The 72,089-nt window shown below is 47.2% G+C and overlaps 2 protein-coding genes across 2 annotated transcripts; both read right to left on the reverse strand.

Annotated features, from left to right (window-relative positions):
- Positions 1–5,715: 5,715 nt before the first annotated feature.
- Positions 5,716–18,305, reverse strand: LOC120945152 (probable peptidyl-tRNA hydrolase 2). Its single transcript, XM_040359049.1, has 7 exons — positions 18,133–18,305; positions 16,454–16,571; positions 13,070–13,147; positions 12,492–12,566; positions 10,152–10,249; positions 7,639–7,753; positions 5,716–6,535 (listed from the first exon to the last, which is right to left on the reverse strand). The coding sequence occupies exons 2-7, from the start codon at positions 16,565–16,567 to the stop codon at positions 6,446–6,448; spliced, it is 570 nt and encodes a 189-aa protein (XP_040214983.1). The 5' UTR covers positions 16,568–16,571; positions 18,133–18,305; the 3' UTR covers positions 5,716–6,445.
- Positions 18,306–23,086: 4,781 nt separating this feature from the next.
- LOC120945153 (SRSF protein kinase 1-like) lies at positions 23,087–60,246 on the reverse strand. The gene is made up of 12 exons (XM_040359051.1): positions 60,067–60,246; positions 47,269–47,356; positions 42,503–42,611; positions 42,179–42,266; positions 39,654–39,741; positions 37,272–37,378; positions 31,821–31,971; positions 30,220–30,314; positions 28,648–28,755; positions 27,344–27,413; positions 25,300–25,392; positions 23,087–23,339 (listed from the first exon to the last, which is right to left on the reverse strand). Exons 1-12 carry the CDS (start codon positions 60,199–60,201, stop codon positions 23,155–23,157), a joined length of 1,317 nt encoding a protein of 438 aa, XP_040214985.1. The 5' UTR covers positions 60,202–60,246; the 3' UTR covers positions 23,087–23,154.
- Positions 60,247–72,089: the final 11,843 nt, after the last annotated feature.

The following is a 72,089-nucleotide window of genomic DNA, read 5'->3' on the forward strand; positions in this document are numbered from 1 at the left end:
TTGTTTGACTGGCCAGGGCCGTGACGTCACTTCTGCAAATGTGCGCAGGAGCCGTGGTGGCATCTATGAATGCACATGAGTGGGTGACACCATTAGCCAATACAGATGTGCTATCCTCTACCTAAACAGTGCACGGCTATTGTACCTACAGATAAGCCTGATTATAAGCTTACCTGTAGGTACACGTTAACCACTTCAAGACCAGGCCTTTTCTGGCACTTTACATGGAACAATCTTTTTTTTTTGCGAGAAAATTACTTAAAACCCCCAAACATGATATATTATAATAATGAAAAAGAAAAAGCACAATACATAACCCAATTTTTCTCTACATTCTAAAAGATGCTCTTACGGCAAGCAAATAGATCCCAAGCATGTTACGCTTTAAAATTGCGCATGCCCATGCAACGGCGACAAACTACGTACATTTTACTATCCATTGGCGATGCATTAAAAGTCTTTAAAGGTTACCACTTTAGATTTACAGGGGTCTAGTGCCACAATTACTACCTATGATCTGACATTCGCAACGAGAGCTCATGTGTGGGACGGACGCATGCGTTTGCCTTTGGGGGGGTGGGGGCACTTTAATTATTAATTTTTACACTGCAGCGTTAATTTTTTTTATCACTTTTAATGTTAACATCCTTTGTGACAGAAATGGCACTGGACAGGTACTCTTTATGGAGGGATCTGGGGTCACTCCTCTACCCCCGAAAGCATTCAAAACAGTAAGATTAGGGTCTTTTGAATATTTTGTTTTCAAATAATGGCACAGTTGACATCTGGGTAAACCAGAAGAGATGTCATCGCTTCCAGGTTACCATAGCGGAGACCCAATCACAGCCGGTGCCGGCGGGTAGCTCAGGTCTCCCAGTGGGATGGGAAAGACATAGCAAGCTGCGGGGGGAGGAGGAAGGGGTTGGGAAGGCTTCTTGGAAAAGCAGCTAGTTTGCTGCTCCGATTGCCATTATAAAGAAAGAGCCAACTGTAAAAAAAACGACTCTGGGGGGATGCCTGCAGCTGCCTACAACACTTGAAATCAAATGACTTAATAGGAACTTGATTTGGTGGCAAGTGGTTAAGATACTGACTTTACTACCACTTTAATAGCCAATTTCACCTTCAAGACCATGCATCATTACACTCATTTTTAGGGTGCAACACGATACATATTGCCATTCTGTAGACCCCGACCCCCTCAAACAGTTCCCCTCTTACTTGAATCACAGGGTCCTTCTCTCCGCAGCATCCTGTATTTTTTTGCATGTCACAAATCTGTGCAAGGACATATAAAAGTTTCACCTGCCACTGTAGAAAAGAGGCTTCTAGTGCTCATTGGAGCACAGTCATGGTTGTAATTCTTTACAGGCTCCAGCGCAAAAAAAAAAATATAAATTAAATTATAAATGCACATACGTATATGCATTACCGTATGTACTCGAGTATAAGCCGAGTTTTTCAGCACATTTTTTTTTATGTGCTGAAAATGCCCCCCTCGGCTTATACTCGAGTCACCTTTTTGCACCTGATCTTCTGGACTTTGGGGACCTGGTACTGGGTACACATGTAGCCCCACTCTTCCTCTAAGTGTGCAAAGTTTGTTGTCTGGGGACCTACGGCCAGGGAGCACCGATTTTTCAAAGCCGGGCACCCCTTCTATAGACTCCCATGTTAAACGTCAGTCTAGTCATGGGCACAGTGAGGCATGGGCACAGTGAGGCATGCAGATGGACACCCTAGGCCAGTGATGGAGAACCTTGGCACCCCAGATGTTTTGGAACTACATTTCCCATGATGCTCATGCACTCTGCAGAGTAGCTGAGCATCATGGGAAATGTAGTTACAAAACATCTGGGGTGCCAAGGTTCGCCATCACTGCCCTAGGCTTATACTCGAGTCAATACGTTTTCCCAGTTTTTTTGTGGTAAAATTAGGTGCCTCGGCTTATATACGGGTCGGCTAATACTCGAGTATATATACGGTAATTTTGCAATGTGGGTGCTTTTTTTTTTTTTTATCATTTTAAAACAAAAATTGGGGTATGCAAAAAAAATGTTTTTAATTAATTTTATATGTCTTGACTGGTCAAGCACTGATTTAGCCAAACACAAAAGGAAGCAGTGAGAAATTGACATTCCTAATAATCAATCTCAGGACTGGAAGAGAAAAAGACTAAGAAAACTAAGACAACACTTCTCCTCTAGTAGGGACAGAATACAAGCAAACATTTTAGTGCAGTGGGATTCTGCTTGCTCCGAGTTGATTTTACCATAAAGATACAGTACATGGTTAATACAGAACACTAAAAAGCAATGTGTAAATGGATCTTACAAAGTTGAGAATCACATTACAAATGCTCATTAGGTAACAGCAGCTTGTCACATTCAACTGGACAGAGGAAACCACTGGAATGAATCGTCTTCACATCACTGAAGTCCTATGGAATGTGACCAGAAACTACAAGATATACAATGACAGAGGGATGAAAACCTTCACATACAGATGTGCGTTCTTCAAGGGCATTAAATAAAACTACAAAACTTAATTCATACAAATGACCTTTTGATAATATTCATTACATAATGCAACACTACAACTGACACTTTTAAAAAAATGTATCTAAAGCCAGAACAATTTTTTACATAATGGAGAGTAAGGAAGGATAAGGACCCCTGTCAGATTTATATTGCTGTCTGCGCCCCCGTTAGGAAGCTTTTCCTCCATTTGTTCTGGAGACCACTGTCACCAGGACATCCAAAAGTGGGAGCTGCCATCATCTCCAACACTTCTTTCTGAGATTTCCTCTCATTTCCTGTTGTGTCTATAGGGCAGGAAGTGAGGGGGGAAACCTACCCAATGGGACGGATGTCACCACATGCCCTCCGGAAGATTACCGTATTTATCGGCGTATACCGCAAACTTTTTTGCCCTGAAAATCAGAGCAAAATCGCGGGTGCGTGATATACGCCGATAACTGCGCCGAGTTTGAACCACTGTGCCGGCATATAACGAGCGCAGTACACTCGGGTATAGCCGGGCAGGCTCGGCTGCTCTCGCGGTCACGTCCTGTACGTCCTTTACGCGAGAGGCGCCGAGCCTGCCCGACTATACCCGAGTGTACTGCGCTCGGTATATGCCGGCGCAGTGGTTCAAACTCAGCGCGGGAAGCGGGGAGGACACCACGATGGCCGCAGGACCCGACGAGGAGGACACTACCGAAGCCGCAGACGGACCCAATGAGGCCGCCGCGCAAGACACCAAAACTAAGTACTAAAATGTTTTTTTTTTACAGGAATGCGGGTCCACATTAGGGGTGCACGCTATACCCCAATAAATACGGTACCTCCCTTAAATGACCAGGCCACTTTTTGCGATACGGCACTGCGTTACTTTAACTGACAATTGCATGGTCGTATTTATTATTCTGCTATATATTTTTGATTAAAAAAAAATCCCAATAAGCGTATATTGACTGGTTTACACAAATGTTATAGGGTTTACAATCTATGGGATATATACTGGAATTATACTAGTAATCAGCAACTTATAGTGGGACTGCGATATTGCAGCAGCAAATCTGACACTTTGCGAGAACCAGTGACACCAATACAGTGATCAGTGCTGAGGATATGCACTGTCACTGTACTGAAACTAGCTGGGAAGGGGTTAAACAGCAGGGGCGATCAAAAGGTTAAAATGTGTGCCTAACCAGTGTTTTTGAGTAAACGGTGGGAGGGGCTTTTACTATTGGAAGAGATTGCTTTTAGCTCCTGCTTTGAAAGGACACAGAATGCATCCTTTCCCCTCCGGTCAGAACAGATCTCTGCCTTCTTTACATAGGCAGGGCTTCGTTCTGAGGCTCGACAATTGGCGGGTACTGGCGGACATCGAGTGCTTGGCACCTGCAGATCGGCTTATGCTTGGAATCACAGAAGTGGCCAGCTGGCAAAGCACGTGCGCCCCCTGCAGGATCATATATATATATATATATATATATATATATATATATATATATATATATATATATATATATATAATTACACACACGCACGATTCAGCACACAGTCAGCTACTGCTGGGCGGTCTAAAAAACAAAACTTCTTATCTGTAAAAATGTTGCTAGATTAGCCCAGTCCAATGCCATCCTGTTGCTTCTACCACCTCTCAACCCAGGCCTTGGTACATTCCATAATGACCCTTCCCCTCTGCTTACTTTGTACCCTGTGGTTCGACTATAAAAGCAGCCTTTTTTCTTTTAACTGGGGCGCTTTTGGAGTTCAAGGGGTACTGTGGAAAAATGCTTAAAAACTGCTCCAAATTGCCGCAAATTAATAACAAGTTGGCAGGTGGATTAAAGTGGTTGTAAACCCGAATAATCAAAAATAAACTGACCAGGCTACCTCACACTGTAAAGCAGACTAAATCATCTGTCCCTAGTCTGGCCAATCAAGGAGCAGCCAGTCATTTAAAATCATCCCCTTTTTCCTACATTGGAGAAAAAAACATCCCAAAAATGTTGTTTCATCACCCCGTGACTGACAGGCTAATAATCAGTCTCCTGCATGAGCAGGGATTGTGTCCCACAGCCATACACAGCTCCTCCACCCAGATCGCTCCCCATATCTTCTCCAGCTCCCCTATGATCGGCTTTTCCTTGCCTGAGCATAGTTGGTCTAGATCAGCCTATTTCATCAAGGATGCCCAGGCGAACGTATATATTCACTTTTTCCTTTTAGAACTGATTCTGCTAGAGATTGTGCAACTTTTTATCTGTTAAATAATCCTTGTTGGTCCTGAAGAAGCAGGAGAACCGGCGAAACACGTATACAAACTTCAAATGACATAGGAACGCCTGATTGGTTGTAATCTTATATACATACATTTGTTTCATATTATATATATATATATATACATCTATATATATATATATATATATATATATATATATATATATATATATATATATATATATATATATATAGATGTGTACTTTGAGTATTTGCCATTTTAATGTAACTTTGAAATAAAATTTGTATGTGGTATATTTACAGTCTTATGCCTATTACTACTTTTCACTCTGCTGTAACGTTTAGATACACTGATAATCGTCTACTTGCTGGGATAGGTTTGTTTTCTTACTTACTGTAACGCAGTGTTTCTCAATTCCAGTCCTCAGGCCCCCCCAACAGGTCAGGTTTTCAGGATTTCCATTATTTTGCACAGGTATTTTGATCAGTTTCACTGCCTTAGTAATCACCACAGCCTTTTCATCTGAGGGAAATCCTGAAAACCTGACCTGTTGGGGGGGGCCTGAGGACTGGAATTGAGAAACACTGCTGTAACCCATGATTCTTTGCAATGTCTAAACTAACTTGATGAAATCCCTTTAGAACAGGGGTCTACTATGTCCCTCCAGTTGTTCAGGAACTACAATTCCCATCATGCCTAGTCATTTCAGTGAATGTCAGAGTCTTGCAATGCCTCATGGGATGTGTAGTTTAGCAACAGCTGGAGGGCCGTAGTTTGAAGATCCCTGCTTTAGAACCATAAAACATTTGGGGGGGGGGGGGGGGTTAACCATTCCTTACTCTATATGCAATGGAAAATTGTTTTAGCTTTAGATATATTATTCTGTTTTAGCCTATGAATGGCTGGTAACGGAATACTAGGTTCAACATACATAAAAAACATACTAGCAGCACACAATTCATGCAGTTTTGGGAACTTTTACATGATTGTTTGTGAACAGTATTAGCAGTTTTATTTCCCATAAAGCTCCTTGTATTCTAGTTTACTGGCCTGTAAAGATTAGAGTCCACTATAAGACGGCTTTGTTTTAAAAACACAAGCCAGAAGCTTTAGCGACACTCACATATCACGTCTAAAATATATTAACATGCAGAAAATGTTACCCCTGACCAGTTTCAAATGTAAACCAGAAAACAAAGGATGGGTAAACGGATTTGCAATCTTCCATTGTAATGGCAAACCACATTCCAGATTTAGACAGACCGTGGTACTGCATAAATCTGCCAGATCAGCAAACTACAATTCACCAGGGTAACAAAACTGCTGATCTGTGAAAAAAAAGAAAAAAAGGATGAAACTGATATTTTGATTGGATCCTATTCTACGGGGTCAACATAAACAGCTCTATCTTTAGATGCTTTGATGAATGAGGCTTGCCGTTTCCGATAAATACTAACACTGACCGCTGCGCTCTTCCACTAGTTCTTATTGGCAGGTTCATGTATCTACTCCCATCGCCGTTACATTTCCATTGTGCGAGAGGTGGTGTAGGTAAAACATCGCCTGCTGGAACAAGACTGGTCCTGACGCTATCTCCCGCTTCTTTGCGCTAAGAAGGAAGTTTCTGAGAACATCGTGATGGCCTTCCCTCTAATGCCAGCACATGGATTTCTCCTGCTTGCGTTGCTAGCCTTCAGTTCAGTAATTTCAATTTTCCAGATACTTTATTCACATTCTCTTCTTCGCCCATGATGCCGAGGACGGTGTGTGAACCAGCTGCAATCTGAAAGGGAACAGACCAGTAAAAAAAAGTGTCAGTGGGGAGACAAAAGGGAAAGGATAAAAAATTAAAAAACACCACACAACGCTCTACACAGACAGTGCAGCTCATACATTTAGCAAAGACTCGCTCTAGTCCCACCATGTTTTTAACACCCACCACTCCTTCTATAACATTTCCTAGGACTATATACATTTTGATCTTCAGCGGTAAGGATTTAAAAGCGGAGCTCCACCCTAAAGTGGAACTTCCGCTCATCGAATTCCCCCCCCCCCCTTCGGTGCAAAAATTGCCACCTTTCGGGGGGAGAGGGGCGGAGTCGGGCCACGGCATCACCGCGGGGGCTCCCTCATCCTCACCTGGCCGCCAGGCTAACAGGAAAGAGGCGCGGGGCTACAGGCTACACCAGGCTACACTGCCAGGTTCCCTTACCCGCAATGGCAGTGTAGCCTTTCAGCTTCACGCCAGGAGCCCTACTGCCGACATCGCTGGACTCCAGGACAGGTAAGTGTCCATTAAAAGCCAGCAGCTGCAGTATGTGTAGCTGCTGGCTTTTAATCTTCTATCCAGACCTCCACTTTAAGGACGAGTTCCTTTCCTGGATTCCCGCTCTTTATGCCGGTCTGCCTTGCTTTAATACGCTGGCTTACCTCCGACACTTTTCCCGTCCATAAGGGAAACAGGCACAAATTGCACCTCGTTTCTCTTCACACTACCCTAGAAATGCCAATTTAAGCTCATTTTACAAAATCGTAATGCTCACCCTTTCCAGCTTATATCCTCTTTTGACTCTGCACCCTTCCTAGCCTTCTGTACCCGCACTGGAATCGGATCACATTGGTGTTCTCACCCATGCGGTCCGATTCCTGTTTGCACTGCAATCTGTGAACTGATCTGGGGGTGTCATTAACATTGTATTGACACCCGCAGCGGTTCGCAGAGGGCAGTGTGAACTGCCTGTGGGAGAGATGCAATGCGGGAACCGGCGCTGTAATTGCACTGGTTCCTGCATCGCTACAGCATGAACCTAGGCTTAAGGTTTGCAAAGTCACTAACTATAATGAGGTTTATACAGCATTCTACATTAGGTTTATCAATGCGCCTACCTGAGTCCTACCAGCATCCTGCACCAGGTAAGTTGGAAGATCCAAACTTATTGCCAGAGCCTGTAGCTGCATTAGGTGAGCTGCACTTGCACCTTGAAGGACAACCTTCTTAGCCCTGTAGAAAAATCAAAATGCATAATCAACAAAAAGAAACAACCTTGTGTTCTCAATATACATTGAAGCACAAATTAAATTCCTTTTCTATCCTTTACAATCGTATATGCAAACAAAAATCAAGCTCTTTGTTGCTTGACTTCAGCAATCAAAACAAGAGTCACTTAAATTGATATTAAATGCAAGTAAAAAAAAAAAAAGAAAAAAGGAAGAAGTAGTGGTTTTGCAGAGCAGCCCAGATCTTCCTCTTCTCGGGTACCATGCCGGCGCTCCTGGTCCCTCCCTCCTGCCAAGTGCACATAAAGCATACAGCTTGCTATAGGGGCACCCAAGCTGCTCTTCTGCGTGTCCATTCACACACAGAGCCGTGGCCTGGCCCTGCCCCTTCTCTCTTCTCATTGGCTGTGATTGAATAGCTTCTGCTGCGGTCTCAGCCAAAAAGAAGGCATAGTCCCCAGAGAGCCAAGGCTCTGGTGCACATCACTGGATCACTGGAGCACAATGGGGCTCATGTATGAAATGTATGTAATTTAAGCATTAAAAAAGGGGTTGTAAAGGTTTGTGGTTTTTTTTTACCTTGATGCATTAAAGTGAAAAAACACCTGGTGGCCCCCCCGTTTCACATACCCGATCTCCTTCATCTGCTCAGCGCGTCCCTGCTGTCGTCCTCTCCACGGAGTCCCAGCTTTGATTGGATAGATTGATAGCAGCGCAGCCATTGGCTCCCGCTGCTGTCCATCAAATCCAATGACGTGGGTGTCGGAGGAGGGGTCGAGTCATACACTCTGCGTCTATGGATGTCGACTGAATAACTTAGGAGCACAAGGTAACCCCCTCGGGACATCGCTTCTCCTAGGGGGTTATCTAATGCGGGGAGGAGCCGCAAGATCCGCCGAGGGACCCCAGAAGAGGATGTTCGGGCCATTCCGTGCAAAACGAGCTGCACAGTGAAGACAAGAAGGACGGGTTTGTTATTTAAAAAAAAAAAGAACCTTTAGTATCACTTTAAAAAGGGGTTTATTTTTATTGCAAGCAAAACAAGTACTTAAATGTTGTCTTGGTATCATCCTCTTGCTTTCCATGGGGGCACTCGTGCAGGTGGGCTACCGAGTCCTGCTGCTGCATCCATCGACACAGACAGCAGGACTTGTTCCTGCCCCGTGTTACTGGATTTGATTGACAGCAGTGGGAGCCAATGGCTCCTGCTGCTACCAATCTATCCAATGAGGACCTGCGACAGACGCTGAAGCTGCTGTGCTTGTCTCCATCGCTGGACCGATTAGGTTCAGGTAAGAAAAAGGGGGGCAGCAGCTGCAGTACAGAAGGTTTTTCACCTTGATGCATAGAAAACATCAAGGTGAAAAACCGTGAGGGTTTACAAATCCTTTAAGAATGTTAACAACAGAGAAATTATGCAAAAAAGTAAAAAAAGGACACTATTAAGGTGTAAAGCCTGGTACACACTTTTTTTTGTTAATGAAAAATCAAGACAAAAACCAACAGCTCAGGTTGGGGGCAACGTAACTAACAATCCAATGTTAGTACTACAATCTCCACTGCTGTGCTCTTGTGTTCTGACAGGGGGACAGCACCCCCCCCCCCCCCCCAACCAGAAAACTCAAGTTAACGCTCTTAACTATTGGTTGAGATTGCTGACCGGGAGACGGTCGGCAGATCTTTTTCCATCATGACACTTCAACAAAAGCTGGCCGAACGGCCGGTTTCTGTCGGACCGGCTGCCATACACACGGGCCAAATGTTGGCCGGTTTTGATTGAACCAGCCAATGTCATCTGAAAACTTAGCCCGTGTGTACTAGGCTTAAAGAGGGGGTTCTCCCATAAATGTTTTTTTAACCTTTGATAGCCTTAGATGCATGCTCATTTAGTCTAGGGGAATCGGCTAGTTGTTTTAAAATCCGAGCATTACTTACCGTTGTAGAGGGCGATCTTCTCCGCCACTTCCGGGTATGGGTCTTCGGGAGCGGGCGTTCCTTCTTGATTGACAGTCTTCCGACAGGCTTCCTAAAGGCTTCCGACGGTCGCATCCATCGCGTCACGAGTAGCCGAAAGAAGCCGAACGTCGGTGCGGCTCTATACTGAGCACCGACGTTCAGCTACTTTCGGAAAATCGTGACGCGATGGATGCGACCGTCGGAAGCCTGTCAATCAAGAAGGAACGCCCAGTCCCGAAGACCCATACCCGGAAGTGGCGGAGAAGATCGCCCTCTACAACGGCAAGTACTGCTCGGATTTTAAAACAACTAGCCGATTCCCCTAGACTAAATGAGCATGCATCTAAGGGTAAAAAGAGCATATTACCGGTGAACCTCCGCTTTAAGGATTACTGCAGGTAAAAAAAAAAAGAAGAACAATTAACCTCTTAATTATTCAGACTTACCCAAACACATCCCATTTATCAGCCATCTCCTTGGTCTTAGAATCCTTTAAGAGAAGTTGATATAAGCCGATTGCTGCATGCCCAACCTGTGCTGCAACCTGTGAGAGAGAACGCTTGAATTAAACCACAGAAACTCAATTCCACACTGTCAAAAGATCTGTACAGCTCACGTGTAACACAACCTATATCCCTCATCTATCAGTGTCTGCCCAGAGGCAACAATCATCTTCTTTGAAAAAAAGGACAGCTGCATCTATCAGATGTGACGGTGGATGAAATGGAGGTGAACAATTCCTGCACTACGCGTGAAATCCTAGATACACGGTATCAACACATCCATCACCGCACAGCAAACCAGAACCAAATGTGTCAAAGCATCTGCTACACATTGGGGGAGATTTACTAAAACTGGACGCTATGGTGCAGTGCACAATATGGTGCAGCTCGTCATAGAAGCCAATCAGCTCTCAGGTTTTATTGTCACAGCTTTATTGACCAAATTAACATATTCGCCAGCACACCACGGATCATCAATAACGCCCAAAAAGTTTTAATGCACAAAAAACATCACAAGAGGTGCAACGTTTCGAGGCCACATAGGAACTCTTCATCAGGCAAGTGAGGTCATATGTGGCCTCGAAACGTTGCAACTCTTGTGATGTTTTTTGTGCATTAAAACTTTTTGGACGTTATAGACAATCCGTGGTGTTCTGGCGAATATGTTCATTTGGTTGATTGTTCCAGTACCCAGCTTGTAATCGCTTCAGCACCCATTTTTTTGTATTTATGAACCGTTTCCCCAGGAAGGTGTGCGATTGGAATATTTATTAGACTAAGCTTTTTTGACCAAGCTGAAGTTAGAAGCCGATTCAATAGAATGCACAGCTGCACTCTCCAGTTTGAGTACATCCACAATGGTTTTATTGCTTGGAGTCGGTGACTACTGAAGCAAACTACTAAAGTGACCATCACTATATGAAAAAGATATACAGATATAGGTTTGCTGGCCAAGACAAGTATACCTAAAAGTGTTACTAAACCCAGGACTCTGCACTCACTGTATCTGGTCTCCCACAGTACATGGAAATGCAATTATTTTAGTAAATATAAACTGCTAAATACCTTTTCTTATCAGCAGTACGATTTCTATCAGTGTCTGGTTAAAGCTTGCAGGAGAAGTTTTTATTCTACTCTGACTGTCCTATGAGGCTGCAGGACCCCTAACCCTCTGCCTGGACAGTGCAGATTGGCCCTGTGATGATCACGTGCACCCTCCCAAAAAAAAAAAAAAAACACACACACACACACACCACACAAAAAAACCCTCCCCCCCTCCTGTGTCACATTTGACATCTTTCAGGCGGGAGGGGGGTGCAGATACCTGTCTAAAGACAGGTATCGCGATCGCTCGTCCTCTGCTGCGGACGGCGCTGGACTCCAGGACAGGTAAGTGTGCTGATATTAAAAGTCAGCAGCTGCAGTATTTGTAGCTGCTGGCTTTTAATATTTTTTTTTTCAGCGGACATCCTCTTTAAATAATATCATCAATAACAACATTGCTGTACATTATGTGCCAATAGGAACATTTTCCAGCAGACTTGTTAAACTCAGAGGTCCTCTTCAAGTGCAATATATTTTTCCCCCTATGCTTTCAATGCATACAAAAGTTTTTTTTTTTACAATGCTTATATACAAGCTCTCCAGTATGTTCCATCATTTCACTTTATCCACAATTTCTTGTTCTAATGCAGTGGTTCTCAACCTTACTAGTGCCGTGACCCCTTAATAAAATTTCCCAAGTTGTGGGGACCTACTAACAGTAAAATTATTTTCATAGCGTGGGTCGTCAGCATCCAAGGCAAGACAAGTAATTTGCATCCCTAACCCACGAACATTTAGCTTGTACAGTATTAAAACCCCTTATGGTACATTTTAGGATGTACCACTCTTTCTCTTTCTAGCTCTCTCAGGACATAGGGTCTCCTCCAGCCCCTCCCACTTCACATTCCTCACCAGTCAGCTGACCTCTAGTCTCTGCCCCCCAGCCATGCCGTGATCTGAATGGGTGGCTGTGGGCTCCAGAGACAGCCCAGGTGGGCTTCCACAGGCTCCATGGATAGCCCAGGTGGGCAGCCTGCAAAAAGGCTGGGAGAGTGGTACCGTCTTCAGGAACAGCCCAGGATTTGGTGACACCTGGAAAATCGTCATTTGACCCCCGTGGGGGTCCCGACCCCCAGGTTGAGAACCACTGTTCTAATGCAAGAAAAAAAAAAAAAAAAAACACACAAGATGTAACCTGATCGTGTTCTATTATTTAGTAGTTTAAGAAAATAAACCTACCTTCCCAACCCCCATAGGGAGCTCCATGTTCACCACAAAGACCATTTTGTAAAACATTTCATCTTCATCTGCATACTGGAAAAAAAAAAAAAAAAAAAAAGAGGATGCAAGAATGGTCATGATATAAGTAAACAGTTGAATTTTACCTTTTGCTTTCCTGTGGCTACTAGCCAGGACCACTGCACTGACCTCTTCTGTCGGATATATTTACTTGTTCAGTACCAGTTTTGTAAGAGACATATTGCTTCCTCAGTGCACATAACTAAACACATAAAGCACACCGCTGTAAACCCAAGGACATAGCAGGGGCTGCCTTAGATTTTACCTCAAGCATTTTACAGACCTCTGCCAGCAAGGGTGAATAAATGCTTCCTTTTGCACAGTCTCCATTCTTTGAAGAGCAACAACTATTCAAAAGGGTCTGTGTCCCCCAATGCAGTGGTCATTAACCCTGTCCTCAGGCCCCACTAACAGGCCAGGTTTGCAAGATAACTGAAATACATCACAGGTGATATCATTTGCTGCTCAGTGATTGTCTGTGTATTCTAGTCTGTTAGAAATAAAAAAGGATGAATTACCAGATTGTGGTTTTCTAAGCTTTCAAAGTAAAACATGGCCGCCTCCTCAGCAGAGATGTTCCCGGTCAGAATAAGAGCCTAACAAAAAAAGCAAGCCAACAATTACTGTTTATCCAGAGAAGTAACACAACAAGCAGAAGATCAGGACACTCAGAAGATAGTTGTGGATGAATGTTAGTGGGAATTACTGTCTCAGCACTTTCCTGTCAGCAGGATTCTGTGTATAATTCCAATTGCCCCCCATCCACAAGTCGTCTTTACAAAGGGCTCTCAGTTCACTTTACATAAGGCTAGGTTCACACCACGATTTTACCATCCGATAAACGGACCGTTAAATCGGATGGAATCGTATGTGACAAAATCGTATGTAATCGTATGTCAAAATTTTCACTAAAAAATCGGATCCTGATTTTAAATAATGTCTGGGAAAAAGAAGATTTTTGAAGTTATGGATATTCAGGGGAACCCCGCCGTCAATTTAAAACAAAAATGACGTGCGGTTCCCGGTAAATATCCATAACCAGACCCTTCAGGTCTGGTATGGATATTCAGGGGAACCCCGCCGTCAATTTAAAACAAAAATGACGTGCGGTTCCCGGTAAATATCCATAACCAGACCCATTATCCGAGCACGTTGACCTGGCCGGCCGCAGAAAAGAGGGGGGGACAGAGTGCGGCCCCCCCTCTCTCCTGAACCGCACCAGGCCACATGCCCTCAACATGGGGAGGATGTCCCCATGTTGATGGGGACAAGGGTCTCATCCCCACAACCCTTGCCCGGTGGTTGTGGGGGTATGCGGGCGGGAGGTTTATCAGAATCTGGAAGACCCCTTTAACAAAGGGGACCCCCAGATCCTGACCCCCCCCCCCTGTGTGAAATGGTAATGGGGTACACTGTACCTCTACCATTTCACGAAGGAAGTAAAAAGTATTGTAAAAAAACACACTGACGCAAAAGAATAAAGTCCTTTATTAAAAAAAAAAAATCCAGCGCTGAAAAATCCACTCGTTCCCGGCTTCCAGCGTTGTCCTGATCCTGCGACGGGTGCGGGTGATCTCCCGCGATGAGAAGATCCAGCGTCGGGTGATCTCCGCTCCGGCGATGTGAAGATCCATTCATCCGGCGCAGCAGCATCCCGGACCTCCTCTCACCGCTGGGCACAGCCCAGCGAATGAGCGGCTGAAGCGGTGACATTTCTTATATAGAGGAGGCAGAGCCACCCGTCACGTGACCCTGCCCCCTCTGACGTACCTCTGCTACGTCACTGGGGAAGACCATGAAGAGGAAAGGTCTTTCCTCTTCATGGTCTTCCCCAGTGACGTAGCAGAGGTACGTCAGAGGGGGCAGGGTCACGTGACGGGTGGCTCTGCCTCCTCTATATAAGAAATGTCACCGCTTCAGCCGCTCATTCGCTGGGCTGTGCCCAGCGGTGAGAGGAGGTCCGGGATGCTGCTGCGCCGGATGAATGGATCTTCACATCGCCGGAGCGGAGATCACCCGACGCTGGATCTTCTCATCGCGGGAGATCACCCGCACCCGTCGCAGGATCAGGACAACGCTGGAAGCCGGGAACGAGTGGATTTTTCAGCGCTGGATTTTTTTTTTTTTTTTAATAAAGGACTTTATTCTTTTGTGTCAGTGTGTTTTTTTTACAATACTTTTTACTTCCTTCGTGAAATGGTAGAGGTACAGTGTACCCCATTACCATTTCACACAGGGGGGGGGGTCAGGATCTGGGGGTCCCCTTTGTTAAAGGGGTCTTCCAGATTCTGATAAACCTCCCGCCCGCATACCCCCACAACCACCGGGCAAGGGTTGTGGGGATGAGACCCTTGTCCCCATCAACATGGGGACATCCTCCCCATGTTGAGGGCATGTGGCCTGGTGCGGTTCAGGAGAGAGGGGGGGCCGCACTCTGTCCCCCCCTCTTTTCTGCGGCCGGCCAGGTCAACGTGCTCGGATAATGGGTCTGGTTATGGATATTTACCGGGAACCGCACGTCATTTTTGTTTTAAATTGACGGCGGGGTTCCCCTGAATATCCATACCAGACCTGAAGGGTCTGGTTATGGATATTTACCGGGAACCGCACGTCATTTTTGTTTTAAATTGACGGCGGGGTTCCCCTGAATATCCATACCAGACCTAAAGGGTCTGGTTATTGAATTTGCGGGGACCTCCGTTCGGGTTCCCTCAACCCTAGTAATAAAAAATCGGGTACATTTATCGCAGTCATCCGATTCAGTACGATTTACATTGACCACAATATAAAAAAAAAACGGACACGATTGTAATACGATTTCAAATCAGGACCAAAAATCGTGGGCAGACACGTTTTTTGATACGATTTTAAATCGTATTAAATCGTATGCGGATCAAATCGGATGCACTTGGGGACCTAAATTAATGAATGGCAGTGAATGGATCCGTTTTGTCATACAGATTTGTACGATTTTAAAGCTAAAATCGTGAGTAAAAAACGGATGACAAAATCGTGGTGTGAATGCACCCTTACAAAAAATAAATACAAATATTATCTGGGAGTAGTGAGACTCCCTTGCTTGCTTATAATGGCTACCCACGAGGGTAGATACTGGAACTTGTCACTGAATTCCCAAGGGCGGCCATAGACGGCCAGTTCAGCAAAAACCAGCCGAGATTCAAACCATGTATGGGCAGGCTGAATGTACCAAGTTGGGTACAACCAGCCTGCCAGATTTTACCTGCGATTATCGCTAGCAGCTGCTCTAGCTGCTACTAGTGATAATCTTGGTCTTCCCCCGATGGAAGTATACAATGTCTCAGCAGGCGGGAGTCCCCTGTAAACACTGAAGCACATTTAAAAGTTTGCTACACAACATTACGGCTCCATTCACATCTCCACGTATGGAGGGGCGCTGACAATCGTGGTAAAAACACGCAAATTGTGGGAGGCCCGTCGCCCAAAAAAAAGCTTTTGTATTTCTTTTGGGCGACAGGTGTCCCATGATTCTGTTGCGATTTTTACCGCGAGTATCGCCCTTGTTTAGGGGGGGCAATTGAAATCGATGGGCAATGCGGCAGGGAGGGGATAGGGGGGTGTTTTTACTTTTAATGCAGGTGTAGCACCCGAGTGTTAGGCAGGAATACTGACAAATGTCGTTTTCTAGGCGGTAACCAGCCTGATTATTAGGGAGATCCTCTGACCTTTTCCTAAATCTGGGTTTGATGCACCTCTCTCTCCTGTCACTAGGTGGCATTGTTACCTGTAGCATTATATTGACAAGGGCTTTGTAAATCCAGACTAGGAGTGGATGGGGTTGTCTCAGCCAATTGGCAGGGGTTTATTTGCCCTTGGTCTGTTGAGAGAGCCTATCAGAAGAAAGCAGCGATGTGAGATGTTACCTTCTTCGCCTCTTCTTCTGGAATATCCAGATCTCTCAGCTGCTTCAGATATTCTGGATTGACCTCCATTGTGTCCTGGGGAGCCTCAGACACAGCCTCTTCGTGAGCCTCCATTACACTACGAGCAAAGGAAACACGTGTCAGTCCATGTACACCCATCTATAACTGGGCCCCAGAGCTGACATTCTTGTATGGCCTGCCTATTGTCTTCCAGGTTATGGCTCCCCCAGCAGAATACCCCCCCTATGACACCACAGGATACCCCTCTATAGCCCCCACGATGCCAAACCCCTCTACAGCCCCCCCCCCCCGACGCCATGGGATACTTCTCTGCACCCCCACGGGATACGCCTCTACAGCCCCCCCCGCTACGCCCCTGGATACTCAAACGCCCCTCCCCCCCTGTCGCCATGGGATACCCCTCTACAGCCCCCCCCCCGCAACGCCCCTGGAAACTTCTCTGCAGCCTTCCCCCCCGACGCCTTGGGATACTCCTCTGCACCCCCCTGGGATACCCCTCTACAGCCCCCCCCCCGCAACACCCCTGGACTCTCCTCTGCACCCCCCCGACGCCATGGGATACTCCTCTGCAGCCCCACGCGACGGGATACCCCTCTGCAGCCCCCCCGCGACGCCACGGGATACCCCTCTGCAGCCCCCCCGCGACGCCACGGGATACCCCTCTGCAGCCCCCCCGCGACGCCACGGGATACCGCTCTGCAGCCCCCCGCGACGCCACGGGATACCGCTCTGCAGCCCCCCGCGACGCCACGGGATACCGCTCTGCAGCCCCCCGCGACGCCACGGGATACCGCTCTGCAGCCCCCCGCGACGCCACGGGATACCGCTCTGCAGCCGCGACGCCACGGGATACCGCTCTGCAGTCCCGACGCCACGGGATACCGCTCTGCAGTCCCCCCGCGACGCCACGGGATACCGCTCTGCAGCCGCGACGCCACTGGATACCCCTCTGCAGTCCCCCCGCGACGCCGCGGGATACCCCTCTGCAGTCCCCCCGCGACGCCGCGGGATACCCCTCTGCAGTCCCCCCGCGACGCCATGGGCTACCGCTTTGCAGCCCCCCGCTACGCCACGGGATACCGCTCTGCAGCCGCGACGCCACGGGATACCGCTCTGCAGCCGCGACGCCACAGGATACCCCTCTGCAGTCCCCCCGCGACGCCATGGGATACCCCCTCTGCAGCCGCGACGCCACGGGATACCCCTCTGCAGCCGCGACGCCCCTCTGCAGTCCCCCCCCCCTGCGGCGCCACAGAATACGCCTCTGCACCCCTCCACTCGCAACACCACGGGATACTCCTCTGCACCCCGCACCATAGGATACTCCTCTGCAGCCTTCCGCTGCGGAATACCCCTCTGCACCCCCCCGTGACGCCACGAGATACCCCTTTGCAGCCGCGACACCAAAGGATACCCCTCTGCACACCACGGGACACCCCTCTGCACCCCCATTCCCTCTCCGTGACACCTTATAAATCCACACCCACGAACACCATGGTATATGCCCTCAACATGGCACCCCAGTCCAAGGCAGCTCCTGCCAAAGCCCCCTCATGACAGCCCTCTACACCCCCTCCCATCCGTGACACCGCAAGAAATTCCCCGCAGCTACTGAAACCATGGGGGTATGGTGGGGGGCGGGTGATAATCTCCAGTACCCCGCTGTGCGACGTGTCCGCTCTCCTTCCTCCTCCCGGGTGACAGTACAGCCGGCTCTCTTCACACAAAGCCTCCCGGTCCTCTACCGTGCACGCGCTCTCGGATAATATCGGCAAGCGGGAGCGCGCTCACTCGCCGATGAAAACTGAGATCATGTGACCGGATAGTGATAGAGACTTCCGTTCCTGTACAGGGAAAGGGTGAGCTGTGTGATCGGCGCCCTCTGGCGGCGGGAGGAGTGAGAGGCCTCAGCTCCGGAGTTATATCTCCGTTATCATTCTATGAGGGCTGTTCAATGTTGTGACTGAAATCGGTGCGCAGCGCAAAATCAGTGACTGAAATCGGTGCAATGTAAAATCAGTTACTGTAATAAGTGTGCAGTGCAAAATCAGTCACTGAAATCAGTGTGCAGTGTGAAATCAATGAATGAAATGCGTGCAAAATCGTGACCCGAATGCCGACCTCCAACGCATTAAAGACGCAGGTCACAGGGACACAATAAGGCCCGGATTCTCAAAGGACTTACGACGGCGCAGCGCCATGTACGCCGTCGTAAGTCCTAATCTGGCCCGTCGTATCTATGCGACTGATTCTTAGAATTAGTTACGCATAGATATCCATTAGATCCGACAGGCGTAAGTCTCTTACGCCGTCGGATCGTAACTGCAAATTTTTTTTTGCCCGCTAGGTGGCGCTTCCATCGATTTCCACGTCGCGTATGCAAATTAGCTACATACGTGAATTCCCGAACGTACGCGTGGCCGACGCAGTAAAGTTACGCCGTTTACGTTAGGCTTTTCCCGGCGTAAAGTTGCCCCTGCTATATGAGGTGCAGCCAATGTTAAGTATGGCCGTCGTTCCCGCATTGAAATTTTAAAAAGTTACGTCGTTTGCGTAAGTCGTCCGTGAATGGGGCTGGACGTCATTTACGTTCACGTCGAAACCAATGACGTCCTTGCGACGTCATTTGGAGCAATGCACACTGGGATATTTTACAATTGGCGCATGCGCAGTTCGTTCGGCACGGGGACGCGCTTCATTTAAATGATACACGCCCCCTACCCGCCAAATTTGAATTACGCTGTGTGATTTACGTTACGCCGCCGCAACTTTACAGGCAAGTACTTTGTGAATAAAGCACTTGCCTGAAAAACTTGCGGCGGCGTAACGTAAATCGGATATGTTATGCCGCCGCATAGATACGCCATTCTACGAGAATCTGGCCCTAAAAGCTCAGCACAGCCCAATGACAGGTGAAAACCTCCAGCATATCCCCAGACCAAATCCAACAAGCTAAATGAAAAGAACACAATACAAAAACTATTATAGTTGCGCTAAATAATAAATCTGACTGAGTGCATAAACAAGAATATTGAAAATACCGATCAATAAAATTAAAATAAAAGGTACCAAAAGTGGCAAAATACACCGTTCATAAATGTGTAAAACAAATCTGATAAGTGCAAAAAGAGATACTAAAAATCTCAATGGTATCTCTAAAAACATAAATGGTCCATGTATAAAACGAACATCAAGGGCCAGATTCTCAAAAGAGATACGCCGGCGTATCGCCTGATACGCCGTCGTATCTCTGAGTCCGCCCGTCGTATCTATGCGCCTGATTCATAGAATCAGTTACGCATAGATAAGCATTAGATCCGACAGGCGTAAGGCTCTTACGCTGTCGGATCTTAAATGCAATTTTTTTTTTTCGCCGCTGGGTGTCGCCGACGTTGTTTTCCCGATCGAGTATGCAAATTAGCAAAATACGCGAATTCCCGAACGTACGCCCGACGGACGCAGTGAAGTTACGACGTTTACGTAAGATTTGCGACACGTAAAGTTGCCCCTGAGTATATGAGGCGCAGTCAATGTTAAGTATGGCCGTCGTTCCTGCGTCAAAATTTGAACGTGACCCCGGGCGTTCGCTTTACTTTATTTTTGCCAGCTGTTTTTAAATATGTTATTGGTTTGTCTGCTGCATCGTTTTTAAAAGCAATAAACGATTCAAGTTTTTTTAAAAAGGTAACGCACATTATTGCCTTTATTTATATTTTTTCCTACATTGCCCACGGTTTCGCTCGAATTTTGGAGCCATTAACTTCACCAGACCCCCATCGGAGAGTCCAGGAATGGAGACGAGGAGACTCTGAGGAATTCTAGACTCTGGCAGAGGTATATCTGCGAAGCTTTCACGACCTTGTCACTCGAGGTCCAACGTATCTGGTAAGGGTCCCCCCTTTTTTCACCTGTGTGTGGCACTTGAGGAGGTATCCATTGCGGTGATGGTGGACAGCGGTTTATTCTCCATATTCTGCACTCTATCCTTGATCACTCCATGAGATTGGACTATCTCCCTTTTGGACACAGTGGAATTTGTTTCCTATCTATGGTCATTCATTTTTATTTGGACACTTGATGTTCGTTTTATACATGGACCATTTATGTTTTTAGAGATACCATTGAGATTTTTAGTATCTCTTTTTGCACTTATCAGATTTGTTTTACACATTTATAAACAGTGTATTTTGCCACTTTTGGTACCTATTATTTTAATTTTATTGATCGGTATTCTTGTTTAAGATTTATTATTTAGCGCAACTATAATATTTTTTCTACTTTATCACATGATTATCACATGCTTTTGTGTTGCAGCTTTTCTACTCAATTCACTATATCAATTTTTCACTATTAGCGCAGAATTTACCCCTTTCCATTCCACAATACAAAAACTTCCCAGCACAACTTCCCTGTCCCTGCTAAAGAAAAGCATGCCCACAACAAGATGCTGCCACCACCATGTTTCACGGTGGGGATGGTGTGTTCAGGGTGATGTACAGTGTTAGATTTCCACCACACATAGGGCCAGATTCTCATAGAATGCGCGTTGGCGTAGTGTAAGCCATTTACACTACGCCGCCACAACTTCCTGGAGCAAGTGCCGTATTCTCCAAGCACTTGCTCCATAATTTGCGTCGGCGTAGTGTAAATGGCCCGGCGTATGGGCGCGTAATTCAAAGGGGGCGGCTTGTATTCAAATTAAGCGCGCCCCCGCGCCGATCGGACTGCGCATGCGCCGGGCGGAAAAATAGCCCAGTGCGCATTCTCCAGCTCACGACGGAAAACGTCAATGACGCCGACGTGAGCGTCATTGACGTAAAGTCGTATTCGCGAACGAGTTAGTAAAGTGACGTAACCGACGGAAAAAGATGACACTGACCCGACGCCATACTTAACATGGCATACGGCGGACTAGCGTAAGGTTACCCCTCATATAGCAGGGGTAACCTTACGCTTACGGAAATGACGTAAACGACGACGACGACGCGCAAATTCGTTCGGGAATCGGCGTATCAGGCTCATTTGCATAGTCAAATGAGAACTGAACGTAAACGCCATCTAGCGGCCAGCGTGGAATTACATCTAAGATCCGACGGTGTAAGTGACTTACACCTGTCGGATCTATGCCGTATCTATGCGAAAATGATTCTAGGAATCACTCGCATAGATACCCGGGGCCAAAAACAGAGATACAACGGTGTTTCCTGAGATACACCGTCGGATCTCTTCTGAGAATCTGGCCCTTAACGTTTTACTTTTAGGCCAAAAAGTTACATTTTGGTCTCATCTGATCAGAGCACCTACTTCCACATGTTTGTTGCGTCCCCACATGGCTTCTCACAAACTGCAAACGGGACTTATGGCTTTCTTTCACCAATGGCTTTCTTCTTGCTACTCTTCCATAAAGGGCAGATTTGTGGAGAGCACCACTAAAAGTTGTCCTGTGGACAGATTCTCCCACCTGAGCTGTGGATCTCTGCAGCTCCTCCAGAGTTACCATGGGCCTCTTGGCTGCTTCTCTGATGAATGCTTTCCTTGCCCGGCCGGGTCAGTTTAGGTGGACGGTCATGTATTGGTAGGTTTGCAGTTGTGTCATACTCTTTCCATTTTCGGGTGATGGATTGAACAGTGCTCTGTGAGACATTCAAAGCTTGGGGTATTTTTTTATAACCTAACCCTGCTTTAAACTTCTCCACAACTTTATCCCTGACCTGTCTGGTGTGTTCCTTGGCCTTCATGATACTGTTTGTCAGGGCTGGACTGGGACAAAAATTTGGCCCTGGACTTCATCCAGACTGGCCCACTTTGACAGGTCTCTCCTATGGCGGCCGGACAACTCCAGCCACCCATGCCCCCTCTCCCCCTTCACTAGCCGTTCTACTTTATTAGAGTAAAACGGCTGGTACTGGTACTCTGGTACCAGTGGGGAAGCTAGACATTATTTCACCCAGGCAAAGAATCCATTTGGTGCCCCCCCCCCATGGGACAAGATTAGGCAGAAGTGAGAAACTCCCAGGCCATAGCTGTTGAGTCAGCTGTCTGTCCCCTCCCCCATCATCCCCCCTGCTCCTCTGGTCCTCCCCTGCTTCTCTGTTGACCCCCAGGTGAGCGCTGCGGGAAGGGACAGACAGAGGAACGGAGGGGGCGGCAGTCTGTTGTCACTGAAGCCGGCCCACTAAGCCATCGGCCCACCGGGAAACTCCCTGTAGTCCCAATGGCCAGTCCATCCCTGCTGTTTGTTCACTAATGTTCTCTAACAAACCTCTGAGGGCTTCACAGAACAGCTGTAGTTATACTGAGATTAAATGACACACAGCTGGACTCTATTTACTAATTAGGTGACTTCCGTAGGCAATTGGTTCCTCTATCAAAGTAAAGGGGGCTATATACAAATGCACACCACACTTTTCACATATTTATTTGTATAAAAAAAAATGAAAACCATTTATCATTTTCCTTCCACTTCACAATTATGTGTCACTTTGTGTTGGTTTATAACATAAAATCCCAATAAAGTACATTCACTGTACCTGGAGCTCAGTTGTAAAGGAAAATCTAAATGATTTTGGAGGTCCAAGCATTAAGCAGTCATTACCAAGAAACACACCAGGAGCTTGTTGAATATTTAATGAAATTATACAAAGTACAAAAATAAAAACATAAAAGAACACGGCCAGGTATCAGCATTGTAACCAGGGGTGCTGAAGACATTTCTCCGCCGTGGCTCGCTTTTCTGGAGAATAATCCAACATGGGTAGGAGGAAGCTGGCAAATATGAGGGCCTCGTTCTTCTGCCACTTGTGCCGGCTCACCAGAGTGTCATAAAGACCGCAGGGGTACAGGTACTGGATACGGAGGAGGTAACCTGCCCAGGAAGAGATGTTCATATTTAAAGGTAAATGAACAAGAAAATAATACAACAAAATGTGTATGTGTGTGTATATATATACACACACACACACACATAGGGCCAGATTCACAAAGAGATACGACGGTGTATCTACAGATACACCATCGTATCTCTGACTTACACTGGTCCTATCTATGCGCCTGATTCATAGAATCAGCTACGCATAGATAGGGCTTAGATCCGACAGTGTTACACTGTGTTACACTGTCGGATCTTATTTTCGATTTAAAAATGGCGCCGGGGGCGGTCCCGCTGATTTACCTTGAATAATATGTAAATCAGCGAGATACGCAAATTCACGAACGTACGCGGACCCGACGCAGTCTTCTTATGACGTTTCCGTAGCGGCTTTCCCGTCGTATACTTACCCCTGCTTTTATCAGGCGCAGCCAATGTTAAGTATAGCCGGCGTTCCCGCGTCGAATTTGAATTTTCTAACGTCGTTTGCGTACGCCGATTCACAAACACGTGCGCCGCAAGTCACGCTCACGTCGAAACCACTGACGTCCTAGTGACGTCAGTGGGAGCAATGCACGCCGGGAAATTCCCCGGACGGCGCATGCGCATTTAAATCGGCGTGGGAACGCGCCAGATTTAAATAATACACTCCCCCTAGCCGTGGAATTTGAATTCCGCCGGGGGATTTAGGATCCGCCGCCGCAAGTTTGGAGGTAAGTGGTTTGTGAATTAGCCACTTGCCTCTCAAACTTGTGGAAGCGGATCTTAAATCACGTAGATCGAGCAGATCTATAGATCCGCTGATCTACGGGAATCTGGCCCATATAGTATAAGTATATATATATAACCCACACTTTTTCCCCTGATAATAGGGGGAAAATCACGGGTGCGCGCTATATGCCGATAGTGTACCTTGGGCTCGGAGGGGACGGAGGGGGACTAGCGCTGCCACCGGAATTTACGAGCCGTCTCTCCTGTTTCTCGGCTCTAACGTCACACACACAGTCCCGCTTCCGCCATCGGCATTGGACCAGTGTTCTATCAATCACAGGAGCTGGTCCAATGCCGATGGCGGAGGCCGCCGAATGGACAGGAGACGATGGCTCGGTGATTCCCGACGGCTCGGTGATTCCCTTTGCTGTACATTCTTATTGACAAGGTACACACTGAGCAGTCACATAACCCATAGGCTCCTATGGCCTGTTGTCTGTTGTCGCCTCTCCCTCCTTCCCCCTGCAGTCGCCACTGGATGACACAGGGGAGCTAAATCATGTGACAGGAATGGAGATGGGGCGCATAGGCTGCATTTAGGCTGGAGATGGGGCACATAGGCTGCATTTAGGCTTGAGATGGGGCACATAGGCTGCATTTAGGCTGGAGATGGGGCACATAGGCTGCATTTAGGCTGGAGATGGGGCACATAGGCTGCATTTAGGCTGGAGATGGGGCACATAGGCTGCATTTAGGCTGGAGATGGGGCACATAGGCTGCATTTAGGCTGGAGATGGGGCACATAGGCTGCATTTAGGCTGGAGATGGGGCACATAGGCTGCATTTAGGCTGGAGCTGGGGCACATAGGCTGCATTTAGGCTGGAGATGGGGCACATAGGCTGCATTTAGGCTGGAGATGGGGCACATAGGCTGCATTTAGGCTGGAGATGGGGCACATAGGGGGCATTTAGGCTGGAGATGGGGCACATAGGCTGCATTTAGGCACAGATTAGGCTGCATTGAGGCTGCAGATGGACACTGACCACAAAATGTAAAAAAAATAATTTTCCCTGAAACTTCCCTCTGAAATTGGGGTGCGCGTCATACGCCGGCGCGCGTTATACGCCGATAAATACGGTACTTTAATTTGTGTGTGCAGTATCTGAAGGCTCTACTGAGATCATATCTAAGTGAAAATTCTTGAATTATCATTTGACTAGATGTACATTTCCATCATGCATTTACCTTGCTTATTAAAACAGGTTGATGAGTTTTTCCCAGAAAAAGCGATTTTTGGTGGTATGCGCCCAAGCAGCTCAATCATACAGGCAATGTGATCTAAACAAAAATATAAAAGTGGATATTAGTCAATCTTTCTATACTGTGCATGGAATGTCTGTAGGAGAATTTACAGAGGTAAATATTGTTTAAGATTTTCTATATGAATGTGAAGCTTTATAGAGAGTGACACCTTTATGCAGTTCTTCGCCTTGTGTCACCTTATACTTTGGACTGTTAAAGCAGAACTAAACCTTCCTATCCTTTACAACAGGGGTCTCAAACTGGCAGCCCTCCAGCTGTTGCAAAACTACAAGTCTCATCATGCCTCTGCCTGTGGGAGTCATGCCTTGTCTTGACCCCTGCCGGGCCCTGACTACTCCCTTGATTTCCACCTGTCTTGACCCCTGCCTAGAACTTACTACTCTCTTGCTTGCCACCTGTCTTCACCCTTGCCTGGACGTGACTACTCTCTTCCTTGCCACCTGTCTTCACCCCTGCCTGGACCTGACTACTCTTGCTTGCCACCTTTCTTGGTCCCTGCCTGTACCTGACTACTCTTGCTTGCCACCTTTCTTGGTCCCTGCCTGTACCTGACTACTCTCTTGCTTGCCATCTGTTTTGACCCCTGCCTGGACCTGACTACTCTCTTCCTTGCCACCTGTCTTCACCCCTGCCTGGACCTGACTACTCTCTTCCTTGCCACCTGTCTTCACCCCTGCCTGGACGTGACTACTCTCTTCCTTGCCACCTGCCTTCACCCCTGCCTGGACCTGACTACTCTTGCTTGCCACCTTTCTTGGTCCCTGCCTGTACCTGACTACTCTCTTGCTTGCCACCTTTCTTGGTCCCTGCCTGTACCTGACTACTCTCTTGCTTGCCACCTTTCTTGGTCCCTGCCTGTACCTGACTACTCTCTTGCTTGCCATCTGTTTTGACCCCTGCCTGGACCTGACTACTCTATTCCTTGCCACCTGTCTTCACCCCTGCCTGGACTTGACTACTCTTGCTTGCCACCTTTCTTGGTCCCTGCCTGTACCTGACTACTCTCTTGCTTGCCACCTGTCTTCACCCCTGCCTGGACCTAACTACTAAAAAGAAAAAGAAAGAAAGGAGGGCGCACCGACCTAGTGCATTACCGTATTAATACGGTAATGCACTAGGTCAGTGCGCCCTCCTTTCTTTCTTTTTCTTTTTAGCCATATGAACACCCATTGTTTTGAGGAGGGCTGCAAGACCATAGACCTTGCCTTTAAGACTGGACTGCACTATCCGTGTCTAGCGAAACACGCAGGAGAGATTTTGTTTTGGACCCAACTACTCTCTTTCTTGCCACCTGTCTTCACCCCTGCCTAGACCTAACTACTCTCTGTCTTGCCACCTGTCTTCACCCCTGCCTAGACCTAACTACTCTCTTTCTTGCCACCTGTCTTCACCCCTGCCTGGACCTAATTACTCTCTTTCTTGCCACCTGTCTTCACCCCTGCCTAGACCTAACTACTCTCTTTCTTGCCACCTGTCTTGACCCCTGCCGAGACCTAACTACTCTCTTTCTTGCCACCTGTCTTCACCCTTGCCTAGACCTAACTACTCTCTTTCTTGCCACCTGTCTTGACCCGTGCCTGGACCCGACTACTCTTGCTTGCCACCTTTCTTGGTCCCTGCCTGTACCTGACTACTCTCTTGCTTGCCATCTATTTTGACCCCGGCCTGGACCGGACTCTTATTTGCCACCCAAAGTTCCTTAATTGTGAGAGTCTAACTTTATTGCCAAGAAACTGCACGGCACCAAAGGAATGAACAAGGGGCTTATGCTAAGCCCATGAGAGCAACTGGATCATGTGTACAAACTCTAGTTTTCCGGATAAAACAAGATACTGGTTCATCAGAAAGGTTAGTTCGTTAATTTTGGGGAAAGCCGCTACTTCCTTTATATGACCTGTTCTGTACAAACTGCTCATTGCATTCATTCCATAATATGACCTTTACAGACTACTCATTACATCCATACCATCGTTCCTTGTGAAGTTCTCTCCAGCTTGAGGCTCAAAAAGGTAATAGGATGTGGCCATTTCATATGCCTATGGAAAGAAGAGATCCTTGTCATTCATATATATATATATATATATATAGCAATATACATAATACCAGTTCCCTTTCCATTAACATATTACACTGTTAAACATTATAGTAGCAAACAAAATGAATAACATAATAATTTATATTTATAGTAGTTGGAAACCCTCACTGGAGGACTTCTGTTGAATGGGGTAGTGCTAGTCAGTGTATTTTGTTAGCAGAGAGTCCCACTGTCAGATTACAGTGTCTCAGCAGGGAGGATTCCTCTATCAAGCTCACTTGTGTGGATGGAGGAATCCTTTCATTGGCTGGCTGAATGAACAAAAAAAAACAACAATCCATTTATGGCCAGCTTTAGAGAGGACAGCTGTACAGTACATAGTCCTGTGAATAGGGACTATGGGCCAGATCCACAAAGAACCGGCGTAACGTAAATTTTTCCATTTAAGTTACACTGCCTTAAAATTTCTACCTAAGTGCCCGATCCACAAAGCACTTACCTTGAAATTTTCGGCTGTGTAACTTAAATTCCGCCGGCGCAAGGCGTTCCTCTTCAAATGGGGGCGATTCCCATTTAAATTAGGCGCGCTCCCGCGCCGGCCATACTGCGCATGCTCGTGACGTCATTTTCCCGACGTGCATAGCGCGAAATTACGTTACGCCGAGCTTTGTGGATCGCGTCGGGTCAATAAAGTTGCGTCGGGAATTCAAAACATAAAAAAAATCGCGTCGCTGGACAGAAGGGTCTGCTTTTACATGGTGTAAACAGTTTACACTTTGTAAAAGCAGCCCTAATTTTGCATTTGCAAACTAAAACTTTCGGAGAAAAAACGAAGCGTAAAAGCTTCGTGGATCTCCGTAAGTGCTAATTTGCATACCCGAGGCGGCATTTCGACACGAAATGCCCCCAGCGGCGGATGCGGTACTGCATCCTAAGATCCGGCAGTGTAAGTCCCTTACACATGTCGGATCTTCTGCCTAACTATGAGAAACTGATTCTGTGGATCAGTTCCATAGATAGAAACAGGGATACGACGGCGTAACAGCAGTTACGCTGGCGTATCCCTTTTGAGGATCTGGCCCTATCATCCCACCCAGAGACACTGTGAAAATATACCTTATTCTGGCTATCTATCTATCTATCTATCTATCTATCTATCTATCTATCTATCTATCTATCTATCTATCTCACTCTGCAGCTGGCAAATATTGTCCCAGAATGATTGAAGTACATACCATGCATGCAGTGCTCCATATGTCAGCTGGGGTACTGTATCCAGAGCCCAGGAGGACCTCCAGTGCTCGGTACTGCTGCGTCTGGATCTCTTCAGAAAAAGGTTTATACTGGAAAATAATAAAGAAAAAAAAGAAAAAATTCCCTGACGTTATGTCTGTGAACTATATTTCTGTAAGGTTTATACAGATTCTGCACTTCTATATGTATATTGTTCTCATTTATGATATTTGAACCGTGGCACTTCTTTTAAAATCTTATGATACTTTATAAATGTTGGGAGACACCGGGCGTTTAAAAGAAAAACGTCCGACATTCGGCCCGTGTGTGTATCGGATGTGCATGCTGAAAAACCAGCAGCCAATTGACTCCCAATCAGCACTCTCAGTCAATGAAAAGAAACTGTAGTTTGTACCAGGCGTTAGGGAAGGTTCTGTAGGTTGGGAAAGAAGGGTTCAGTTGGTACACTCTCATTGTCTTGAGATAAGATTGTTCACTTATTTTTCCAATAGGCACACCTTTACAATGGATGTTTTAAAGAGCAAAGCATTCTCTGAATGGCGGCAAGCTTCTGTGTTCAGAATGCAGCAGGGAAGCTCCTCAGCACGGAACCTTGGAAGCAAGTGGAGATCACTGGAGTAGCGGTGTCTACTGCAATTTCCAGCTTTCAGGTGCATTGGCCAGGTAAGGTATATACATAGTGACAACAGGGGTGTATTTAGGTTTTGTGCTGCCCTAGGCCTGACGAAACTCGCACACCCCCTACTTTATATATGACGCACCCCTTCCTATCAAGACTACACCCCTTCCTTTTTAAGACCCGCCCTGTCATTTTCATGGGAGGAGGACAGAGGGACGCGGTGGGATGAGGAAAGAGGGACGCGGTGGGATGAGGAAAGAGGGACGCGGTGGGATGAGGAAAGAGGGACGCGGTGGGATGAGGACAGAGGGAGAGGGTGGGATGAGGACAGGGGGACAGAGTGGGATGAGGACAGAGGGACAGGGTGGGATGAGGACAGGATGGGATGAGGACAGGGTGGGATGAGGACAGGATGAGATGAGGATGGGGGACAAGATGGGATGAGGACAGGGGGGACAGGGTGGGATGAGGAAAGAGGGACAGGGTGGGATGAGGACAGAGGGACAGGATGGGATGAGGACGGGGGGACAGGATGGGATGAGGACAGATGGACAGGATGGGATGAGGACAGGGGCCAGGATGGGATGAGGACAGAGGGACAGGGTGGGATGAGGACAGAGGGACAGGGTGGGATGAGGACAGAGGGACAGGATGGGATGAGGACAGAGGGACAGGATGGAATGAGGACAGAGAGACAGGATGGAATGAGGACAGAGGGACAGGATGGGATGAGGACAGGGGGACAGGATGGGATGAGGACAGGGGGACAGGATGGGATGAGGACAAGGGGACAGGTTTTTTTGCCACCCCCTGCAAAGTGCCGCCCTAGGCCTGGGCCTTGTTGGCCTAGGCCATAATACAGCACTGAGTGACAATGATCCAAGCTGGACCGTTGTAACTATGTACAATACTCCCTATGATGGGGAATACTTACTGTCCAGCATGCACTTCCCAAGTCAGCTATTTTAATCCCCAGCATGTCCACATTTCCAGTGTCAAACAGGTGGGTTAGGAAGTTTGCATCAATCCCTGAAATGATACAAAGAAATTAAGGGGTTTATGCAGTAAAGGACAATAGGCAACATTCTTCATTTGGAAATGATGAAAATGTGACGCAAGTCCAAATTTTTAAAGGTAACTCTAAATATAGGTTCATCTATGTCATATATGTCAAACACACGGCCCGCGGGACGAATCTGGCCCTCCAGACCTTGTCATGTGGCCCTTGCACTAAGTTTTGCAGCCGTAATATGGCGGAACCCCATTGGGAGTGCCCACCCCTAAACCCTGCACTCTGTACATAGAGCACCCCTGAACACTGCACCCTCTACATAGCGCATTCCTGAACTCTGCACTCAATGCAGTTATTGTCATAAAAAGTGTTTGGGGACCCGGGTCCTGCCCCAGGGGACGTGTATCAATGCACAAAAAAGGTTTTAAAAACGGCTGTTTTTTCGGGAGCAGTGATTTTAATAATGCTTAAAGTGAAACAATAAAAGTGAAATATTCCTTTAAATTTCAAACCTGTGGGGTGTCTATAGTATGCGTGTAAAGTAGCGCATGTTTCCTGTGTTTATAACAGTCTCTGCACAAAATTAAATTTCTAAAGGAAAAAAGTCATTTAAAACTACTCATTACCAGATGACATTAGAACTGCAATGACTGGCTCATAGGGGGTCTTTCACAACCACAGTGGACTTCAGTACCCTCTGAAAAGCATTCCGTGCCTAGGGCAATTGCCTCCTCTTCGCCTGATTTAACCCTGTAATGCAGCACTACCATGCTGTAATCGGCGCCGCTTGTCACACTCTGCACCCCTTGTTGAAAATGCTGTGGGCCGCAAAGCATCGTGGTCGCAGCATATGTACAGCCCTGTCTGAGCTGTATTTGACAGTTTGGGGCGGGCATCTCTGGGACCAGTAAAACCCTGGCTCAGCTGCCTGCTTTTACGGCCGCCCTTCTAAAAGAGCCCTAAGGTTAGGTGACCAGATTTTTAAAATGAAATCCGGGGACATATTTTTTCTTTACTAGTAATGGCGGCAATCAGCGACTCTCTGCCCGTTGCCGCCGCCGCCCACCTCACAGCCTCTCAAGTCTTACTCTTCGGGCCCCGCCTACTACTGGATGGGGAGCGGAGGAAGATCCCTCCGCCAGGGAAGGCAAGGAGATAGGCAGGTGGCTGGCCAGGACTTGAGCCAAGGCAGAAGAACATGTGAGTGGAGATAAATGGGCATGCGCCCGAAACTGAAGAAATATTCCCCCCCCCCCCCGACCAGCACATGATCTTTAGAAAGGGGCACAGATAATGGGAAAAATACAACCCCCTAAGCTAGTAGGCAAGGCGGAGCGGGGTGTGATATTCAATTTTTTTTATTTTAATTCTGCACTGACTGTCTTTGAAATTGCCCCTGCCCCCTATTAAATCCAATCTGGGGACAAAACCAGGGACAGACTTGGTTCGGGGACAGTGTCCTCAATCAGGGGACTGTCCCCTGAAACTGGGAATGTCTGGTCACCCTATCCTAAGGGATATACCTTCGCTGATTCGGTTTTGATTCCAGATGGTGGCCTCTTCCATGTACCGCTGTAGATTGTCCTCATTCACACACACCAGTATGTTTTCTGGTTTGATGTCCGTGTGGATGATGCGACATTTCGTGTGTAAAAAGCCCAGACCTTGGAGCACCTTAGAAAACAAAAAAATATATTTTTTTAAATATCTAGAATATGTTATAAATTTTAGAAAAACAAATACAGTTTATTCCTGTTATTTTTATTGAAAGATAAAAAAGATAGGCCAACCCAGGACTTCTATAGGTCTTGGGTGTATAGCTATAAGCCCCATGAAGATGTTCACACCAGCATTGTATGGTGTATGGAGCACATAGGATTATGTTCTATGGGCCAGATTCACGTAGAACTGCGGTGGCGTAACGTATCCTAGATACGTTACACCGCCGCAAGTTTTCATCGCAAGTGCCTGATTCACCAAGCACTTGCAATGAAAACCTCCGCCGGCGGCCTCCGGCGCAAGGCGGGCCAATTCAAATGGGCGTGTGCCATTTAAACTAGGCGCGCTCCCGCACCGGACCTACTGCGCATGCTCCGTTCCGTAATTCCCGTCGTGCTTTGCGCGCCGTGACGTAATTTTTTCGAACGGCGACGCGCGTAGCGTAATTCCGTATTCCTGGACGGCTTACGTAAACGACGTTAAATTTTAAATTTCGACGCGGGAACGACGGCCATACTTTATACAGCAATACGATTGCTGCATAAAGTTAAGGCACCAAAAAAACCGACTAACTTTGCGACGGGAAACTAGACTAGCGGCGACGTAGCGAATGCGAAAATCCGTCGGGAATCGCCGTAAATCCTAATTTGCATACCCGACGCTGGTTTACGACGCAAACTCCCCCCAGCGGCGGCCGCGGTATTGCATCCTAAGATCCGACAGTGTAAAACAATTACACCTGTCGGATCTTCTGGCTATCTATGCGTAACTTATTCTATGAATCAGTTGCATAGATAGAAACAGAGATACGACGGCGTATTAGCAGATACACCGTCGTATCTCTTTGGTGAATCTGGCCCTATGTGCCCTTTGCAGTAACTAACATTGATCGGGTGCAGGAACATGCCAGTCACTGCAAATGGTGTGAATTGCCCCTTATACAGTGCCTTGAAAAAGTATTCATACCCCTTAAAATTTTCAAAATGTTGTCACGTTACAACCAAAAATGTAAATGAATTTTATTGGGATTTTATGTGATAGACCAACACAAATTGGCACATAATTGTAAAGTGGAAGTAAAATGATAAATGGTTTTCAATTTTTTTTACAAATAAATATCTGAAAAATGTGTTGTTTATTTGTATTCAGCCCCCTTTACTCTGATACCCCTAATTAAAATCTAGTGAAACCAATTGTCTTCACAAGTCACCTAATTAGTAAATAATTTAATATCAGTATAAATACAGCTGTTCTGTGAAGCCCTCAGAGGTTTGTTAGAGAACCTTAGTGAACAAACAGCATTATGAAGGCCAAGGAACACACCAGACAGGTCAGGGATAAAGTTGTGGAGAAGTGTAAAGCAGAGTTAGGTTATAAAACAATACCCCAAGCTTTGAACATCTCACAGAGCTCTGTACAATCCATTGTCTGAAAATGGAAAGAGTATGTTACAACTGCAAACCTACCAAGACATGGCCGTCCACCTAAACTGACCGGCCGGGCAAGGAGAGCATTAATCAGAAAAGCAGCCAAGAGGTCCATGGTAACTCTGGAGGAGCTGAAGAGATCCATAGCTCAGGTGGGAGAATCTGTCCACAGGACAACTATCAGGCCACGTACACACGGCCGAGGAACTCGACGTGCCAAACACATCGAGTTCCTCGGCGAGTTCAGCCCTGAAGCCGCCGAGTTCTCCCATAGAACAACGAGAAAATAGAGAACATGTTCTCTATTTTCTCGACGAGTTCCTCGGCGGCTCCATCGGGCCGAAAGTGTACACACGACAGAGTTTCTCGGCAGAATCCGGCTCTGACCGAGTTTCTCGCTGAATTCTGCCGAGAAACTCTGTCGTGTGTACGAGGCCTCAGTCGTGCACTCCACAGATCTGACCTTTATGGAAGAGTGGCAAGAAGAAAGCCATTGGTGAAAGAAAGCCATAAGAAGTCCCATTTGCAGTTTGCAAGAAGCCATGTGGGGGACACAGCAAACATGTGGAAGAAGTAGCTCTGGTCAGATGAGACCAAAATTGAACTTTTTGGCCCGAAAGCAAAATGCTGTGTGTGGCCAGATTCTCGTAGATCCGCGTATCTTTGCGCGGGCGTAACCTATCCTATTTACGTTACGCCTCCGCAACTTAGACGGACAAGTGCAGTATTCTCAAAGCACTTGCTCCGTAAGTTGCGGCAGCGTAGCGTAAATAGGCCGGCGTAAGCCCGCCTAATTCAAATGTGGAACAGGGGGGCATGTTTTATGTAAATGTTATGTGACCTGACGTGATTGACGTTTTTAACGAACGGCGTATGCTCCGTCCGTGGACATATCCCAGTGTGCATTGCTTCAAAGTACGCCGCAAGGACGTATTGGTTTCGACGTGAACGTAAATTACGTCCAGCCCCATTCACGGACGAGTTACGCAAACGACCGTGAAACATGGTGGTGGGAGCATCAAGTGTGGGGGTGCTTTTCTTCAGCAGGGACAGGGAAGCTGGTCAGAGTTGGTGGGAAGATGTATGGGGCCAAATACGGGGCAATCTTAGAAGAAAACCTGCAAATGACTTGAGACTGGGGGGAGGTTCACCTTTCAGCAGGACAACAACCCTAAACATACAGCCAGAGCTACAATGGAATGGTTTAGATCAAAGCATATTAATGTGTTAGAATGGCCCAGTCAAAGTCCAGACCTAAATCTAATTGAGAATCTGTGGCAAGTCTTGAAAATTGCTTTTCACAGACGCTCTCCATCCAATCTGACAGAGCTTGAGATATTTTGCAAAGAAGAATGGGCAAAAATGGCACTCTCTAGATGTGCAAAGCTGGTAGAGACATCCCCAAAAAGACTTGCAGCTGTAATTGCAGCGAAAGGAGGTTCTACAAATTAGTGAATACGAATGCACATCACACTTTTCAGATATTTATTTTGTAAAAAGCGTTGAAAACCATTTATATATGTGCCACTTTGTGTTGGTCTATCACATAAAATCCCAATAAAATACATTTACATTTTTGATTGTAACATGACAAAATGTAGGTATGAATACTTTCTCAAGGCACTGTTTGTATTTCATATGTGTATTTAGGTATTTTCCTGGAGAGTAGTCCCAATGAGAGCCCGTCACCAGAATATTGATTTCAACTAAAATCCTCCCATAACATTTTATGTGCATTACGTGTATTGTGCATGTTATTTCTCTATAAAAGCTTCCCTTGTGTAGACCTCCAAAAGGCCTAAGTCTGCTGCTGTGTGCCACCATCTTGAATAATATGTCAGCAGCCCCAGCAAACTCAAGTCCCCTGGCAGCTACTGTATTTATTGGCGTATAACACTCACTTTTTTACCCTGAAAATAGAGGGCCAGATTCTCGTACATCCGCGTATCTTTGCGCGGGTGTAACGTATCCGATTTACGTTACACCTCCGCAACTTAGACGGGCAAGTGCTGTATTCTCAAAGCACTTGCTCCGTAAGTTGCGGCGGCGTAGTGTAAATCGGCCGCCTAATTCAAATTTGGAACAGGGGGCGTGTTTTATGTAAAATATCCATGACCCGACATGATTGACGTTTTTCACGAACGGAGCATGCGCCGTCCGTGTACATATCCCAGTGTGCATTGCTTCAAAGTACGCCGCAAGGACGTATTGGTTTTGACGTGAACGTAAATTACGTCCAGCCCCATTCACGGACGACTTACGCAAACGACGTAAAATATTCAAAATTTGACACGGGAACGACGTCCATACTTAACATAGGATACGCCTCATATAGCAGGGGTAACTATACGCCGAAAAAAGCCTAACGTAAACGACGTAAAAAAATGCGTATGACGTACGTTTCTGAATCGGCGTATCTAGCTCAATTGCATATTCCTCGCTTAACTATACGGACGCGCCACCTAGCGGCCAGCGTAAATATGCAGCCTAAGATACGACGGTGTAAAACACTTACGCCGGTCGTATATTAGGGAAATCTATGCGTAACTGATTCTCTGAATCAGGCGCATAAATACGACCGGCCGGACTCAGAGATACGACGGCTTATCTGGAGATACGCCGTCGTATCTCCTTTGAGAATCTGGGCTCCAGTGTATTGTGCATGTTATTTCTCTATAAAAGCTTCCCTTGTGTAGACCTCCAAAAGGCCTAAGTCTGCTGCTGTGTGCCACCATCTTGGATAAAATTGTCAGCAGCCCCAGCAAACTCAAGTCCCCTGGCAGCTACATAAAAGATTATATAGCTAGGTAAAGGAAGGGGCAGAGAAGCTGGGCCAGCACAGACAGCAGTAAGACACTCCCAAAAGAGGAGCAGACTATAATGTTGAAGGAGGGAGGGGGCTGTGCTAGGGAATTGACTCTTCCTGGATTAATGACATTTGCTTGAAACTTCGAAAGCACATAGCAAGTGAATAAAGAATAATTTATGAAAAAGGAAAAAAAAAGCACTGCCAGTAAGCATTTCAAATACTGATTTTGTTTTGTGTTTTTACGTGCAAGTTGGTGACAGGGTCTCTTTATGCAGGGGTGCATTTAGGTTTTGTGTCGCCCTAGGCCTGGTAAAACTCACGCACCCCCTACTTTATATATGATGCACCCCTTCCTTTTTAAGACCCGCCCTGTCATTTTCATGGGAGGACAGAGGGACAGGATGGAATGAGGACAGGGTGGGATGAGGACAGGGGGACAGGATGGGATGAGAACAGGGGGACAGGATAGGATGAGGACAAGGGGGACAGGATGGGATGAGGACAGGGGGGACAGGATGGGATGAGGACAGGGGGGACAGGATGGGATGAGGACAGGGGGGACAGGATGGGATGAGGACAGGGGGGACAGGATGGGATGAGGACAGGGGGGACAGGATGGGATGAGCACAGGAGGACAGGATGGGAGGAGGACAGAGGGATGGGATGGGGACAGGGGGACAGGATGGGATGAGGACAGGATGGGATGAGGACAGGCGGACAGGATAGGATGGGATTTTGCCGCCCCCCGCAAAGTGCCGCCCTAGGCCTGGGCCTTGTCGGCCTAGGCCATAATACATCACTGTCTTTATGTATGGATTCCTTGTGGCCTGTGTATCTAATGTGGCAAGAGGTATGTCCTTTGCCTGCATACTTTTTACTAATCTATTTCTTATGTTAGAAAGTTGGGGGTATGGCAGATCTGTGTGCAGATAAAGGAAGGGAGTGCCAATGAGACATCCCTTTCAATATACAATGTAATAAGCCCTGGGAATAAATATGGAAAGGATACAAAGGAATACCTGTTGTATAATTCTTTTTACACAGCTCAGTGGTAGCCCCTTAGGTCCATAGTTCCTCATCAAGTGTAGGAGAGATGGTCCTAGCAACTCAAACACAAGGCACACATGTGGACACCTTAGTTAAGGACTCATTATTAATGATATTGATGTTTATTGTCAATATATCCTGCATACGTTCTGGGAAATTCAGGTAAATATTGGGAAAGCAATTCCATGCAGAGAACATCCACAGTGGAAAACAAGCTCTGGACACCAATGCTGCATGGTAAAATAGCAGCTTAACTTCTATGTTGGTCTATAGAGCTTCTATGGGGAAGACAAAAGGTAGCTGCATTGTCAGGGAAAAACAATTAAATGTATTTTTTTTTTATTTCCTAATCTGCATTTACAGATTTAATCTGATTGGTTAACAGTACCCTAAAGCAGTGGTCATCAACCCTGTCCTCAGGGCCCAGGTAACAGGCCAGGTTTGCAAGATAACTGAAATACATCACAGCTGATATCATTTGCTCCTCAGTGATTGCAGTATTCTAGTCTGCATCTCCCCAAGGTAATACATAAAACCTGGCCTGTTAGTGGGCCCTGAAGGCACTGCCCTAAAACAGCTGTCTGATCTGACATGTCATGTCAGCAGCTCTTCTGCAGAGGCCAGCAAAGAGCACATTATAAATACCATTGTGGATACCAGCACAGCAGTCAATAATGGATCTAAAGATCAAGCTACATCTATGCTTATTAAATGGTACTGCAACAAGAGCAATGGTGATTTTAAAAACTGCAGTAACCCCTTTTTTGCTAGTGCAACCAATCATTAGGGCTCAATCACACCAGGTGCATCGGGCAGCATTGATTGGCATCAGCACAGGCTCAACCCAGGGGCACATACTAAACAACTGTTCTCTATGTGCCCTGTTCACACCATGCATGTGCTGTGGTGTGTAATGTATTTAAAAAAAGCAGGCATGTCACCACATGTCAATGCAACATGCTGCAGTGTATAGAGTTAAAGTGCTACTAAACCCACAACAGTAAAATCAGTCTGTATATGCAGCATAGCATGCTTGTTATACTCACGGTGGAAAACGGGTTAATCTTCTGTATTGTGTAAAAATGCTGTTTTATCCTGTATGCGCAGATCCTCCCCCTCCTGCACTGTCTATCTGGGGAAAGCCAACTAACACCGGCAGGGTAGCCGACCTGCACATGCTCATTTGTGTCTTTTATGCTGGAGAGAATAATTACTTAGGGCCAGATTCACAAAAAGGATACGACGGCGTATCTCTGTTTCTATCTATGCGACTGATTCATAGAATCAGTTACGCATAGATATCCCTAAGATCCGACAGGTGTAATAGTTTTACACTGTCGGATCTTAGGATGCAGTACCGCGGCCGCCGCTGGGGGGAGTTTGCGTCGTAAACCAGCATCGGGTATGCAAATTAGGAGTTACGGCGACCCACGACGGATTTTCGCGTTCGCTACGTCGCCGCTAGTCTAGTTTCCCGTCGCAAAGTTAGTCGTCGTTTTGGGTGCCCTAACTTTAGTCAGCAATCGTATTGCTGTCTAAAGTATGGCCGTCGCTCCCGCGTCGAAATTTAAAATTTAACGTAGTTTGCGCAACACGTCCGGGAATACGGAAGTACTCTACGCGCATCACCGTTCGAAAAAATTACGTCACTGAGCGCAAAGCACGACGGGAATTGCGAAACGGAGCATGCGCAGTAGGTCCGGCGCGGGAGCGCCTAATTTAAATGGCACACGCCCATTTGAAATGGCCCGCCTTGCGCCGGAGGCGGAGCAAGTGCTTTGTGAATCAGGCACTTGCGATGAAAACTTGCGGCGGTGTAACGTATCTGCGATACGTTACGCCGCCGCTCACCTACGTGAATCTGGCCCAATGGTCTCACAGCTAGCCAGGTCACATGATATTGACATCACACATGTGGGCGTGTATACAGGCTGTAGTTGAAATCTCCCCCTACCTGAACTCTAAACACTGGAGAAACTGCAGTTTATTACTGACCGTGGTATACAGATCAGCCAAAAAGGTATATAGTGGCAGTATTTTAATGTAAAATTACGATTTATAAGCTGTGGGCACTGGGGGGGGGGGGGGGGGGGGGCTAATGAACTATTTTCATATTACTGGGTTTAGTAACACTTTAAATGTCATTTTGTGACATTTCAATAAAGTTGAAAAAAAGTAAACATCGGAATGCACCACACCAACCCTACCAATGTCACCAGCATAAGAGCATTATACTGGAGCTGGTGTGAACGGGCCTTACCCTTGGTACCACTTCATTGAATAAACCTGTCAGGTCATCTTTAGAATTAGATACCACTAAACAGAATCAGTTGTCTTTTTTAGTATTAGGATATGGAGGCCGTTTTCTCCAATCAGTTTGAAGTCCTGCAGAAATCGTATGACGTTTTCTCCTTGCGAATCCTTTTTGCGCGCCCCATTTACCTGCAATCGAAAGATACCAGCTTGGTTATAGCAAAAAGCTACACTCCATAATTCAAGCAAACAACTGTACAAACATGCATACAGAGGTGTGCCACGTAGAGGGGGATCCATCCGGGTGTAAAGGAGCAAAGGCCATTATTATGCCAATTCACTAAGATGCATAAAGTCGGCCATAGACGGGTTGTTTGTTTTCATTCAGCCAGCATGCTAAACCTAACCTGCCGCTGTCAGAAAATATTCATCAGCCGCTGCAGCCTCTTTATGAAATTGCACCCAAAACATGTATGCGCAGATGTGCTTAAGGACTTTGACGTCCCTCAGTATCGGGCACATCTGTGCATGCCTGTGTGCGCCCGTGTGTGTGTGCATTAGTAAGGTACAGGACTTTCTGTTCATTTTTTACAAACGCTGAAGAATCAACACTTGCGTGCAGCAAACATACCTCAACCTTCTTAATCGTGCCACATTTGTGCAGCCATGCTTGCGTTTATCTGCCGCAGGTTCTGCCAGGTCCTGAAGGACGGGTACAGCACTTCAGTAGATCTATGAATGCGCCGGACCAGAGGCGTTGCTAGGGGGGTGCGGTCCGCACCGGGTGACACCCGCTAGAGGGGTGACACCATCCCGTTTTTTATTTAGCTGACATGCCCAGCCTGCCCTGTGCAATCCCAGCCTGCCCTGTACCACCCCAGCCTGCTCTGTGCCACCCCAGCCTGCCCTGTATCACCGAGCCTGCCCTGTACCACCCCAGCCTGCCCTGTACCACCCCAAACAGCCCTATACCACCCCAGCCTGCCCTGTACCCCCCAAACAGCCCTGTACCACCCCAGCCTGCCCTGTACCACCCCAGCCTGCCCTGTACCACCCAGCCTGCCCTGTGCCACCACAGCCTGCTCTGTACCACCCCAGCCTGCCCTGTACCACCCCAAACTTTCCAATGCCACCCCAACTTGCCCTGTGCCACCCTAACTTGCCCTGTACCACCCCAATCTGCCCTATGCCACCATAACTTGCCCTATACCACCCCAACCTGCCAAATGCCACCCTAACTTGCCCTGTACCACCCCAACCTTTACCATGCCATCCCAACTTGCCCTATGCCACCCTAACTTGCACTATACCACCCCAACCTGCCCTGTACCACCCTAACTTGCCCTATACCACCCCAACCTGCCCTATGCAACCCTAACTTGCCCTATACCACCCCAAACTACCCTATATCACCCCAACATGCCCTATACCACCTTAACCTGTCCTATACCACCCCACTACACCAACCTGCCACTATACCACTCTATACTACCCTAACCTGCCACTATACTGCCCTATACTATCATTTACAGGGGCTGGTTTGGTGTGCGCCCTGTGCCCGTGCGCTGCCTGCTTGGTGCTGGGCAGCCTAGACAGAGGAAGGGTGACACCATGTTTTACCGCACCGGGTGACACCAACCCTAGTGACGCCACTGCACCGGACCATCAATGATGGCAGTACCAGTAAGGTTGGGGTGGATTCTACAGTAGGGGCATGGAAGTTCTTATTTAAGATCTGGTTCACACTAGAATCCTGTGCGTTCCCTTGCAGCATGATTAGGCAGCCCATTCATTTGAATAGACTGCAAATCACACTGAAATGCACAAAGACTAGTGCAAGCGCTACTTTTAAGATACGCACCACACCAAATCGCACAGTACTTCAGTACCATGCAATCTGGTGTCTGCAAACGCACTCTGTTTGCGATCTGCGTTTGGGGGTGCTATTAACAAAGTATTGGCACCCACAACAGATCGCAAAGGCAGTGCGTTTGATTTATTTTGTCTTTATTTAAATGGTATGTAAATTAGTTGGCACATTACAATCAGAGAACTTTTTAATGAATTAAAGCGAAGTTCAACCCATAAATGGAACTTCCACTGATCGGATTCCTCCCCCCATCCGGTGACACATTTGGCACTTTTCAGGGGGAGGGGGGAGCAGATACCTGTCAAATCCAGGTATCTGCTCCCACTTCCGAGGAAAGATGTCTGGCCCCCTCCTCCCCCCTCAGCTCCAGAAGACAGCAGGAACCATTCAGAAAGCGCAGTGCGACTCGCGCATGTGCAGTAGGAAACAGGCTGCGAGTCTGTAAGACTTCCTTTTTCCCGTAGTAATGCTGCTGGCGCTTGCATCGGGAGCCGAAGGACAGGTCGGCTACGGCTGCCGACATTGCGGGCTCCCAGGACAGGTAAGTGTCCTTATATTAAAAGTCAGCAGCTACAGTATTTGTAGCTGCTGACTCTTAATTCGTTTTTTACCCAGGCGGAAGTCCACTTTAAAGATGTTGATTGAGTACTTTTGATTAAAAAAAAGCCCCCAAAAAAAGCTAAACAGAAAAAGATCTGGATTGCAGCAGTCATTTTAGCCTTGGAACCCCACAAACTGCCCATGTTACATTATTACACAGTTAAGCAGCGCAATTTCATCCATGGCGGCTTCATTAAACTTTTTCCCGCTTTTTGAAATCTTCACCGCAACACACTTCTTCATCCTGGAAAGGAAACATTTTCGGAGAAGTAATCAGTTGTGCCATTTTTTTTTTAATTGTTTTTTTTTTACACAGCACCGAAAATGTGTTTCGGATTGTTTGTATTTATTTTGGCTGGACCGGTCAGCATTAGAGTGTCTTGCCTATCTGTCTGCTGCCTACAAAGGTAGTATGACCACATTTACAGTATGTAATGATGGCTATCAAACTGAATAGAAAATGTAAGAAGTACAACTTACTGCAAGTCTCGACATAGCCACACTGTGGAGAAATAGCCCCATCCGACCTTGTTCATGACTTGGTACCTCCTGTTCAGCAGTTCACCCATTTTTGCCGGGTGGTATCCTTCTGTAAGGATTCACATATATGGAATATACAATGAAATTAAGTATACTCTTAAGAGACCCTGTTTTCAGACCATTCATTTCTACAAAAATGTTCTCATAAGGTTACTTGTGCACGGGCCGCCATCAGGGGTTTTGGGGCCCCTTACACAACTTCAGGCATGGGCTCCCTGTAACAGAAAACCAGGGGGGGGGGGGTGACGCAAGTTGAGAATGGGGGGGGCCGCCGCAAATTGAGAAGCTGGGGGGGAGGGGGGTGCTGCCGCTGTGAATTAAGGTTGGGGGGGTGTCATGGACCTTGGCATGCAAAAGTGTTCCTCCTTGAAATCTGTTACACAGTGGGGGATCTTCTGCCCTGTCTTAAGGCTCCAGACAGCTCCATTGTTCTGTGTCTGGCTATTGTGTACATTGATTGCCCCCTGGGGCTTCTGTCTCATTACACATAACAGTCCCTCTATTTAAGCTATCGGACCAATCCCTGCTGAACCCATTTTCAAGTCCTCATTTGCATGGCTAGGAGGACCTGAAGGAGAACTACATGTACTTTACAATTGACCAATAGGAAAGCAGTTGTTGGGGGCGGGATGTTCCAAATTCTGTATACAAGTGTGTGGTGTGCTTCCAATAAAAGTCTTCCTGTTTGAACTTACATACAGCCTGCCTGATGTTTGTTCTAATGGATTCCGAACGGCACATAGCTGTAGTTCGGATCCCGGAGCCTTGGATGACCGAACCATCAGACGTTGCGATCTGCAAGCTGACTCAATAGTAGCAGAGGAGTGTCGGGGGAGTGGAAGCGAGCGAACAAGGGTCTCGTTACAGGGGGCTTTGGGTGCTAACGAACAGAAAAAAAGGGGGATGTCATCCGGGGTCCTGGGACCCCTTAGAGGTCCGGGAGGGGGGGCATTGCCTCATGGGACTTGTAGTCTCACAACAACTGGAGGGCCACAGGTTGGGCACCCTTGTTGTAGAGCATCACTGGCTCTAAAAAAAGATACCGAAGTCATGATTCCAGCGGCAGCCCTGACCCTCAGATGACCACTCAAACCAGTATGTCGTTTGGTGGCAAGTGGCTAATCATGTTAATCCCCAATCATGGAGATCATACGGTATTTGTCTACAAGCAGACCTACCAGCTTTGGCTTTCAGAGGCCCGGATTCAGAAAGCCAGGCGTTACTTTGTGCGGGCGTAGCGTATCTTAGATACGATACGCCGCCGTAACCTAGTGAGGCAGGTTCTGTATTCAGAAAGAACCTGCGCCCTAAGTTACAGTGGCGTAGCATATGAGGGCCGGCGTAAGCCCGCCTAATTCAAAATAGGAAGATGTGGGCGTGTTTTATGTTAATTCCGTGTGACCCCACGTAAATGCCGTTTTTAACGAACGGAGCATGCGCCGTCCGTGGATGTATCCCAGTGCGCATGCTCCAAATTACGCCGCAAAGCCTCATTGGTTTCGACGTGAACGTAACTTACTCAAAGCCCTATTCGCGAACGACTTACGCAAACGACGCAAAATTCGACGCTGGCTCGACGTCCATACTTAACATTGGCTACGCCTCATTTAGCAGGGGTAACTTTACGCCGGAAAAAGCCTTACGTAAACGACGTAAAAAAATGCGCCGGGCGGACGTACGTTTCTGAATCGGCGTATCTACCTAATTTGCATATTCTATGCGTAAATCTCCGGAAGCGCCACCTAGCGGCCAGCGGAAATATGCAACTAAGATACGACGGCGTAAGAGACTTATGTCAGTTGTATCTTAGCCAAATTTCGGCGTATCTTGCTTTCTGAATACAGAAAGAAGATACGCCGGCGCATGCTAGACATTACGCGGCCTATCAATAGATACGCCGACGTAATCTGTTTCTGAATCCGGGCCATTGTGTCTCATCGAAAAAATACTGTCCGTGATACTTTTTTTATTTGCACTAACATACAATTTTTCAAGACAATCACGTCAAGTATCGTGGGCCAGATTCACAAACGAGATACGACGGCGTATCTACTGATACGCCGTCGTATCTCTGTTTCTAACTATGCGACTGATTCATAGAATCAGTTACGCATAGCTAGCCCTAAGATCCGACAGGTGTAATTGAATTACACTGTCGGATCTTAAGGATGCAATTCTAGGCCGGCCGCTAGGTGGCGAGGCCATTGCGGCCGGCGTAGAATATGCAAATGAATACTTACGGCGATCCCCGAACGTCCCGAACGGCCCGTCGATCTAACTCTACGTCGTTTCCGTCGAGTTACGCCGCGTAAGACTAGGGGTGAGCCCTAGTTGTCTTAAGCCATGTTAAGCATGGCCGTCGTTCCCGCGTCGAAATTTAAACATCAACGTCGTTTGCGTAAGACGTCCGTGAATGGCGCTGGACGCCATTTACGTTAACGTCTAAGCAAATGACGTCGGTGCGACGTCAGTTAGCGCAATGCACGTCGGGTAATTTACCCGACGGAGCATGCGCAGTACGTCCGGCGCGGGAGCGCGCCTAATTTAAATGGGACTCGCCCCATTCGATTGGGCCCGCCTTGCGAAGGACGGATTTAGGATACACCGCCGCAATTTTTCCAAGTTAGTGCCCGATCCACAAAGCACTTACCTGGAAATTTGCGGCGGTGTAACTTAAATCGGAAAAGTTAAGTTGCGCCCGGGCTACGTGAATCTGGCCCTGTGTCTCATAGAGAGATAGAACAGGCTATAGCTGCCACAGTGCAATTCATTTTTTTTTTAATAATTTACTCAAGGGTTAAAAATAAATAAAAAAACGGCCATGTGTATAATAACCAGAATGCAGTTTTCAATTTTTTTGGTCAATTTGCCGGCTGATGATAAAAAAACAACAAGGCATTTATTAAAAAGCGTACCAAACAAAAAGTCCTATATTTCCTTAAAAACTGTTAAAAAAAATATTAAGGTTGGCAAACTAATCATAAAGGGCCAGATTCACATAGAACTGCGGCGGCGTAACGTATCGTAGATACGTTACACCGCTGCAAGTTTTCATCGCAAGTGCCTGATTCACCAAGCACTTGCATGAAAACTTACGCCGGCGGGCTCCGGCGTAAGCCCGCGTAATTCAAAGGGGCGTGTGCCATTTAAATTAGGCGCGCTCCCGCACCGGACCTACTGCGCATGTTCCGTTTTGAAATTCCCGCGCGAAGTGACGTCAATTTTTTAAACGGCGACGTGCGTAGCGTACTTTTGTATTCCCGGACGTCTTACGCAAGAATTTTTTTTTTTTAAATTTCGACGCGGGAACGACGGCCATACTTTATACAGCACATACGTGGGCTGTGTAAAGTTAGGGCAGGTTAAACAACGACTAAAATTGCGACAGGAAACTAGACTAGTGACGACGTACCGAACGCGAAAAACCGTTGTGGATCGCCGTAAAACCTCATTTGCATACCCAACGCTGGAATACGACGCAAACTCCACCCAGCGGCGGCCGCGGTATTGCATCCTAAGATCCGACAGTGTAAAACAATTACACATGTCGGATCTAAGGGCTATCTATGCGTAACTGATTCTATGAATCAGTCGCATAGATACTCTGAGAGATACGACGGAGTATCTGAGATATTCCGTCGTATCTCTGCTGTGAATCTGGGCCAAAGGGCTAGATTCACAAATGAGATACGACGGCGTTTCTCCTGATACGCCGTCGTATCTCTGTTTCTATCTATGCGACTGATTCATAGAATCAGTTACGCATAGATATCCCTTAAGATCCGACAGGTGTAATTGTTTTACACTGTCGGATCTTAGGATGCAGTACCGCGGCTGCCGCTGGGGGGAGTTTGCGTCGTAAACCAGCGTCGGGTATGCAAATTAGGAGTTACGGCCGATCCACAACGTTTTTTCGCGTTCGCTACGTTGTCCGTAGTCAAGTTTCCCGTCGCAAAGTTAGTCGTTTTTTTGATGCCCTAACTTTAGTCAGCAAGTGTATTGCTGTCTAAAGTATGGCCGTCGTTCCCGCGTCGAAATTCAAAATTTAACGTCGTTTGCTTAAGCCGTCCGCGAATACGGAAGTACGCTACGCGTGTCGCCGTTCAAAAAAATGACGTCACGGCGCGCAAAGCACGGCGGGAGTTAATAAACGGAACATGCGCAGTAGGTCCGGCGCGGGAGCGCGCCTAATTTAAATGGCACACGCCCATTTAAATTGGCCCGCCTTGCGCCGGAGGCCGCCGGCGTAGTTTTCATCGCAAGTGCTTGGTGAATCAGGCACTTGCGATGAAAAATTGCAGCGGTGTAACGTATCTAGGATACGTTACGCCGCCGCGATTCTACGTGAATCTGGCCCAAAGTTACTTTTGAGTTACCCGACACATAATGACGCTGCTAAATTTAATCTGGGCATCTATGCATGGTCATGACATGGTTACCTCTACCAACTTTTCCTTCCCTCCTTATATTCAGCACATAATCCCCTCTGTGACACCACTTTAAGGGCGCCCATAAAGAGGCAGATATTTAACTTGGGCCTCTTTTACAGGGAACAAAATGGGACTGCGATCCCTATGAGGCATCTCAGGCACTAAAGGTTGCAAAGACGCCCCCATGAAAACCTGAGCTGGGTCAAATGCAAACAAAATAAATTCCCCCCCCCCCCCATAGCCAATGTATTGCCTCCATGGGCTCTGATGACCTACCTTGGCAATATTCTGCAGGGTTCTCCTGGTCCAGATCTTTAGTAGACATAGTGAAAGATGTATTTTCCTCTAAGCAGGCTGCTTGCCCCTGAAACACACGCATTTAGTACACATTAGTCACTGTACATCCACTTACATTGCCTCATATGATATTCTGTGAGTTGATCATTACCATGTCTGTCTGTAGGCGCCCTCCCCTCTTGTCCTCGGGGACCCTTTCAACCTGTCCTCAGGTCTCTGACAAGTCAGAGATGTGCCAGGCCTGTGGAGAAGTTTGGCATTTCCTTCTGGCATGGGGAAGCTCAGATGTTTGAGCGAGGATAGTGCTAATGGAGAAGGCAGTGATCTCAAGCTGACCTGCCTAGCCCCTGTGCCCTGGCGGGCATCCAGTTATGCAGCGGGAGGCTTTGTGATTCTGCAGGATAAGGAGCGGAGAGGGTTTTTCCAGATGTACTCAGCTTCTAAAATCTTTTCCTTCATTAGTGAGGAATTACAGAAATGGATGCTTGGCAAATGAAATAGTTAAAGGAGATGTAAAGCCTAACTGTATGACATTCAGTGTGTGTGTGGGGGCACACCAATACAGTGATCAATGCTAAAAATATGCACTGTCACTGTACTAATTAATGATACTGGCTGGAAAGGGGTAACACATCTAGGGCAAACTATGGCCCTCCAGCTGTTGCAGAACTACAAATCCCATGAGGCATTGCAAAACTCTGACATTCACAGACATGACTAGGCATGATGGGAATTGTAGTTCCTGAAGACCTGGAGGGTCGTAGTTTGAAGACCCCTGATCTAGGGCAATCAAGAGGTTAAATGTGTACCAGTGTTTGTGCTATGTATGGTGCATTTACTAAGGGAAAATCCATCACTTCCCCCCTGTCAGGACGGAGCTCTGCCTTGTTTACATAGGCAGAGCCCCACTTTGTGTGCTTTCCCGACGATCTGCGGGTGCACGCAGACATCCATTGGCCGTCACCCCCTGATCGGCTTCAGAGCACTTTTTGCGTTCGCTTTAACTGACAATTTCGTGGTCGTGCGACGCTGTACCCAAATAAAATTGACGTCCTTTTTTACCCACAAATAGAGCTTTCCTTTGGTGGTATTTGATCATCTCTGTGGTTTTTATTTTTTGCGCTATAAACAAAAAAAGAGCGACGATTTTGAAAAAAAAGCAATATTTTTTACCTTTTTCTATAATAAATAGCCCCCACAAAAATATAAAAAAAAACATCAGTTTAGGCCGATAAGTATTCTTCTACATTTGGTAAAAAAAAAAAAAAAAACGCAATAAGCGTATATCGATTGGTTTGTGCAAAAGTTATAGCGTTTACAATATAGGGGATAGTTTTATGGCATTTTTCTATTATTCTTTTTTTTATTAGTAATGGTGGCGATCGGTGATTTTTATCATGACTGCGACATCGGACACTTTTGACACTATTTTGGGACCGTTGTCATATAAAAATGCACTGATTACTGTGTAAATGACACTGGCAGGGAATGGGTTAACCACTAGCGGGCGAGGAAGGTGTTAAGTGTGTCCTAAGGAGTGATTCTAACTGTGTGGGGGCTGAGCTACAAGTGACACGACATTGATCACTGCTCCCGATGACAGGGAGCAGTAGATCACTGTCCTGTCACTAGGCAGAACAGAAAAATGCCTTGTTTACACAGGCATCTCCCCGTTCTGCCTCTCCGTGACACGATCGCTGGACACCGGCGGACATCGAGTCTGCGGGTCCCGCGGGCACGATCACGGAGCATGCGGCAGGGGCGCGCGCACGCCCTTACGACGGCAAATTGAAAGCAACAGACAACGCGCAGCCGTGCCATTCTGCCGATATATATCTACAGGAGGCAGTCGGCAAGCGGTTATTATTGCAGGGCTGTAGGAACAGAAGTGCCTAGGCACACTCACATCCTACATATTTCTTTTAAATCTATACCATGCCAAATCTTCACTTTTTGAGTTTGATTCCATTTTTAAAAATGTTATGCCGCGTACACACGATCATTTTTCGGGTTGTAAAAAATGACGTTTTTTTTTAAATATCATTAAAAACGATCGTGTGTGGGCTTCGGAGCATTTTTCAGGTTCTGAAAAACGGACAATTTTTTTTCCGAACATGCTCTATTTTTTAGCGACGTTTTTAACGGTGTCGTTTTTCGGGTTGTAAAAAATGGTCGTGTGTGGGCTTTAACGACGCATGCATGCTCAGAAGCAAGTTATGAGACGGGAGCGCTCGTTCTGGTAAAACAACCGTTCATAATAGAGTAAGCACATTCATCACGCTGTAACAGACAGAAAAGCGTGAATCGTCTTTTACTAACACAAAATCAGCTAAAGCAGCCCAAGGGTGGCGCCATCCGAATGGAACTTCCCCTTTATAGTGCCGTCGTACGTGTTGTACGTCACCGCGCTTTGCTAGAGCATCGTGTCGCAGGGCCGCCATCAGGGGGGTACAGGCAGTACACCTGTAAGGGGCCCGGATGGCAACCCCCTTTAAAATAAAAAAAAATTTAAAAAAACATTTTTTTTTTTAGGGGTCCGGAGGTCCCCAGGGGCCCGGAGGCCTACAGGGCCCCAGGTGGCAACTCCCCTTTTTTTATTTATTTTTTATAAAAAAATAAAACATAAATTAATATTTTTTTTTTTATTAAAGGGCCATTTTTTTTTTAGAGGTCCGGAGGTCCTTTTTATAAAAAAAAGAAAAAATTCTAATATATTTTTATTTTATTATTTATTAAAGGGCCAATTTTTTTTGGGGGGGGGGGGTACGGGGGGCCCGGAGATCCCCAGGGCCCCGGATGACAACCCCACTTTTTTTTATATATTTTTTTTAAATATATATATATATATATATATATATTTATTTATTTATTTATTATTAAAGGGCCCAGAGGTCCCCAGGGCCCCGGATGGCAACCCCCCTTTTTTTTTTATAAAAAAAGAATAATTTTTATTTATATTATTTTATTTCTTTTTTTTCCCTTTATATATATATATATATATATATATATATATATATATATATTAAAGGGCTCAGAGGTCCCCAGGGCCCCATGTGGCAAACCCCCTTTTTTTTTATTTTTTATAAATGTTTATTTTTTTATTTTTGTTTTTATATATATATATATATTATTAAAGGGCCCAGAGGTCCCCAGGGCCCTGGATGGCAACCCCCCCCCTTTTTTTTAAATAAATAATTATTTATTTCTTTTATATATATTTTTTATTTATTTTTATTAAAGGGCCCAGAGGTTTCTTTTTTTTTATTATTATTAAAGGGCCCAAAGGTCCCCCTTTTTTGTAAGGCAGCACAACCCCCCCCCCCCCGGTTCTCTGCTTCAGGGGGCCCATGCCTGAAGCTGTGTAAGGGGCCCAATAATTCCTGATGGCTGCCCTGATCGTGTGTAGGCAACGTCGTTTTAATGATCAAGTTGAAAAAAAAAAATTTTTTCTAAAGCCTGAAAAACATAGTTTTTTACAACCCGAAAAATGATCGTGTGGTTACGCGGCATTACAGAACAAAAAGTTGCTTTAGGAGATTCTGCCGCCACCCTAGCAGCCAATCAAAGTCTTTCTTGCATTTGAAGGGTGAGCTGTGGCTGTTCCATAGACAGTTACTTCCACATTATGGCTCACCATCACACTTTATCCTTGTCCTTATGGACTTCATCCATATGTTACGAGATAGGACCGTGCAGATTGTACTATTATCTTTAAATTACTTAAAGCTGGCTGCATTTTGCTGGGTTAATCGGAAATATTGCATGTAATCCAAGAGCTCAGCGGTCCCGCAAATCCATGAATGATGTAGATGAGTCTTGTTTAATACAAGTTCATGTCGAGGATTAAAGTCGGGGGCCATAGGTTTACCCCCCCGGAGGACTTTATTGTGACCAAATAGAGACCTTTAATTCTGTAATTACTGTCACTCTGAGGAAGAGGCACATTGCACATCAATGTGTAAGGAATAATATTATTACAACACAACTGTATTTAAAAACAAATTTTAAACCATAAACACAATTCACATTACATTACATTTACATTAAACATAGACCAAAGTTCATGTTTAACCACTTCAGATCCGCGCTATTGACAAAAGACGTCAACAGCGCAGCTCTCAAGTGCCAAGTGGACGTCTTTGGACATCTTTTTAAAAGCATTACCCGCGTGCGCCTCTGGGGGGCGCGCAGCGGGTAAACACTGTCCTGGCGCATCGCTGGGAAGCCGATGTGTGTACCTGGCGGCCGCGATGTCCGCCGGGTACATGCGATCGTCAGGAACACAGCAGGGACGTGGAGCTCTGTGTGTAAACACAGAGCTCCACCTGCTGTCAGAGGAGAGAGGAGACCGATCTGTGTCCCTTTACATAGGGACACAGCATCGGTCACCCCCCTCCCCCCGTCACCCTCCCCCACACAGTTAGAACGCACCCAGGATACACATTTAACCCCTTCCTCACCCCCTAGTGCTAACCCCTTCCCTGCCAGTCACATTTATACAGTAATTAGTGCATTTTTATAGCACTGATCGCTGTATAAATGTGAATGGTCCCAAATTTGTGTCAAAAGTGTCCGATACGTCCGCCGCAATATCGCAGTCCCAATAAAAATCGCAGATCGCCGCCATTACTAGTAAAAAAATAATAATAAAAAAAAATCATAATTATGTCCCCTATATTGTAGGCGCTTTAACTTTTGCGCAAACCAGACGCTTATTGCAATTTATTTTTTATTTTTTACAAAAATACGTAGAAAAATACGTATCGGCCTTAACTGAGAAAAAAAATATAAAAAAAAAAAATGGGATATTTATTATAGCAACAAGTAAAAAATATATATATTTTTTTTTAATTTTCGCTCTTTTTTTGTTTATAGCGCAAAAAATAAAAAACGCAGAGGTGGTCGAATACCACCAAAAGAAAGTTCTATTTGTGGGAAAAAAGGACACCAATTTTGTTTGAAAGTCACGTCGCACGACCACGCAATTGCCAGTTAAAGCGACTCAGTGCAGAATCGCAAAAAGTGCTCTGGTCAGGAAGGGGGTAAATTCTTCTGGGGCTGAAGTGGTTAAGAACTTGGGGCCAGATTCAGAGAAAAGATACGATGGTGTATCTCCTGATACGCCGTCGTATCTCTGAGATACGATTGTCGTATCTATGCGACTGATTCATAGAATCAGGTTACACATAGATAGCCCTAAGATCCGACAGGTGTAACTGTGTTACATCGTCGGATCTTAGGCTGCAATTCTAGGCCGGCCGCTAGGTGGCGAGGCCATTGCGGTCGGCGTAGAATATGCAAATGACTAGTTACGGCGATTCACGAATGTCCGCAAAGCCCGTCGATCTAAATTTACGTTGTTTCCATAGCGATAGGCGTCGTAGAGTTAAGGCTGCCTCCTAGGTGGTCTAAGCAATGTTAAGTAGGGCCGTCGTTCCCTCGTCGAAATTTAAAATTTATTTTGCGTAAGTCGTCCGTGAATGGCGCTGGACGCCATTTACGTTAACGTCAAACCAATGACGTCCTTGCGACGTCATTTAGCGCAATGCACGTCGTGTAATTTGACGGACGGAGCATGCGCAGTACGCTCGGCGCGGGAACGCGCCTAATTTAAATGGTGCCCGCCCCATTTGAATTAGGCGGGCTTGCGCCGAGCGGATTTACGTTACACCGCCGCAAGTTTAAAGGTAAGTGCTTTGTGAATCAGGCACGTACGCTGTAAACCTGCGGCGGTGTAACGTAAATGGGATACGTTACGCCGCCGCTGCGCAACGTAATTCTTTCTGAATCTGGCCCTTGATGTCTATTGCAACATCCAATTAAAATACCACCCTAAATATATATTTGTCAAAAAAAGATTAGCCGGACTATTTTCCACGGTCTGTGTGACTAGAACTCACCCTCGTAAAAGTGTCTTGTTCCCATTAGTCAAAATATATTTGAGATGGTTTTCATTTTCTAGGGAGAAGAGATGTAATCCTATCTCAGGTTTTATAGATCTTTCCAAAGTCTTTTTAAATCAGTGTGAATGGGCAATTTTCCCACACCCTGATAAGTGGGTGAGTGCTGAAAATAGCCATCGCCCTGTAACCTCATCAGCCTTCACGTCTGCGGACATGTGATACGTCAAATTCAAGTGATTTCAATAGGCCAAACTTGGTGATGACTACGAGACTGCGAAGTGACAGCAGCCCCTGCAATCAGCCAATACAGTGCTGTGCAAAAGTTTTAGGCAGGTGTAAAGAAATGCTGTAAAATAAGAATTTAGGCCCGGATTCAGAAAGAATCGCGTATCTTCAGGCCGGCGTAGCGCATCTCATATGCGCTACGCCGTCGTAACTTAGTCAGCCGAGTACCGTATTCAGAAAGAACTTGCGCCCGAAGTTACGGCGGCGTAGCGTATATGGGCCGGCGTAAGCCCACGTAATTCAAATGATCCAGGCAGTGGGCGTGTTTTATTACAATGAGCCGTGACCCCATGTAAATGAGTTGCCGATCGAACGGCGCATGCGCGCACATGCTCAGAGTCACGTCGCAAATACTCCCCAAGATACGTCGGCTCAATGCTTTGTCGACGTGAACGTAACTTACGCCCAGCCCCATTCACGTACGACTTACGCAAACGACGTAAAATACGACGCTGTTCCGACGCTTCCGACGTCCATACCTTAACATAACTTACCCCTGCTTTATGAGGGGTAAGGTTACGTCGGACCGACGCCTTACGTAAACGGCGTAGCTAAATTCAACGGGCGCAAGTACGTTTCTGAATCGGCGTATCTACCTCATTTGCATATTTGACGCGGAAATATACGGAAGTGCCCCTAGCGGCCAGCGGAAATATGCACCCAAGATACGACGGCGCAAGAGACTTACGTCAGTCGTATCTTGGAGATAGTCAAACGTAAATGCCTTTCTGAAAAGGCGTAAAGATGCGACGGCGCAGATTTGGACTTACGACGGCGTATCTGGAGATACGCCGTCGTAAGTCCTTTCTGAATCTGGCCCATATTGTTTATTTTTATCAATTTACAAAATGCAAAGTGAGCGAACAGAAGAAAAAATGTAAGGCTGGGTTCACACCATCGCTGCATGCGGCTCCCAGCAGGGGTCCGGCGGCGGCGGTGCGTCCTGGTTCACCGCTGAATTTGGACCTGGAACGAACCAAAAAGACACACAGGGCTCCTGTGCAAATTCGCACCGGAGCCGCAGTGGGGATATATGAACCGGCTCCATAGAGACACACCTCCCAATTTTTTGAGATGGGAATGAGGGACACCTATCAGCAAAAGTATGCAGGCATAGGACACACCCCTTGCCACGCCCCCTTAAAGGAGAATTGTAAAATAAAAACAAGATTAGTTAAACCCACAAGTGCTTTTTTTTTACCACTACTATTCCTTTATATTGGCTTTTGGAATTTACAAATGCAACAATTTAGAAATCAGATGAAAGATTTAGCGCTGGGAAACACTTTTTGATAGATAAAAAGTGCCTTTTATATACATCTATATAGATCAGACCGAAATGAGGGACAAATGAGGAGGAATGAGGGACAGAGGGACATTGCTCCATATCAGGGACAGTCCCTCGAAATCAGGGATAGTTGGGAGCTATGCTTTATGACACCCATCAGATCAGGGCTGGTGCAAGGATTTTTGACACCTTAGGCAAAACCTAATTTTGCCTCTAACCCTGACTCCACCCCCTTTGCTTGGCCCATATATACCCCACCTTTTTAATGAAGCGCCCATCAAATGCAGCCTCACTAGCGCCCATCAATGCAGTCTACCAGTGCCCATCAATGCAGCCTACCAGCGCCCATCAATGCAGCCTACCAGTGCCCATCAATGCAGCCTACCAGTGCCCATCAATGCAGCCTACCAGCGCCCATTAATGCAGCCTACCAGCGCCCATTAATGCAGCCTCACCAGCGCCCATCAATGCTGTCTACCAGTGCCCATCAATGCAGCCTACCAGTGCCCATCAATGAAGCCTCACAAGCGCCCATCAATGCAGTCTACCAGTGCCCATCAATGCAGCCTACCAGTGCCCATCAATGCAGCCTACTAATGCCCATCAATAAATGTTTGTTTGCTTCCATTCATTCGGGAGTCTTCTGCCGGCGCTGCACCTCTGACACTATGTGCGAAACAAAGCGGCGGCTGCCTGCTGATACTGAGACTTAGTTGCTTGCTGCAGAGATAAGAGAGTGGGAACACCAGTGGCCAGGTGCCCTAGGCAGCAGTGCGCTCTAGGCGGCTGCCTAGTTTGCCTAGTGGTAGCGCCGGTGACTTGTCCTTAAGGTTCCCCTAACGAGAAAGATCCTTCAAGGACTGCGCAGGCGCAAACTTGCCGACGGAAATCTCCGAACCTCGCCCGGCATCCAGGCTCATTCTTTAACATCCCCGTGGATTGGAGGATGTTAAAAAAAAGAGCCAGGAGGCCGAGCGAGCGAGGACGTGAGGCCGACTGGCCACTTTCCTCTAAGTCCACGTCGCCCTGAATGCCGGCCGAGGTTCGGAGATTTCCGTCGGCAAGTTTGCGCCTGCGCAGTCCTTAAAGGAACTTTCTTGTTAGCCGGAACCATATCGGCAGATCAGATTGCGCCTGCATCCAATAGACAGGAAGTGAGGAGTCATTGCCTAAATGAGGACACGGTTCTAACCCTTCATCACTCTTTCCAAAATGGCGAAACAAGTTTTGGCTAGAGAGTTGAGAATTTCTTCTCAATGTCAGTTTGATGCGTCTTATGTGATTAAAAGTAGAGAGGCAACGCCGGTTATCCTTCTCGCAATTCATAATGCTGGGAAACCTTTCCTGGTGACAGGTCAGTATTTGACACTTGATGATATTTATTTCCTGGTCTCTGCACAAGTAACTCGAAGCACATCACTAAAAAAATGCTGATTGATTTAATGAAATTCTGAGTAACTCATCCAATCCCCGGCTTTCTAGTCATCGCTGTGACCCGAAACGCGCTGGTATAAAGCCGAAACCTCATCACAGGACAAAGTGATATCAACTGAACAAAAACTATGAATGCAAAGTTGGGATATAGACTATGAATAGTTGTAAAATCATGGAAGAAACGTAGAATATTATTGGTGGCCAGGGGCGGACTGACAACTCATGGGGTCCCCGGGCAATAGAAGATTATGGTGGCCCCCAGGCAATAGAAGATTATGGGGCCCCGGGCAATAGAAGATTATGGGGCCCCCGGGCAATAGAAGATTATGGGGCCCCCGGGCAATAGAAGATTATGGGGCCCCGGGCAATAGAAGATTATGGGGCCCCCGGGCAATAGAAGATTATGGGGCCCCCAGGCAATAGAAGATTATGGGGCCCCCGGGCAATAGAAGATTATGGGGCCCCGGGCAATAGAAGATTATGGGGCTCCTGGGCTTACAGATGGCCACCACGCCAGGAGGCAGTGCAGAGGCGGGGCAGCTAAAATCTCGGGATTTTCACATCAAAAGCATGTCAGTTTAGGACATATCGGGAAAAGATGCAAAAAAAACACAGATTTTGACATACTGTCCCTGGTTTTACTGAGCCTGGCAACCCTGATGGGGCCCCCTAGTGGCATGGGACCCTCGGGCAGTGCCCGCGTGCCTCAATGGTGAGTCCGCCCCTGTTGGTGGCTATAAACTCAAGGGACTATTTAAAGTGACTAAGTGACATGGGAAAAGTTTGGTAGGTTCTGGTAGGCTGCAATCTTTTTGCCCCCCCCCCCCCCCATCATGCAATTTTGCTCTCCACCTGATCTGAGACATACAATAAATATCAGCTAGGCTTAAAATTAGTTTAATGTATCAGATCAGTCAGTGATTGTGATTGGTTGCCAGAGGTTACAGCATATCATTACCACTTACTGACTGGTTGCTAGAGGTTACAGCACATGATTTCTTCTTGTTGATTGGTTGCTAGGGGTTACTGTACAGTAATACAGCTCACTGATTGGTTGCTAGAGGTTACAGCACATCATCTCTTCACTGCAGAGAGACATGATATACATATGAATGCCGCCTTTATTTACATAAGAAACGCTGCCGGCTTCAGCTATTTACATATGAATGCTGCCGCTATTTGCATATGAATGCTCCAGTTATTTGCATATGAATAACAGTTATTTACATGTAAACACAGGGTCTGCAGGTGAGTCATCTATACACAACAATAGGGCAGAGCTGGACAGCATTAGTAGCAACACTTCACACTGAGATATCAGGACGCAGCACAGGACTAAAACTTCAAGGGACAAGGGAATTTAAACTGGGGTAGTTGGTAAGTATGAGACAGCCAACAATGACAGAGCCCAGGGCAGCTGTCCCTTTTGCCCTGCCTTAAAGATGTCCTTAACAATTGTTGAGTCATCAGCTGTCAATGAGCTTCCCTGCTGACAGCTGAATAATAAAATAAAAAAATTGCCGGTAAAAAGAATGTAAAAAAATAAAATAAAAAATGCATGAGGTATCGTCTGAGTGAAACTAGCATGCTTTACTGCATACACAGACTTATTTTAACACTTTAACCACTTGCCGTCTGCCTCACGTACATATACGTCGGCAAAATGGCATGGGCAGGCAAAGCAAAGAACAGGTACGTTGCTTTGAATGTGCCGCCTAGCGGGCACGTGCGCCCGCCACAAGCTTCGTGATTGTGCCCGCGGGACCCGCGGACTCGATATCTGCCGGTGTCCCGTGATCGTGTCACGGAATAGCAGAATGGGGATGCCTGTGTAAACAAGGCATTTCCCTGTTCTTCCTTGTGACAGGACACTGATCTACTGCTCCCTGTCATCAGGAGCAGTGATCAATGTCATGTCACTGGTACATACCTCCCAACTTTCTGAGATGGGAATGAGGGACACCTATCAGCAAAAGTATGCAGGCATAGGGCACACCCCTTGCCACGCCCCCTTAAAAGGAGAATTGTACAAAAAAATAAGATTGGTTAAACCCACAAGTGCTTTTTTTACCACTACTATTTCTTTATATTGGCTTTTGGAATTTACAAATGCAACAATTTAGAATTCGGATGAAAGGTTTAGCGCTGGGAAACACTTGTAGATAGATAAAAAGTGAATTTTATATAAAACTATATAGATCAGACCAAAATGAGGGACAAATGAGGAGAAAGAGGGACAGAGGGACATTGCTCCAAATCAGGGACAGTCCCTCGAAATCAGGGACAGTTCCTCGAAATCAGGGACAGTTCCTCGAAATCAGGGACAGTTGGGAGGTATGCTGGTAGCCCACCCCCCACACAGTTAGAATCACTCCCTAGGACACACTTAACCGCTTCCTCGCCCCCCCCTAGTGTTTTACCCCTTCACTTGACAATAGTCCCAAAATAGAGTCCAATGTATCCGCCGCAATATCGCAGTCACAAGAAAAATCGCTGATCGCCGCCATTACTAGTAAAAAATTATACGAAAAAATGCCATTAAACTATCCCCTATTTTGTAGATGCTATAACATTTGCGCAAACCAATAAATATACGCTTATTGCGTTTCTTTTTACCAAAAATATGCAGAAGAATACGTATCGGCCTAAACTGAGATATTTTTTTTATATATATATATATATATATATATTTTGGGGGATATTTATTATAGCAAAAAGTAAAAAATACTGGGCCAGATTCATGAAAAATTGCGGCGGCGTAACGTATCCCCTTTACGTTACTCCGCCGCAAGTTTTCGTCGTAAGTGCTTGATTCACAAAGCACTTACGTGTTAACTTGCGGCGGCGTAACGTAAATCTGTCCGGCGCAAGCCCGCCTAATTCAAATGGGGTGTGTGTCATTTAAATTAGGCGCGCTCCCGCGCCGAACGTTCTGCGCATGCTCCGTGTGAAAATTTCCCGCCGTGCTTTGCGCGAAATTACGTCGCCCCGACGTTTTTTTTGAACGGCGACGTGCGTTACGTCGTTTCGTATTCCCGGTCGTCGTAAGCCATGAAAAAGCAGGCTTATGTTGGGGGAAAAACCGACTAGCGACGACGTAAGAGAATGCGACGAACGCGCGTACCTTCGTGGATCGCCGTAAACAGCTAATTTGCATACCCGACGAAGTATTGCATCCTAAGATCGGAAGGCGTACGAAGGCGTACGCCTGTCGGATCTTAGCCAAATGCCGTTGTATCTTGTTTGTGAATTACAAATTAAGATACGACGCGGCAAATTTGAAAGTACGCCGGAGTATCAGCAGATACTTTTGTATCTTTTGTATCAGAAATTTTGTTTATAGCGCAAAAAAAAACGCAGAGGTGATCAAATACCTCCAAAAGAAAGCTCTATTTGTGGGGAAAAAAAGGACGTCAATTTTGTTTGGGGTGCCACTTCGCACCACCGCGCAATTGTCAGTTAAAGCGACGCAGTGCCGAATCGAAAAAATGGCCCGGTCATTGGGCAGCCAATTCTTCCGGGGATGAAGTGGTTAAAAATGAATGGTTTTGTAAAGGGCATCGTGTTTCTGTGCCTTGCGGAAAGGGTGCGATTTTTGCGTGCGTTCCCCCAACGCTCAAAGGTGAACATACACTACAAACCACTAACCATCATCTGCTCTTTGCGTCATGCATAGATATTTTTTGTGCTCACCTAGCTGTGTTCAATTCATAAAGCGGCACAAAAACCACATCAATTAATATTAACCAATCAGATTTGAGTTTAGTGTTGTCAGATAATTGGGAGAGCTCTTCTAATTGGTTGTTATGGATTTGCAGGAATATATGCATTGCTTTATTTAAATGTTTTCTTCTAGAAAAGACTCACAGTTGAGACGGTCGGTGTGTCCAGAGCGTCGTCTGCCGCCGGTAGACGGGATTTGTCTCGCTGCGCCCGGTCGCTGCTCCCTATAGTGCGTTCTGTAAAGTCCCAGAGCTGGAATGAGGCGGCCATACGGTTCATAGAAGGGCAGCGAGTACAGACTTCCTCTGAAGGGGAATGTGGTGAGGATGGAGAGGTGGGATCAATTTCAAATCATGCTTGGAACTCCAGTCCATTGGTGGGAAAGTATTTTTTTTTGGGGGGGGGGGGGGGAGGGGGGGATCATAAAGTTTGACAGCTGCGGGCTGATCCTGTTACTGTCATCTTATGATCGCACCTGTTTTAACCCTGAAGTACACACGGTCATTTTTCAGCATGAAAAAAAAACGTTGGCCCAGATTCAAGAAGCAATTGCGCCTGTGTAACCATAGGTTACGCAGCGCAATTGCTTACTTGCTCCGGCGTTACGAATGCTCCTGATTCAGGAACATCGTAACACAGACTGCAGCCTAAAATCTGCGTGGCATAAGGCTCTTATGCCACGCAGATTTTAGGCTGCATTCTTGCGTTGACCGCTAGGGGGCGCTCCCATTGTGATCAGCTTATAGTATGCAAATTGCATACTAACACCGATTCACAATTGTTGCGCGGGCCCTGCGTACGCAAGTTACGTCGTTTTCGTACGGCGTGCTTAGCGTAAGGCTGCTCCTGCTAATAGCAGGCGCAGCCAATGCTAAGGATACCCGTCGTTCCCGCGTCGCGAAATTTGAAATCTACGTCGTTTGCGTAAGTGATTCGTGAATGGCGCTGGACGCCATTCACGTTCACTTTGAAGCAAATGACGTCCTTGCGACGTCATTTGCCGCAATGCACGTGGGGAAAGTTTCCCGACGGAGCAAGCGCTCTACGCTCGGCGCGGGAGCGCGCCTAATTTAAATGATTCCCGCCCCCGCTACTGCTCCGTGAATCGAGGGCAGCGCAAAATATTTGCGGGGCGCAGGGCAAAATCGTTGCCCTGCGCCTCCGCAAATAGAGCGCAAATGTACCTGAATCTGGGCCGTTGTTTTTCAGCATGTCCAAAAAACGAAGTTTTCCCAACTTCATCATTAAAAAGACGTTGCCCACACACCATCGTTTTTAAAAAATGCTCTAGCAAAGCGCGGTGACGTACAACACGTAGGACGGCACTATAAAGGGGAAGTTCAATGCGAAATGACGCCACCCTTGGGGCTGCTTTAGCTGATTCCGTGTTAGTAAAAGACGATTAGCGCTTTTCTGTCTGTTACAGCGCGATGAATGCGCTTACTCCATTATGAACGGTAGTTTTACCAGAACGAGCGCTCCCGTCTCATAACTTGCTTCTGAGCATGCGCGGGTTTAAAACGTTGTTTTAGCCCACACACGATCATTATTATAAATACAGATTATTATTTTTTTTAATTATATTTTTTCAAATTTTGTTATAAAATTTAGCAAACGGGTCATTTTTCTCCTTCATTGATGTACGCTGATGAGGCTGCACTGATGGACTGCACTGATGGACACCAATAGGCTGATGGGCACCAATAAGGCGGCACTGGTGGGCACCGATAAGACGACACTGGTGGGCACCGATAAGGCGGCACTGGTGGGTGGCTCTGAAGGGCATTGATAGGTGGCACTGGTGGGCAATGAGAAGTGGCACTAAAAGGTGGCATTGATAGGTGGCACTGATAGCTGGCAGTGATGGGCACTGATGGGTGGCAGTGATGGGCACTGATGGGTGGCAGTAATGGGCACAGATAGGCAGCACTGCTAGGTGGCACTGAGGAGGCATTGCTAGGTGGCACTGGTGGGGATTGATAGGTGGCACTGATAGCTGGCAGTGATGGGCACTGATGGGTGGCAGTAATGGGCACTGATGGGTGGCAGTAATGGGCACAGATAGGCAGCACTGCTAGGTGGCACTGAGGAGGCATTGCTAGGTGGCACTGGTGGGCATTGATAGGTGGCACTCTTGGGCATTGATAGGTGGCACTCTTGGGCATTGATAGGTGGCACTGGTGGGCACTGTGGGCAATTCCTTCCTCTTGGGACTGATGTCCCTTTCACATAAGCCAGTGATTGGCTGTCAGCGTGAGGAGAAAAAAAAACGATTACCGGCTTTTGTTTACCTCACATGATCAGCTGTCATTGGTTGACAGCTGATCATGTGGTAAGGGGCCAGGACCCGTGATCGGACTTGGGTGACCACAGCGTGCGCCGCTAACACCCTAATGTAATAGGCTATGCAACACCTATGACAAGAATCTTCAGATTATTGGACAGCTTCTATAAAAGTTCAGGTGGATGAACCCCAAATGATTTTTTCCATACAGGGAAAATGTACACAGAAATTCTGAACACACATTTATGCATTGCAGCAACAGGAGCGAGACCACCTTTGCTTGGTTTTCAGGACTGCCATGGAGCAGCACAGACAGTTCAATGGGAATTCATGACACTGGAGTTTCAGAGATATAAAAAAAATTGCACCCCTGAGCTAGATGATGTTGGATGTCCTCCAGCTAGGAAATGAGAGAAGCTCTATATGATTTGCTGCATCTACTAATGCACACTGTGATAAGCTCACAGTGTGCAGTGAAATCAGAGTAAGCAACTTCAGTCCAGGACAGATGCCGGTACAACTGTGCAAAAATACTTACGTGACAAATCAAACTCTTTGGGCCAGATTCACGTAGCGCAGCGGATCTATAGATCCGCTCGATCTACGTGAATTAAGATCCGCTCCCGCAAGTTTAGGAGGCAAGTGGCTAATTCACAAACCACTTACCTCCAAACTTGCGACGGCGGATCCTAAATCCCCCAGCGGAATTCAAATTCCGCGGCTAGGGGAGTGTCATATTTAAATCAGGCGCGTTCCCGCGCCGATTTAAATGCGCATGCGTCGTCCGGGTAATTTCCCCGGCGTGCATTGCTCCCACTGACGTCGCTAGGACGTCAGTGGTTGCGACGTGAGCGGGACTTGCGACGCGTGTGTTTGTGAATCGGCGTACGCAAACGACGTAGGAAAATTCAAATTCGACGCGGGTACACCGGCTATACTTAACATTGGCTGCGCCTGATAAAAGAAGGGGTAAGTATACGACGGAAAACCGCTACGGAAACGTCGTAAGAACACTGCGACGGGTCCGCGTACGTTCGTGAATTTGCGTATCTCGCTGATTTACATATTATTTATCGTAAATCAGCGGGAACGCCCCCGGCGCCATTTTTTAATTGAAAAAAATATCCGACAGTGTAACACATTGTAACACTGTCGGATCTAGCCCTATCTATGCGTATCTGATTCTATGAATCAGGCGCATAGATAGGACCAGTGTAAGTCAGAGATACGATGGTGTATCTGTAGATACACCGTCGTATCTCTTTGTGAATCTGGCCCTATCTCTTCGTTCTCCGTGATCAGGGGAACTTTTTGCCCTTTGAATGACCGTGAGAGAGGCCACGGATTCTGAACACCTTATAATACTCGGTGTCACCTCCTGAGAGTGACAGCGATAGACTCTGGAGGGAAGCCAGGAACTATATGGGAGATTCAGAGTGTCAGGGAGGTGAGGACAGAATCCCCTTTATATATACATCCATGTGACGGCCAAAATTAGATGACAATGACCCCCTTCCAGTAAGTGGCGCTTATGTTCAGGCTCTCCATTCTTGTCACCAAAGGTCATTGTGACATCAACATCTTTATTCTCTCTTCTGGTATTTACAAGAATTGAAGTCGATGAAAACCCAAATCACTAAAACCCCGTACAAGCTTTAACCCTTTCACTGCCAGAGACGTTTGTGTTTTTGCACTTTTTTACGCACGCGTTTAAAAAAATATTTTTAGGCTTGAAGTTTAGTTAAAACCCCCAAAACATTTTATATTTTCTGAAAGCAGACACCCTAGAGAATAACAGCGGTATTTCCAATGTTTTATGACACGATATTAGAAAAACAGTTATGGAAACACAACATTTTTTATTTATTTTTTGGCCACACAAACACAATATTCTACCCAATAGTTTAGTAAAATATAAAAGTGGTTGCGTGCGCACAGGGTGTGCCAGATGTGCCCAGGCACACCCTAATCACTCCCTGCAGTGCAGATTCCCCCTGCTGCCCGGTGTCCCCTCCCACAGCATAGCTGGCTTCCCTCCTCTCCCATTGGCTACTCCAGTGGGCACACATAGATGATATTTCATGATGAGTGGGGGAAAGGGTAATGTCATTTACCAGCCCCTTCCCTTTCTGAATGAACACAGTGAGAGATCCGTACCGTGTTTTTGAGCTTTCAGGAGCACACTCTAATGCAGTGTTTCTCAATTCCAGTCCTCAGGCCCCCCCAACAGGCAGGGGCGGACTGACAACTCATGGGGCCCCCGGGCAACAGGAGATCATGGGGCCCCCTGTATCCCTGCCCACACTCAAGCTATACTCACACACATCATGGGGGCACACAGCAGGGCCTAGGGGCATGAAGCGGGGCATGGGAGCAGATAGCTGGGCATGGGGCACAGAGCAGGGTGTGGGGCAGACATCAGGACATGGGGGGCCCAGAGAAGGGCATGGGGCAGACATCAGGGCATGGGGGCACAGAGAAGGGCATGGGGTAGACATCAGGGCATGGGGTAGACAGCAGGGCATGGGGGCACAGAGCAGACATCAGGGAATGGGGGCTCAGGACACATCACAGGGCCAAAGGGAGGGAATTGGGCACAGAGTGGGACATATAGTAGGGCATTGGGCACACAGTAGGACACATCAGAGAGAGAGAGAGAGCAAGGTATGGGGCAGAGAGAGAGAGAGAGAGCAGGGTATGGGGCAGAGAGAGAGCAGGGTATGGGGCAGAGAGAGAGAGAGCAGTGTATGGGGCAGAGAGAGAGAGAGAGAGAGCAGGGTATGGGGCAGAGAGAGAGAGAGCAGGGTATGGGGCAGAGAGAGAGAGCAGGGTATGGGGCAGAGAGAGAGAACAGGGTATGGGGCAGAGAGAGAGAGAGAGAGAGAGCAGGGTATGGGGCAGAGAGAGAGAGAGAGAGAGCAGGGTATGGGGCAGAGAGAGAGAGAGAGAGAGAGAGAGAGAGAGAGCAGGGTATGGGGCAGAGAGAGAGAGAGAGAGAGAGCAGGGTATGGGGCAGAGAGAGAGAGAGAGAGAGCAGGGTATGGGGCAGAGAGGGAGAGCAGGGTATGGGGCAGTGTGAGAGCAGGGTATGGGGCAGTGTGAGAGCAGGGTATGGGGCAGTGTGAGAGCAGGGTATGGGGCAGAGTGAGAGTAGGGTATGGGGCAGAGTGAGAGCAGGCTATGGGGCAGAGTGAGAGCAGGCTATGGGACAGTGTGAGAGCAGGCTATGGGACAGTGTGAGAGCAGGGTATGGGGCAGTGTGAGAGCAGGGTATGGGGCAGAGTGAGAGCAGGCTATGGGGCAGTGTGAGAGCAGGCTATGGGGCAGTGTAAGAGCAGGCTATGGGACAGTGTGAGAGCAGGCTATGGGGCAGTGTGAGAGCAGGCTATGGGGCAGTGTGAGAGCAGGCTATGGGGCAGTGTAAGAGCAGGCTATGGGGCAGTGTGAGAGCAGGGTATGGGGCAGTGTGAGAGCAGGGTATGGGGCAGAGTGAGAGCAGGGTATGGGGCAGTGTGAGAGCAGGATATGGGGCAGTGTGAGAGCAGGGTATGGGGCAGTGTGAGAGCAGGTTATGGGGCCGAGTGAGAGCAGGGTATGGGGCAGAGTGAGAGCAGGCTATGGGGCAGTGTGAGAGCAGGCTATGGGGCAGTGTGAGAGCAGGCTATGGGGCAGTGTGAGAGCAGGCTATGGGGCCGTGTGAGAGCAGGGTATGGGGCAGAGTGAGAGCAGGGTATGGGGCAGAGTGAGAGCAGGGTATGGGGCAGTGTGAGAGCAGGGTATGGGGCAGTGTGAGAGCAGGGTATGGGGCAGAGTGAGAGCAGGCTATGGGGCAGTGTGAGAGCAGGGTATGGGGCAGAGTGAGAGCAGTGTATGGGGCAGAGTGAGAGCAGGGTATGGGGCAGTGTGAGAGCAGGGTATGGGGCAGTGTGAGAGCAGGGTATGGGGCAGTGTGAGAGCAGGCTATGGGGCAGTGTGAGAGCAGGGTATGGGGCAGTGTGAGAGCAGGTTATGGGGCCGAGTGAGAGCAGGGTATGGGGCAGAGTGAGAGCAGGGTATGGGGCAGAGTGAGAGCAGGGTATGGGGCAGAGTGAGAGCAGGCTATGGGGCAGTGTGAGAGCAGGCTATGGGGCAGTGTGAGGGCAGGCTATGGGGCAGTGTGAGAGCAGGGTATGGGGCAGAGTGAGAGCAGGGTATGGGGCAGTGTGAGAGCAGGGTATGGGGCAGTGTGAGAGCAGGGTATGGGGCAGTGTGAGAGCAGGGTATGGGGCAGAGTGAGAGCAGGCTATGGGGCAGTGTGAGAGCAGGGTATGGGGCAGTGTGAGAGCAGGGTATGGGGCAGTGTGAGAGCAGGTTATGGGGCCGAGTGAGAGCAGGGTATGGGGCAGTGTAAGAGCAGGCTATGGGGCAGTGTGAGAGCAGGGTATGGGGCAGAGTGAGAGCAGGCTATGGGGCAGAGTGAGAGCAGGGTATGGGGCAGTGTTAGAGCAGGGTATGGGGCAGAGTGAGAGCAGGCTATGGGGCAGAGTGAGAGCAGGGTATGGGGCAGTGTGAGTGCAGGGTATGGGGCAGAGAGAGAGCAGGGTATGGGGCAGAGTGAGAGCAGGGTATGGGGCAGTGTGAGTGCAGGGTATGGGGCAGTGTGAGAGCAGGGTATGGGGCAGTGTTCAGGATGCTGGACACATGTACAGGGACACAGCAAGCTTTCCTTCAGATGCAGAGTAGCGCGGGAAGCGGCTGTAAACATACCTCTCGTGATGTGCTCCTCCCCGCCGGCCCCTCCTCTCTTCTCGTCCGTCCGAGGTGATGGCAAATAGAAGCACCTGGGGGTGGACGGAAGGGGGGGAGGAGCCGGCCGGAGGAGCGAATCACAAGAGGTCTGTTTACACTGCAGTCTTAGCAGGACGCAGTGATTCGGGACCCGATCTACCAGTCAGCTAGTTGTGATTGACGGGTAGATCGAAGGGGAAGCTCAGCTGTCATGGGGCCCCCTACTGGTCACGGGCCCTCGGTCCGTGCCCGAACTGCCCTATGGTCAGTCCGCCCCTGCCAACAGGTCAGGTTTTCAGGATTTCCCTCAGATGAAAAGGCTGTGGTGATTACTAAGGCAGTGAAACTGATCAAATCACCTGTGCAAAATAATGGAAATCCTGAAAACCTGACCTGTTGGGGGGGCCTGAGGACTGGAATTGAGAAACACTGCTCTAATGCAACAGTCTGCGCACACCTATGATGAGAACCTTGGCTCTCCAGGGACTTCAGGCACTTCTGATTGGCTTTTGTCAATCACAGCCAGTGAGCCAATCAGGAGACCGAGGGGGCGGGGCCAAACCACAGCTTTGTGTGTGAATGGACTGCTTGGGTGACCCCACAGTAAGCTGCTTGCTGTGGAGGCCCCTTGCAGGAGGGAGGAGCCTGGAGCACCTGCATGGGACCTGAGAAAAGGAGGATCCGGGCTGCTCTGTGCAAAAGCACTACACAGAGCAGGTAAGTATAACATGGGTGGCCGGATGAGGGAGAGATTGGGAGTGAGAGTAGTGATGTGAGTATGAGTGTGTGAGGCTTCCACACCTCCCCGCTCCCGGGCAAAATATATGCTGCCTAAGTACTGATTCCTAAATCCCGGAGATGACCACTCTAAAGGACTGCCGTGTACCTGTCTGTTATCCGCTGCTCTGACGGGATTGATCGGCTGCAATCGGAGGGATCGGAGGCTGCTGGTCGCTGAGACGCTGAGCTGTGAGCAGGCTCCCCCGGCTGTTTCCCGACTGTTCCCCGACTGACTCCCCGAGTGTTGTCCAGGGGGGGCGGCGCGAGACTCGGGTCTCTGAGACGCTACTCCCGAGATCTCGCGAGACTACGGAAACTCGCGAGTGTGCCTGTCACGCTGATCGGAGCTGGTCGGCGCTGGGGAGACGACTCGCAGAGCTGGAGGAAGGCGTTTTGCTCCACCAGGATCACTGCTGGAGAGGATAGAGGAGATCACGGAGGAGGGACATTACACTACGCGTGGAGGTACTGGTAAGGAGAAGCCTGCTCCAGCGCGCAAGTATAAACTACCTAGCGATTCCCTGGTAGCTGCATGAACATTTGGCATTTGGGATTTTGTCTTTGCGGCTCCCCTCTCTTTTTGACAGCAATAGACCATTATTATCAAAGGAACAATGAGAGCGATCTCAACTGCTGTTTAGGAAGGGGGAGAGGAAAGGAAAGGAGAGGACTTACATTCCTTGAAAAAAAAAGAGAAAAAAAAAAAAAAAAAAAATCAATTTGTTTTCCTACTGTGTGGACTGAGACTTTGAATACATATAAAGTCTGTTGGTTGCTGTTCTCCTTTATAGCGAGGTTCGGGACCCAACTGAGCCACTGAGAGCGGGGGAAAGATCCCAGGGCTATTATTAGAGTTACCAGAGGACTGCATAGAGGCAAAGTGGAAAGAGCCACATTGTATGCGAGGGTATTGGTAAGGAGACAACTCCTGAAGCACGCAGGGGCAAGTATCCAATGCTCTCTGGTGGTTCTCTGCGCTTATTGCCCATTACATTAGAAACAGTGTGAATCTATGTGTTTCCTCCCTATTAACAATAGACTATCTTCTGATACGGGGTCCTAGATAGTCTTTGGGAGCCCCTGGGAGACTTGTCCCCCCCCCCCTTCTTTTTTAATATAGTTGGGATATTCTCTTTTGTATCTCCCTGTCCTTTTTTTTTTTTTCTCCTCCATGTTTACCATGACTAATAAACGCGGGCCTGAGGATCAGCAAAACTTAGAGGGAGCCCCTACCACACGGTCTGCTAGGGGAAAGGAGAGGGGTGGCCAGGCTGCAGCGGCTAAGCTGGACCGTTTCTTTCATCCATCTCAGCCCATATCCCAAACACCCACTAAAGGAGGCCCATCACCACCAGCTATACAGCCCAAGGGCTCCGTGGGTTCATCGGGGGTTAGGAAAAGTCAGGGGTCGGTGGTCTCTAAATCAACTAACCCCACAAATTTAACTGGGACTAAAGCCTCGACTACTACTAAAGGACTTGGGGGGGAGGTACATGGAGCTGCGTCTGCATTGGCCACGCTTACGATACCTGATCATACTACCGTACCCGGCCCTGAACTAGTAGAAGACCCCACATTGAGGGATGTCCTGCGAGCTGTCAATGACTGTAAACAATACATGGTGGGCTTTGATAATCAGTTAAAGAACCTGAGTGATGAGCTTGTCTCAATACATCAGGATATATGCAAAACTGTTGAAAGAGTTACCACCCTGGAAGAACGGGTGAGTACGGTGGAGGATACCCTGTATCCCTTTGAGAAGGAACTCAGGGGTCTACAGGAGAAAACGAATCAACAAGCAGCCAAATTGGACGAAATCGAGAACAGACTTCGAAGGAATAATGTCCGAGTGATCGGTCTTCCGGAACGGAGTGAGGGGTCCAACACTATATCCTTCATGGAGGGCTGGCTTAGGGACATTTTCGGCCCAGCCACGTTCTCGTCCTTTTTCTCTATTGAAAGGGCTCATCGGGTTCCTTTCAAACCCCCGCAGGAAGGAGGCGCCCTAGATCATTACTTTTTGAGTTCTTCTATTATGGCGACAAAGTCACTCTGCTCCAAAAAGCCAGGGAAATGGGAGATATCATGTATAAGGGAGTGAGAATTTCCTTTTACCCCGATTTCTCTCCTGATTTGCAAAAACGCAGAGCCGAATTTACGCAAATAAAACGTACCCTACAGCACCACAAGGTGGCATATGCCTTACAGTACCCGGCCCGGTTACGGGTTACAGCCCTGGGCAGGACTTTTTTTTTCAACTCACTGGCAGAGGTGGCACAATGGCTGGAGGCAAACAGCAAGGATCTCTAGACATTAATACAACATAACTATATGTCTCCCCTTTTTTTTTTTTTTTTTGAAGGGACACTCTCTTTTTTTTTTTTTTTTCTTTCTTAGGTAGTAGCTATGCTACCGAAATAATTTCCCTTTTTTCTCTCTCACAACTTGATCGTTTACAAAAGGAGAAAAACACTATAAGATGAATAACACTATAAAGACTCACTATTTTGTGGGGGTTTTTCCTTTTTTTTTTTTTTTCCTCTCTCACAATTTGATTGACTACACAAGGAGAATAATACTACAGAATAACAACACTATAATGACCCACTATTTTGGGGGGGGGGGGTGTTTCATTTATTTATTCATTTTTTTTTTTTTTCGTTTTGTTTTTTTTATTAGAGGGGGAAGGGGAGGGGGGAGGGGGAGGTTTTTGAAGACAAGGAAAATATATCTAAAAAAAAAATTTCTTTTGGGGGGGGGGGGGGGTAAAAACCTTTTTCTTTTTTTTTTTAGGGAGGGTGTGATACGTACCTATTGTCACTTACTGTTACTTATATAGCCATACAATGTTCACTGGTATATTGCCAATGATCTCAATCTGTTTGAGTTTTTAAGTCCTTATATCTACAGACAATTAGCTTGTTTGTTTTTTTTTTGTTTTTTTATAGTTCGATTGGGTATACAAGAAAATTTGCACTATAAGATTAATGGCACTAAACATTTCACTATTTTGAGGTTTTCTCTTCTTGCTACAGGGAGAGGGAGAGGGGGTAGGTGGTGGGGGAGGGGGGAAGGAGGGGGACCCTTCCTTTTTTTGTAAGGGGATGGGGGTTATTTGGGTTATAGAGGGTGTAGTTTTGAATTGATTGACACTTTATTTTTTTATAGTTGTATTATGCTTATTTATATATTATTAGAGGTTCCAGTCTGCCTGAGCTATCACATAGACAGATAATTGGTTTACCCAACTAACTGGGGGGTGGGGGTGTACTATGTTCACTCTTATTATGCTAATGACTCCAATTTATGTAGGTTGATAAATTGATTGATAACTGGATTAATTTGATCAACTGTGGAGTCCCTCTTCTCCTTTCTTCTTTTTCATTTCCCCTCCCCTTTTTCCTTTTTTTTTTTTTTTTCTTTTTCTTCTCTCTTTGGGGAGGGGGGGAAAGCAGATATTCTCTTTTCCGACCCTGAGAGATGGAGGCTCGGAATTTGACTAGGGAGATGGGGGTGGGGGGGGAGATGAGAGGTTCTCGCTTCTCTGCTGAGGGAGAGAGGTGAATAAGTGTGAGAATGGGAGTATGGTTGCGGTTAGGTGAGGGTGGTGAGGCCACAGGTGAAACCCTACGGGGAAGCCCAGGTGGGCAGGGGGAAGGGGGGATTGGGGAGGGGGGAGGTTGGGAGGGGGGAGGGGAAAAGTGGGAGGGAATTTTGGGGGAAAGAGGTATCTTGGTCATCATAGAGGAGAGGAGAGGTCTTGGTTTTGTTAAGTGGCAGAGGGATAGGGAAAGAGAGAGAGAAGGGGATGAGAAAAAAATCGGCTGCTCTATGTTATGCTATCTTATTTTATGTCATTGCTACTTTATTTAGTCCATGGCTTTGAGGATTAAATCATGGAACGTACGAGGGCTAGGGGACCCCACTAAGAAAGCACTGGTGCTGGCTTCAATGGAGGGAAGGGGGCCAGGGATACTCTGTTTACAGGAGACACACCTGACCAAGGACACGATGACCCAGCTGGGTCTACGAAAATTCCCGTTCCGCTACCATTCTGTACACTCCTCATATTCGAGAGGAGTGAGCATAATGGTGGGGAAAGGTGTACCATTTACATGTGAGAGAAGTTTGATAGATGAGCAGGGGCGGTATGTGTTCCTGGCCTGCTCTATTGAAAATAAGCAGTATATTCTTGCTAATATCTATATCCCCCCTCCATTTAAGTTTGATGTCTTACAGAAATTAGTGGAATTTATGTTGGACAAAAACTGACACTCCCTTAATAGCAGTGGGTGACTATAATGAAGTGCTAGATAGAGCCTATGACAGATTCCCC

Source organism: Rana temporaria, chromosome 7, assembly GCF_905171775.1.
Source record: "Rana temporaria chromosome 7, aRanTem1.1, whole genome shotgun sequence".
NCBI classification, from domain to species: domain Eukaryota; kingdom Metazoa; phylum Chordata; class Amphibia; order Anura; family Ranidae; genus Rana; species Rana temporaria.

Excerpts from the sequence above, each read along its gene's own strand:
- LOC120945152 (XM_040359049.1), bottom strand. The coding sequence starts at position 16,567 with ATGGAGGCTCACGAAGAGGCTGTGTCTGAGGCTCCCCAGGACACAATG. Across the intron at positions 13,148-16,453 it reads CAGAAGAAGAGGCGAAGAAG|GCTCTTATTCTGACCGGGAA; the intron begins GTAACATCTCAC and ends TTTTTTTGTTAG. Across the intron at positions 10,250-12,491 it reads TCCCTATGGGGGTTGGGAAG|GTTGCAGCACAGGTTGGGCA; the intron begins GTAGGTTTATTT and ends TCTCTCTCACAG.
- LOC120945153 (XM_040359051.1), bottom strand. The coding sequence starts at position 60,201 with ATGAACCGTATGGCCGCCTCATTCCAGCTCTGGGACTTTACAGAACGC. Across the intron at positions 47,357-60,066 it reads ACACACCGACCGTCTCAACT|GGGCAAGCAGCCTGCTTAGA; the intron begins GTGAGTCTTTTC and ends CGTGTGTTTCAG. Across the intron at positions 37,379-39,653 it reads GATTGGAGAAAACGGCCTCC|ATGTGTGCCTTGTGTTTGAG; the intron begins ATATCCTAATAC and ends TAAGGTGTCCAC.